Below are 70,123 nucleotides of genomic sequence, written 5' to 3'. Positions count from 1 at the left end.
CTATGTTCATCAGTGATATTGGCCTGTAGTTTTCTTTTTTTGTGGCATCTTTGTCAGGTTTTGGTATTAGGGTGATGGTGGCCTCATAGAATGAGTTTGGAAGTTTACCTTCCTCTGCAATTTTCTGGAAGAGTTTGAGCAGGATAGGTGTCAGCTCTTCTCTAAATTTTTGGTAGAATTCAGCTGTGAAGCCGTCTGGACCTGGGCTTTTGTTTGCTGGAAGATTTTTCAATTAGTTCTTCTTCACTCTCCCTGCTCATTACAATGCTTCTAGGATCTAAAACACATGTGTGTCAATTCAGTTGATGCCATTTAGCTCTGTGCTTTAGTTTGGTTATTTTTTATTTCTGTCTTAATTTTTAGTTATTTACTTCTGCAGTGTCTAATATATGCAGTATTGAGTAAAGTTTCTAACATTGTATTTTTTATTCTAAAGCATTCTACTTGTTTCCTTTTTGCACTTTTTGCTTTCTTTCATGTTTCATGTTTTTTAAATTAGTGAACATAATAATACAGACAAAAATATGACATTTAAACCATTATTTAATTCCCTCATCTATTATTCCAGGTCTTTTTCTTTTGTGTTCTTCTCCCCTAATTATGGATTGTATTTTTCTCCTCCATCTAGCTAGTAAATTTTCTGTAGGATGTTGGATATTTAAACTTAATGCATTGACTTCTGGAGCCTGTCTTTTGTTTTGTGAGTACTGAATTTCTCTGGCACAGAGTTAAGTTACTCAAGAATGGGCTTGAATCTTTAAAGGTTTGTTTTCAGTTCAGTTCAGTCGCTCACTCATGTCTGACTCTTTGCAACCCCATGGACTGGAGCCCTCCAGGCTCCTCTGTCCATGGAATTATCCCCACATGATACTGGAGTGGGCATGTCCTTCTCCAGGGTATCTTTCCACTCAGTGATCAGACCAACATCTCCTGCATTGGCAGGCAGATTCTTCACTACTGAGCTGCCTGGAAAGCTGATCTGTCCCCAACATGTGTATATATCTGAATTTCATTGTAAAAAAAGGGCAGCCCAACCAAAGTAAAACGATTAATATTGTGCATCCCCAAAGAATTCCTGCCCTATCTTATCTTAGGATTTTATTTCCCAATTTGGCTTCCCTGGTGGCTCAGCTGGCAAAGAATCCGCCCACAGTGCAGGAGACCTGGGTTGGGAAGATCCCCTGAAAAAGGGAATGGCTGCCCACTCCAGTATTCTGGCCTGGAGAATTCCTTGGACTGTTCCATAGGGTCACAAAGAGTCGGATGCAACTGAGTGACTTTCATTTTCTTTCATTTTTAGTTCCTTTAGCAGAAAGGGGTGGAGGGATGTAAGACAACCCAGCCTTTGATTGGTGAGATGTCCTTTGGAAATTTATGGCTCCAGTTTTCACAAATGTACATCAAGTCGCACCACGCAGTACCCTATGAAAGGAGTCCCAATTTTGGTTCTCCTTCTTTTTTAACATTAGGCCTTTATATGGAATCAATTGCTTATTTCTTCCTTTTACTTCTCAAAGGAAGGTAACCAAGAAAAAGACAAGTACCAATAACGTATTCCACTGTGTACATTGTCATTCTCTCATCTATTTCTTATGCTCTTGCCTTCAACTCTTAAAGATCATCTCCCTTAGATGCAGAGACATACTTTGACATGATTTTATATGGTACCGTATTCTTCCAACTCAAGCTATCCATCTTCATCTGCTATTAAATTTACAGCATTATTACCTCTCTTGTATTTCTAGTCATTGCCATCAATGAGAGAAAGCCTTTCCACTAACAGAATTTCATCACTAAGATACATGCCAAGTTTGGATATTCTAAACTTCTGACTTACCAGTTTTCTCCAAGATAGTCTCATTTGATGTAGATCCCTCTTCAATGACATGTAACATCATCTTTCTATTCCTTTGTTGCTGTTTAGTTGCTAAGTCATGTTATAATCTTTGCAACCATTTGGACTGTAGCCCACCAGACTTTTCTGTACATGGGATTTTCCAGGCACGAATATTGCAATGGGTTGCCATTTCATTCTCCAGAGCATCTTTCCAACCCAGGGATTAAACCTGGGTCCCCTACAGTATGGGCTTCCTTGGTGGCTCAGCTGGTAAAGAATTTGCCTGCAATGCAGGAGACCTGGGTTCAATCCCTGGGCTGGGAAGAACCCTGGAGAAGGGAAAGGCTACCTACTCCAGTATTCTGGCCTGGAGAATTCCATTGTCTGTATAGTTCATGGGGTCACAAAGAGTTGGACACAACTGAGCGATTTTCACTCACTCACTCCTACAGTATAGCAGGTGAATACTTTACCAGTGAGCTACCAGGGAAGCTCCAACTCATTATGAATCAGAAAATAAGTTATAAAAGTGTTTTTCATTTTGTCTTTCTCTCTTCATGACAAAATGCATTCATTTGGAATGGATTGTTTCTTCCTTCATTCTTTTTAGAGAAGAGTAAACAAGGCAAAGGCAATTACCAATAATGTATTCCACTGGGGACCTTGTTATTATTTCTTCTGTTTCCTGTATACCTTCTACAAGCAAGGATAATCTTCTTGAACTAACACAGAAACAACATTTTTATTTGATTTTTGTCTAGTTAGCTTATCTTTCCAAATGAACCTAGCCACTTCATTTGCCATTCAAGTTTCTCAATCATTACTTCTTTGGTCTTGCTGCAATCAAGAGAACGGGTAGTTTTTTTCCTCAGAAATTATGTCAAGATGTCTTTGAAATTTAAGCCTATTTAAGGTTTATGACATGTCAGATTTCTCCAAGAAAAGTTCAGGTCATTGTATTTAAACCTCCTTTACAGCCATTTAGTACTTTCCCTCCTTTTTCTCCATGTGATGTAGTGAAGATCAGCTTTCTTCAGGCTGTGTTAAAACAGAAACTCAAATTCAATAAAATTCCATAGTAACTGGTGGACAAAATCTTTGAGCATAGAAGCACCTAGAAACCCAACTCTGTATTAGACATCTATAGAGCAGTGATTCTATTCTCTCCAATACAATGTTTGAGGTGACTTTACACAATGTAGGTACCACATTATGAGACATGACTGTATATTTATCAGCAGTCAAAGAACAAATAAAATAAACCAAATAATAAGTGAATTCTGATTCCCTGTTTGTTTCTCTGTGTGGGTGCATGTGAGTATTCTGCATCCTGACAGCATAAATTCTAAGTATAAAATATTTCAGCCAGTTTAAATTTCATATCCTGTGTCTATCTCATGAAATTGATATTGGTTTTTGCATTTATGTTTTTTAGAGGCTCTTCAGGAAAAAGTTGGTAAGTTCTCAGCTATCCTTTACTCCTGAAGCCCTTTAATACAACTGGTTTCTGGATGTCTTTATGATTCCTTTCCTTTTGAAAAATCTATAAGCCATTTATTAGCCCCCTCTGCTCCTGGATATCTGTTTTTCACATCTAAATATTTTGATGTTGGACTTCTCCCTATTTAAGTTCTGTTCATTTCTGTTTCCCTACCTTTCATACATTCCTATTTTTCTATTTTCACTTTATGTCATTCTTTCTTTATAAACACTGGCTTCCTCTGTCTTGTATTGGTACTATTCTGGTGATATAAGCCTCTACATTTGTTTTTTTTAAACATAATTTATACCTCCTTAATTTTGAAGGATATATCACTAGCTTTAAGTTCTAGTTTTTCTTTTTTTCCTTTTATCCTTTTCAGACTTTCAAGTTGTGATTTGATAGTCTCCTGGTTTGTATATTTAATGACAAAGAACTGTAAGAAATTCATTCTTATATGTTTTTGTTTTGCTAAAAGGTCTTTTTATCTTACTGTTTTCAGGTTTTAAAAAATGTGCCTTAGTGGGGAATGCTTTTTATTCACTCAACTTGGGGCCAGCTGTGACTTTCTAGTTTTATAAAATTGGGAGAAATTTAGATAATTATTTCTTCTTCACTCTCCCCGCTCTTTACAATGCTTCTAGGATCTAAAACACATGTTTGTAAATTCAGATGATGCTATTTTTCCTTTTTCCTTTGCACTTTAGTTTGGTTATAATTATTGTCTCAATTTTTGGTATTTTTTCTTCTGCAGCATCTAATATATAGCAATATTAAGTAAATTAAAGTTTCAAATACTGTATTTTTTATTCTTAAGAATTCTACTTGTCTCCTTTTTGTACTTTGTATTCTTTTTCTCATAATCTTTTATGTTTTTAAAATTAATGAATATATTTGTAATACAAAAATACAGTCTTTAAACCATGTCTTAATTCCCTGATCTCTGCCAATCTAGGTCTTTTTCTTTTGAATATTTCTCTCCTAGTTATGTATTGTATTTTTATCCTCCATCTACCTAGTAATTTTCTGTAGGATGTGGATATTTTAAACATTAGTTCATTGACTGCTGGAGCTTTTGTTTTGTTTTATTGAGTATTGAATTTGTCTAGCACAGAATTAGGTTACTCAAGAATTGGCTTGATTCTTTTAAGATTAGCCTTACACTTGTCAAAGCAAGATTAAAGTAGCCCTTAATACATGATCTATTTTGTCTTACCACTAGATTTGCCCATATTTGGTGTTTTCTCAGTGCACATATATTCACACACATATTCAATGAAAACTCTTCACTCCAGCTGTTCTAAATTTGAATGTCTCCAATCCTATAGAAGTCCTATAAATATTATAGACCCTTTGCCATTATTTACCTCACTTCTTTAGTTTCATGCATACTTACACTGCTTGAACTCAGCAATAGAGTCAAGGAAGAAATCTAAGCATACTTGGAATTATTTGGAATTTCTAGGGCATTTGGAATTATTTCTTTAAAAAGCTTCCTTCTCACAATATTCAGTCATACAAATTCCAGCTAGAATTTGTATAACTGAATTCCAGACCAACTCGTATTTTACTCACAGAAATTTATCTTATTGACTTCACCTGAGGAATACCACAAGATTTTCTTTATCTCCTTTTTATTTATTTTTTTTCCTTTTTTAAAAAATTTTATTTTATTTTTAAACTTTACAATATTGTATTGGTTCTGCCATATATCGAAATGAATCTGCCACAGGCATACAAGTGTTCCCCATCCTGAACCCTCCTCCCTCCAATGGAGTCCAAATAGTGCCTCAAGGCAGAATACCAGGATCATCATCAGTTCAGTTCAGTTCAGTTGCTCAGTCCTGTCTGACTCTTTGCGACCCCATTAGTTTCAGCATGACAGGCCTCCCTGTCAATCACCAACTCCCGGAGTTCATCCAAACTCATGACATCAAGTTGGTGACGCCATCCAGCCATCTCATCCGCTGTCGTCCCCTTCTCCTGTCCCCAATCCCTCCCAGCATCAGGGTCTTTCCCAATGAGTCAACTCTTCGCCTGAGGTGGCCAAAGTATTGGAGTTTCAGCTTTAGCATCAGTCCTTCCAAAGAAATCCCAGGACTGACCTCCTTTAGGATGGACTGGTTGGACCTCCTTGCAATCCAAGGGACTCTCAAGAGTCTTCTCTAACACCACAGTTCAAAAGCATCAATTCTTCAGCACTCAGTCCAACTCTCATGTCCATACATGACCACTGGAAAAACCATAGCCTTGACTAGACGAACCTTTGTTGGCAAAGGAATGTCTCTGCTTTTCAATATATTATCTAGGTTGGTCATAACTTTCCTTCCAAGGAGTAAGCATCTTTTAATTTCATGGCTGCAATCACCATCTGCAGTGATTTTGGAGCCCCCAAAAATAAAGTCCGACACTGTTTCCACTGTTTCCCATCTATTTCCCATGAAGTGATGGAACCAGATGCCATGATCTTAGTCTTCTGAATGTTGAGCTTTAAGCCAACTTTTTCACTCTCCTCTTTCACTTTCATCGAGAGGCTTTTTAGTTCCTCTTCACTTTCTGCCATAAGGGTGGCGTCATCTGCATATCTGAGGTTATTGATATTTCTCCCGGCAATCTTGATTCCAGCTTGTGCTTCTTCCAGTCCAGTGTTTCTCATGATGTACTCTGCAGAGAAGTTAAATAAACAGGGTGACAATATATAGGCTTGACGTACTCCTTTTCCTATTTGGAACCAGTCTGTTGTTCCATGTCCAGTTCTAACTGTTGCTTCCTGACCTGCATACAGGTTTCTCAAGAGGCAGGTCAGGTGGTCTGGTATTCCCATCTCTTTCAGAATTTTCCACAGTTTGTTGTGATCCACACAGTCAAAGGCTTTGGCATAGTCAATAAAGCAGAAATAGATGTTTTTCTGGAACTCTCTTGCTTTTTCCATGATCCAGCGGATGTTGGCAATTTGATCTCGGGTTCCTCTGCCTTTTCTAAAACCGGCTTGAACATCTGATGGACCATCATAGGATTCAACTTATTTGTCTGCCTTTGCTTAGGAATCACAAGATTTCTTACACAATGTTTGAAAATAAAAATTTTCCATTTCTTTAAATAATTTGAAAACTATTTCTGAAGAGAGTCACAGAGAGCTTAGTATAAATATTCAATTTCCTTTTCTTCTAAAACAATATTATAGTTAGGAATGCATTGTACCTTTTAAGTGATTATACAAAGATAAAAAGAAATGACTGACATGGTCTTTGAAAAAAATGTTATATATCAAACTGAATATCTTTTTTTTTTTTTTAAGAAACTCTAATAAAGCCACATTACAGTCTGTGAAAGAAAAGTAACACATAAATTCAGAGAAAAGAGAAAGAAGAGAAAGGCAGAGAAAATAAGAGAGAAGAAAAAGAAAACATAGAAGTCTGTTAGGTAATGGTGGTCTCCATAGAGAAGCATGAACAACCAGGAGAGAGGGAAGAAATAAAGGAATAATAATGAGAAGATGAGGAAGAGGAGGAAGAGAGGAAAAGCAAAAGTGGAAGAAGAATCAGAGAAAACAATGCTGTCTCTAAGACTGAGACTAAGATTTGTTGAAAACTCTTACTTGTGTTAAAATTCATATTAACAGTAAAAGCAAAAGTAGGAGCTGCGGAAATGCCATGCCTACGAGCTCAGTCGCTCAGTGGTGTTTGAATCTTTGGGACTTATGGAGTGTAGCCTACCAGGCTCCTTTGTCCATAGGATTACCTGCGAGAATACTGAGTGAATTGCCATTTTATTTTCAAGGAGATCTTCCCAACCCTGGGATTTAACCCCTGTTTCCTACAGCTCTTGCATTGCAAGCAAATTCTGTTTTTTTTTTTTAATTAATTAATTTATTTTAATTGGAGGCTAGTTACTTTACAATATTGTATTGGTTTTGCCATACATTGACATGAATCAGCCATGGGTGCACATGTGTCCCCCATCCTGAACACCCCTTCCCACATCCCTCTCCATCCCATCCCTCAGGGTCATCCAGTGCACCAGCCCTGAGCACCCTGTCTCATGCATTGAACCTGGACTGGCAACCTATTTCACATATGATAATATACATGTTTCAATGCTATTCTCTCAAATCATCCCACCCTCACCTTCTCCCACAGAGTCCAAAAGTCTGTTCTTTACATCTGTGTCTCTTGCGGTCTCGCATATAGGGTCATTGTTGCCATCTTTCTAAACTCCATATATATTCGGTAATATACTGTATTGGTGTTTTTCTTTCTGAATTACTTCACTCTGTATAATAGGCTCCAGTTTCATCCACCTCATTAGAACGGGTTCAAATGCATTCTTTTTAATAGCTGAGTAATATTCCACTGTGTATATGTACCACAGCTTCCTTATCCATTCATCTGCTGATGGACATCTAGGTTGCTTCAATGTCCTGGCTATTGTAAACAGTGCTGCGATGAACACTGGGGTACATGTGTCTCTTTCGATTATGGTTTCCTCGGTGTGTATGCCCAGCAGTGGGATTGCTGCCTCATCTTGAGAAAGAAGAATGGAACTGGAGAATCAACATACCTGACTTCAGACTATATTATAAAGCTACAGTCATCAAGACAGTATGGTACTGGCACAAAGACCGAAAAATAGATCAACGGAACAAAACAGAAAGCCCAGAGATAAATCCATGCTCCTATGGACACCTTATCTTTGACAAAGGAGACAAGAATATACAATGGAGAAAAGATAATCTCTTTAACAAGTGGGGCTGGGGAAACTGGTCAACCACCTATAAAAGAATGAACCTAGAACACTTTTTAACACCACACACAAAAATAAACTCAAAATGGATTAAAGATCTAAATGTAAGACCAGAAACTATAAAACTCCTAGACGAAAACATAGGCAAAACACTCTCTGACATAAATCCCAGCAGGATCCTCTATGACCCACCTCCCAGAATAATGGAAATAAAAGCAAAAATAAACAAATGGGACCTAATTAAACTTAAATGCTTTTGCACAACAAAGGGAACTATAAGCAAGGTGAAAAGACAGCCTTCAGAATGGGAGAAAGTAATAGCAGATGAAGCAACTGACAAAGAATTAATCTCAAAAATATACATGCAGCTTCTGCAGCTCAATTCCAGAAAAATAAATGACCCAATCAAAAAATGGGCCAAAGACCTAACCTAAACAGACATTTCTCCAAAGAAGACATGCAGATGGCTAATAAACACATGAAAAGATGTTCAACATCACTCATTATCAGAGAAATTCAAATCAACAGCACAGTGAGGTACCATCTCCCACCAGTCAGAGTGGCTGCTATCAAAATTCTACAATGAATGCTGGAGAGAGTGCAGGGAAAAGGGAATGCTCTTACACTGTTGGTGGGAATGCAAACTAGTATATCCACTGTGGAGAACAGTGTGGAGATTCCTTAAAAAACTGGAAATAGAACTGCCATATGACCCAGAAATCCCACTGCTGGGCATATACTCAAGGAAAGAGCCACGTGCACCCCAAAGTTTATGGAGGCACTGTTCACAATAGCTAGGACATGGAAGCAACCTAGATGTCCATTGGCAGATGAATGGGTAAGAAAGCTGTGGTACATATGCACAATGGAATATTATTCAGCTATTACAAAGAACACATTAGAATCAGTTCTAATGTGGTGGATGAAACTGGAGCCTATTATACAGAGTGAAGTAAGTCAGGAAGAGAAACCCCAATACAGTATATTAACACATATATACGGAATTCAGAAAGATGGTAAAGATGACCCTATATGTGAGACAGCAAAAGAGACACAGATATAAAGAACAGACTTTTGGACCCTGTAGGACAAGGTGAGGATGGGATGATTTGAGAGAATATCATTGAAACATGTATATTACCATATGTGAACTAGATCACCAGTCCAAGTTCGATGCATGAAACAGGGCACTTGAAGCCAGTGCACTGGGACAATGCTGAGGGATGAGATGGGAAGGGAGATGGGATGGGGGTTCAGGATGGGGGACACATGTACACTTATGGCTGTTTTCATGTCAATGTATGGCAAAAACCAACACAATATTGTAAAGTAATTAGCTTCCAATTAAAATAAATAAATTAATTAAAAAAAAACATAAGTCTCAACTTTTCATTGTAAATAAATTTTTTAGTTAACAGGGCTTTGAGGTCCAAACTGCAAGTTTTACAAATGGATTCAAAATATAACTTGTCCTGTGTGGGCTTAGGGCAAAGTACTAAGCCCTACCTTTACTCAATGACTAATTATACATTAACTGAAGAACAGAGTTCAAAATACTTCTTTTGATAAGAAGTGGCTGGTTTGATAAGAGGATCCTTGAACAATACACTCCCTTCCACCTCACCTTGATTTGACTGCTTAACAGGAGCTGACAGATAAGGGGTAGGAGGCATGGAGAAGTCAGCCAGCCTAAGACTGCATTTCTTAATTCTGGACTGTACAGTATAATCAGCTTCCCTGATGGTTCAGAGGCAAAGAATCCACCTGCAATGCTAGAGATCAGGATTTAATCCCTGGGTTGGGAAGATCCCAGAGGAGGAAATGGCAACCCACTTCAGTATTCTTCTCTGGAGAATCCCATGGCCAGAGGAGCCTGGCAGGCTGCAGTCCACGGGGGCATGCAAGAGTGGGACACAACTGAGCACGGGAGCACTAGGGCACAGTATAGTCACTTGAGAATATATCTTAAATTACTGATTCATAGTTCTATCTTCTCTTCCTTCTTTCCACCCCTAAGAAATTTCTATTTGATTAGTCTGAGATAGGCCCTGGGCAGGTTTGTTAATCAGTAACAAGTCTGGTTTAGTTTAATTGGTCTATAATTGGTCTACGTAAATGATCAAGTGAACATAAAAGTTCTTCTTGTTTCAGCACTAGATACTCTATGGTTGACTTGCATGACGAGAAAAATTAAAAAAGAAATCTAATCTGACATTTATCCATTGAGTTTCTGTGTATATGCTGTTTGTGGATATATTCAAATGAATAACTGCTTCTGAAGTATTGTTTTGTGATCATATAAGGTTCAGAGTACAGGGTCTCCTTTCCTGCTTCTGGTTAATTCCATGCTGCACCAGCAGCACTCAAGAACCAGAAACCTGATTCATACGACTGAAACTTCTCTCCGACCCGGGGATATTGCCTTGGGTCATATAATCTCTTCCCCCTCTGTGTTTTTAGAAGGGACACAAAGATATTTCAAAATCCTGCCAACACAACTCAGGACCAAGCTTAGACTTTCTCTGGGCCACAAGTGACTGACGTGAAGCATCTTTCTTCTTAAGATGGTGACTTATCCAATAGATCACTATAGAAAATCACCTATGACGAATGGAAATCATAAAGGTGAGTTTTATTTTTTGATACTGCTGATATTGTTTGTGCTTTTGTGTGTGTGTGTGTGTTAGAGAGAAAGAGAGCCTGTATGTCTAGCTAGTGCTTCTAACAAAAGCATTTGAGTCACAAAGATAGAGCGGACCTCAGGGTACAAGGCGTGAGACTTGGATTTCCACTCCTTCAAGTCTGGTCAATCTGACTTCCATACATTCTTTTCTGTATGTCATTAGAACATCACTTATTTCAAAAATATAATCAGAAATGAGCAACTAATGTGTGATATTTGCATTCTAAAGTCATAAAAAATTACCTCATAGAACTGAGAACAAATACTCTCATACTGGCTTCCCTGGTGGTTCAGACAGTAAGGAATCTGCTTGCAATGCAGGAGACCTGGGTTCAAACCCTGGGTCGGGAAGCTACTCTAAGGGAATGGCTACCCACTGCAGTATTCTTGCCTGGAGAATTCCATGGATGGAGGAGCCTGGCAGGCAGGCTACAGTTCATGGGGTTGCAAAGAATTGGACGTGGCTGAGCAACTAACACACTTTACTCTCAAAACTGGCCACTCTGTGTAATGTTGAAATAAAGGCTTCTTTTAAGGAACACATTGCTGTGAAATTCCAAGATATTATTTTAATATTTTTATATTCATGAATTTTAATATCCATGGTGAATATGTTTTAATGTGCACTAATTAGAAATATTTAGGAGTGGAGTAGAGATCCAACTTGTGGTGGCTAATATTCTGATATATAATAAGTCCTGAAAAAATTGATGTTTAATGCCACTGTAGGGGAGTAAGCAACCATCTCTGTTTGGAAAAATAAGCGAGGACAACTCATGAACAGATAGAGATTGGAAAAAGTTTTTCTGGCCATCAGTGTGGTATTATTCAAATTTTTGTAACATAAGATTTATTTAATGCTCTAAAATTGTTTTATGCAAGAATATGGCATTGGAATACTTTGATGTTAACTTTAAACATTGAACTGCTTTGCAATATGTAGTGAAGATAAAAAATAGCTTTTTGTTGCAGCTATTTTTTTCATTAGAATGGTTGATATGTACAGGTAAGTTTCTCCAGTGTTTCCTTATGTAGAAGACCATATTATCACATACACATTTTTGCTATTATTGATTAATCTGTTTAGAATCTAAAATATGCATATATAACAGGAAAGATAATGTAGTTTGTTACATTGACTTCCTCAATGATGATTATATGTCACTTTTGAAATTAAACACAATTTTTTTCATTGCTTTACTTATTATGATTTTATGCATGTATTTCATATACATAATAATTAGCTTGCTTTCAAAGCAATACTCAGTAGTGGAAAAATATGAGGACAAAGAAGTGACAGAGAATGATAGTCCTACGGATAGGAATAGATGTAGGAAATGTTTTAGAAAGACACATCAATTTATATTAAAAAATGAATGGAATAGTAGATAATATCCATGCTGTAGAAAACTGAAGAACATTGGTTGAAAAATAAAAATCTGATTTAGCAATGTTATTGCTGCTGACCTTTATCTGTGAATTTGCAGTATAATGCTAGGCTGCTGCTGCTGCTAAGTTGCTTCAGTCCTGTCCGACTCTGTGCGACCCCATGGACTGCAGCCCAGCAGGCTCCTCTGTCGATCGGATTTTCCAGGCAAGAGTGCTGGAGTGGGGTGCCATTGCCTTCTCCGATAATGCTAGGAGAAGAAGTATAGTTATACATGATAGATAAGACAATGGCAGGTGATCTGGTCACTTTTTGAGGAAGAAGATAGGATGAAGGAGCTAAAATACCAGTAGATGGTATGACTATTTACCTAGAAGGAGAGCTGGACCAAACTTTCTGCTCACATGGTACAAATAGCAATTAAGTAGATAAAATCAGTTCTCTCAGGCATTTCTCAGGCATTTGGCTGAGAGAATAGGTAGGAAATTAGTGGATCTCAAGCAAGAAGAATACTAATATAAACGAAAAGAAGAACATTTTATACTTCTTTTTGTGTAAAATACATCATTACACATAATGAAACCGTAAAATGACATTTCATTAAGTAAAGATGGCTATATCTCAGACTTAAATTCTTAGAATTCTGGAAATTTATATCAATTACTTAGATATTCATTTAAAAAAACAGCAATTAAATAATCTGAATGACATATAAGACTATATTATTAACTTCAAATGCATTTTCTGAAAAAATTTACACACAGAATTTTCATTTAAATGAATGAGCTTTTTCACATACTTTTAAAGGTTATGCTCCATTTACAGTAATTACAAAACATTGCCTGTGTTCCCTGTGTTGTTCAGTGTGTCCTTGTAGCCTGTCTTACACTCAATAGTTTGTACCTCCCACACCCATACCACTCTTATGTTGCCCCCCTCCTTAAAAACTATATAAAATGAGAATGAACGTTTTCTCATGTAGGCTTCCACAGTAAAGATCAGATGCAAAGATGAAAAAGGATTTTCCCTGTTTATTGCTCATTTCTCAGATTCTTGCTTTTTGTCATAAAATTTGATTCTCTTGGATGTGATTCTGTCTTACATAGTGACTTGCGTCACCAAATAAAATTTCAGATTTTATCTCTTATATATTGTTGTAAAGTACTGTTATGTACTCAAATTTAAGTTTCTAGGAAATCAATTGGAAAAGATTTTACTATTTATACAAAATTCTGTTGGATTCTTAGCCAAATTTATATCTTTAAGTAAATTATCTGCTAACCGCTGTTAGTTTGCAGTTAGATGTTTTAAATGTTTAAGTGAAGCACTAATAACTGGAATATTTAAGTGTATCATTTTTACTGTTTCTTATTGAAGTATAGGTGATTTATAGTTTCATGTATGCAACATATTGATTTGATGTTTTTGTGTATTAACACTCCATTTAAATTATTACATAATGTTGCTACATACTCTGTGCTGCACATTACATTCTAGTATATTATTTATTTATATCTAGCAGTTTATACCTCTTAATCCTCTTCCCCTATCTGTCCTCTTCCTCCAACTTTCTTTCTCCTTGTAACCACTAGCCATTCTCTGTTTCTGTGTCAGTTTCTCTTTCATTGTATTGGTATATTTGTTTTGTTTTCCAGATTCCACACATAATAGAAAATATACAGTATTTTTATTTCTCTGTCTGACTTATTTCATCAAGCATCATACCATCTAGATCCATCCATTTTGTTGTAAATGGCAGAATTTAATTTTTTGTGGTTGAATAATATTCCATAGAGGGATTGGGGGCAGGAGGAGAAGGGGATGACAGAGGATGAGATGGCTGGATGGCATCACCAACTGGATGCACATGAGTTTGGGTGAACTCTGGGAGTTGGTGATGGACAGGGAGGCCTGGTGTGCTGCAATTCATGGGGTCACAAAGAGTCAGACACGACTGAGTCATTGAACTGAACTGAATATTCCATATACATATATTACACACACACACACACACACACACACACATAAAATGACATTTTTCAAAATAAAAGAATATGTAGAAAATGGGATTTCTTACACAACTACCTAGAAAACGCAATAGCATTTTATTCTGCTCTTGTGGGTGATGCAGCGTCTTATGTACACATTTATTTGCTTAATTTCAAAAGGGGAAGAGAATAATTACTTGTTGTTTTTAATGTACTCACACTTCCTCCTTGCAGCACCAAGAATATGATCCTCTGTACCATATTCAAGGCTTAGGATTCCTGGGTGTGTCTGAGGCTGCACACAAAGCAGGAAACAAGGCCTAAAAGATGACCAGTTGCCACTGAGCTGGAATGTGACATGGGGTCTTAGGTGGGAAGGTAGCTTCATGATAGCATGGATGGTTAAGAGTCAATGTGAGAGTCGAATAGGAAAAAGGAAAAAAGAGAAATGGTTGTGAAAAAGAAGGTCCAGATGGGTCACCAGATTCTGAAAAAATATTAGGAGGCTGATTGTGTAGCTTACATCACAATGAAAGCAAAAATTAAGGGTTCTCTGAGTAGACAAATGGGAGAATAGTCTGATAGGATGCTGTATGAATACTTTATCACAGACTACTAGTGCTGACATTTCACTACTTTGAATAGATGTTTGAAACTTTGTTGCTGTTGTTCTTTAGTTGCTCACTCTTTGAGACCCAGTGGACTGAAGAACCCCATGCCTCCCTGTCCTTCACTATCTCCTGAAATTTGCTCAAACTCGTGTCCATTGAATCCGTGATGCCCTCCAATCATCTCATCCTCTGTCATCCCCTTCTCCTGCCTTCAATCTTTCCCAGTCTCAGGGTCTTTTCTAGAGTCAGCTCTTGGCATCAGGTGGTCAAAGTAGGTGCTTCAGCTTCAATATAAGTCCTTCCACTGAGTATTCTGTGTTTGATTTCCTTGTAGTCCAAGGGACCCTCAAGAGTCTTCTCCATCATCACAGTTCAAAAGCATCAATTCTACAGCATTCAACTTTCTTTACAGTCCAACTCACATCCATAATGTTACAACTTTTGCTTCAACCATCAAATATATTTTAGAAAACTCAAAAAGAAAAAAGAAAAACCTATCATATTTGTCCATTTTTGTACTCCTTCCCTTGTTCTGTCTTCCTTAATGATGTTCCAAGACTTCTTATTTTATCATTCCCTTTCAATTTCAAGACCTTTATTTAGCTATTCTTTTAGGACAGGTCTGCTGGCAAGAAATTCTCTTAGCTTACCTTAATCTGAAAATGTCTTTCAGTTCAGTTCAGTTCAGTCACTCAGTCGTGTCTGACTCTTTTTGATCCCTTGAATCGCAGCACACCAGGCCTCCCTGTCCATCACCAACTCCCGGAGTTCACCCAGACTCACGTCCATCGAGTCAGTGATGCCATCCAGCCATCTCATCCTCTGTCGTCCCCTTCTCCTCCTGTCCCCAACCCCTCCCAGCATCAGAATCTTTTCCAATGAGTCAACTCTTCACATGAGGTGGCCAAAGTACTGGAGTTTCAGCTTTAGCATCATTCCTTCCAAAGAAATCCCAGGACTGACCTCCTTCAGAATGGACTGGTTGGATCTCCTTGCAGTCAAGGGACTCTCAAGAGTCTTCTCCAACACCACAGTTCAAAAGCATCAATTCCTCAGCACTCAGCCTTCTTCACAGTCCAACTCTCACATCCATACATGACCACAGGAAAAACCAGAGCCTTGACTAGATGGACCTTTGTTGGCAAAGTAATGTCTCTGCTTTTGAATATACTATCTAGGTTGATCATAACGTTCCTTCCAAGGAGTAAGCATCTTTTAATTTCATGGCTGCAATCACCATCTGCAGTGATTTTGGAGCCCCCCAAAAATAAAGTTTGACACTGTTTCCACTGTTTCCCATCTATTTCCCATGAAGTGATGGAACCAGATGCCATGATCTTAGTCTTCTGAATGTTGAGCTTTAAGCCAACTTTTTCACTCTCCACTTTCACTTTCATCAAGAGGCTTTTTAGTTCCTCTTCACTTTCTGCCATAAGGGTGGTGTCACCTGCATATCTGAGGTTATTGATATTTTTCCCGGCAATCTTGATTCTAGCTTGTGCTTCTTCCAGTCCAGTGTTTCTCATGATGTACTCTGCATATAAGTTAAATAAGCAGGGTGACAATATATAGGCTTGACGTACTCCTTTTCCTATTTGGAACCGGTCTGTTGTTCCATGTCCAGTTCTAACTGTTGCTTCCTGACCTGCATACAGGTTTCTCAAGAGGCAGGTCAGGTGGTCTGGTATTCCCATCTCTTTCAGAATTTTCCACAGTTTATTGTGATCCACACAGTTAAAGGCTTTGGCATAGTCAATAAAGCAGAAATAGATGTTTTTCTGGAACTCTCTTGCTTTTTCCATGATCCAGAGGATGTTGGCAATTTGATCTCTGGTTCCTCTGCCTTTTCAAAAACCAGCTTGAACATCAGGAAGTTCACAGTTCATGTATTGCTGAAGCCTGGCTTGGAGAATTTTGAGCATTACTTTACCAGCATGTGAGATGAGTGCAATTGTGTGGTAGTTTGAGCATTCTTTGGCATTGCCTTTCTTTGGGATTGGAATGAAAACTCACCTTTTCCAGTCCTGTGGTCACTGCTGAGTTTTCCAAATTTGCTGGCATAGTGAGTGCAGCACTTTCACAGCATCATCTTTCAGGATTTGAAATAGCTCAACTGGAATTCCATCAACTCCACTAGCTTTGTTTGTAGTGATGCTTTCTAAGGCCCACTTGACTTCACATTCCAGGATATCTGTGCCTAGGTCAGTTGCCGGGGTCCAGCCCCAGTGGATCCAGGGAAATTTGAAGGAGAGACGGCATGGGCAAATACACTGGCTTTAATTAAATATTAATTAGAGACATAAAGAGTAATAGAATGAGGATAGCTCAGCAGGAAAATTCAGTGGAGAAAAGAGGCTGAGTAGCTTGGTTTATGCGAAAAACCAATAAAACTTCAAGCCAAGAAGTTTGCACCACTTACGTAGGCTGCAGGTGTCCTTCCGTTCTCCCATGGGAGAGGAGACACTGAGGCCTCCCCGGTCGGATCTTAGAAGCCCAGGCAAAATTAGTAAGCTTGGCGGGCCTCCACGCTCTAGATGGAAACTCAGCCAGAGGTTGAGAGAGAGAATGACATGAGGAGACCAGTATTTCGAGGAACTGATCCCATTTTTTATTTTTCCAGGGTCTGTTTTTATACACTGAGATATTATACAAAAGTCACTCAGGGTCAGCAGTCCTGACTTTTATCAAAGTCAGGTGCTTCATACAAATGTATACAGAGGTCTTAGGGGTGTTACATCATCTTCTGGCCAGGGGGCCTGCTGATAATTTATGACCCTCTCCTTGTGACAGTGGTCAGTCAACCAGAACACTTATTTCTCCAGGGGTGATTATTCTTAAAACAGACGCCACCTTCCGAAGGTACCAGATAAAATTACATTCCTATAGGGTGAGGGTGTAGTGTGTTTTAATTAAGGGAAGAATTTACTTAACCTAAGGTCTAATGTGATTAATATCAAAGGTTAATACTTATTTCTATATATTCATTAATGTGTATAAGGGCAGGGGATGTGGAGACTTAGCAGCAAACATTGGCTCAACAAATGAAAAACCTTCACCAATACAATTTCTAATCAGCCCACTATACTATACTAATAGTTTTCTAACTTCTCTAAAGAACCTGTTTTTAGAAGGTTTAAAGCATCTCGTGCCTCTCATGGTTCGGAGGCTGTGAACAATCACATGTGGCTGGACAAGCCTGTCAGGCAGGCTAGAGAACCTTCAGAGGAGTTTGTAGGTTGAAACACTCCTATCACGCCCAGGAATTATTATTAACTGGAGCTCTAAGTTAACTCCTTCTCCAAAAGAGGTGGTGGGGGACAGCTCCCCGTAAAGTCAGAGGTGAGAGCACAAAATAGTAAAGTGGGTCTTGGGGGTAGATGCTCGAGAATTTCCAGGGGTACTCCTGGGGCTCGATCCTGCCTTTGCATATGTCGAGCCTCCTTCCTCATGACCTTTGCCATGGGCGGAGTTCCTCACACTGGCTCCTGGCAGTCAGTGATCACACCATTGTGATTATCTGGGTCGTGAAGATTTTTTTTTTTTGGTGAAGATCTTTTTTGTACAGTTCTTCTGTGTATTCTTGCCACCTCTTCTTCATATCTTCTGCTTCTGTTAGGTCCATACCATTCTGTCCTTTATCGAGCCCATCTTTGCATGAAATGTTCCCTTGGTATCTCTAATTTTCTTGAAGAGTCTTTCCCATTCTGTTGTTTTCCTCTATTTCTTTGCATTGATCACTAAGGAAGGCTTTCTTATCTCTCCTTGCTATTCTTTGGAACTCTGCATTCAGATGCTTATATCTTTCCTTTTCTCCTTTGCTTTTCACTTCTCTTCTTTTCACAGCTATTTGTAAGGCCTCCCCAGACAGCCATTTTGCTTTTTTGCATTTCTTTTCCATGGGGATGGTCTTGATCCCTGTCTCCTGTGCAATGTTACAAACCTCATTCCATAGTTCATCAGGCACTCTGTCTATCAGATCTAGGCCCTTAAATCTATTTCTCACTTCCACTGTATAATCATAAGGGATTTGATTTAGGTCATACCTGAATGTTCTAGTGGTTTTCCCTACTTTCTTCAATTTCAGTCTGAATTTGGTAATAAGGAGTTCATGATCTGAGCCACAGTCAGCTCCAGGTCTTGTTTTGTTGACTGTATAGAGCTTCTCCATCTTTGGCTGCAAAGAATATAATCAATCTGATTTCGGTGTTGACCATCTGGTGATGTCCATGTATAGAGTCTTCTCTTGTGTTGTTGGAAGAGGGTGTTTGCTATGACCAGTGCATTTTCTTGGCAAAACTCTATTAGTCTTTGCCCTGCTTGATTCCGTATTCCAAGGTCAAATTTGCCTGTTACTCCAGGTGTTTCTTGACTTCCTACTTTTGCATTCCAGTCCTCTATAATGAAAAGGACATCTTTTTTGGGTGTTAGTTCTAAAAGGTCTTGTAGGTCTTCATAGAACCGTTCAACTTCAGCTTCTTCAGCATTACTGGTTGGGGCATAGACTTGGATTACTGTGATATTGAATGGTTTGCCTTGGAAATGAACAGAGATCATTCTGTCATTTTTGAAATTGCATCCAAGTACTGCATTTTGGACTCTTTTGTTGACCATGATGGCTACTCCATTTCTTCTGAGGGATTCCTGCCCGCAGTAGTAGATATAATGGTCATCTGAGTTAAATTCACCCATTCCAGTCCATTTCAGTTCGTTGATTCCTAGAATGTCGACATTCACTCTCGCCATCTCCTGTTTGACCACTTCCAATTTGCCTTGATTCATGGACCTGACATTCCTGGTGCCTATGCAATATTGCTCTTTACAGCATCAGACCTTACTTCTATCACCAGCCACATCCACAGCTGGGTATTTTTTTTTTGCTTTGGCTCCATCCCTTCATTCTTTCTGGAGTTATTTCTCCACTGATCTCCAGTAGCATATTGGGCACCTACTGACCTGGGGAGTTCCTCTTTCAGTATCCTATCATTTTGCCTTTTCATACTGTTCATGGGGTTCTCAAGGCAAGAATACTGAAGTGGTTTGCCATTCCCTTCTCCAGTGGATCACATTCTGTCAGATCTCTCCACCATGACCCACCCATCTTGGGTTGCCCCATGGGCATGCCGTAGTTTCATTGAGTTAGGCAAGGCTGTGGTCCTAGTGTGATTAGATTGACTAGTTTCCTGTGAGTATGGTTTCAGTGTGTCTGCCCTCTAATGCCCTCTTGCAATACCAACTGTCTTACTTGGGTTTCTCTTACCTTGGGCGTGGGGTATCTCTTCACAGCTGATCCAGCAAAGTGCAGCCGCTGCTCCTTACCTTGGACGAGGGGTATCTCCTCACCGCCACCCTTCCTGACCTTCAACATGGAATAGCTCTTCTAGGCCCTCCTGCGCCCGTGCAGCCACCGCTCCTAGGATGTGGGGTTGGTCCTCCTGGCCGCTGCCCCTGGCCTCAGGTGTGGGGTTGGTCCTCCTGGCCGCTGCCCCTGGCCTATTTCCCTTTAACTCCTAAAGAATGTTTTCTCTGAGTATTGAACCCTGTTTGTGTTATTTTCTTTCAGTACTTTAAAAATATTCTGCCATTTCCTCAGACTTCTCTGGTTGTTTATTAGAAATCTACTATTAATATAATTCAGATTTTCTCATAAAAGTAAAGAATTATTCCTCTACTTTCAAGATGTTTTTTTCTCTTTACTTTTCAGAAGTTGGGTTATGATGTATCTTGGCACGGATTTGTTCAGTTTTATCTTATTTGTGGTTTGCTCAGCTTATTGAGTATATAGGTTAATGTCTTTTGTCAAATTTGGGACATTTTTAGTCATTATTTCTTCAAATACTTTTTCAGCTCCACAGACTTTCTAGTCTCCTGGGACCCCAATGACATGTACATTAGATCTATTGTTATTGAGATTTTGTTGTTTATTTCAGTCTATTTCCTCTTCATTGTTCAGTTTGGATAATTAGCATAGTACTATCTTCAAGTTCACTGACTAATTCTTCTATCATCTCCATTCTCTGTTAAACCTTCAGTGAATATTTTATTTTGAATATTGTATTTTCTATTTCATAAATTTCTATTTTATCCTTTGTATCTTCTATTTATTTACAAAGACTATATTTTTTCATTTGTCAAAAGTGAGTTTGTAATTGCTTATTTTTATGATTACCACATAAAATCCTAGGCAAGTATCTTTGTCATTTTGATGTTGGTATGTATTGCCTTTTTTTCATTTAAGATGATATTTTCTTGGTTCTCCCAGGTATGAAGTGTGATTTTCTATTGTATCCTGGACATCTTGGGTCTTATGTTATGAGGCTGTGTATTTTATTACATCATCTATTGTATCAAGCCTCAAATGGTACCACATGTATGGGAAAATGAAGATATCATCTCATGTTGCTAAGTGAAGGTGGAAGTAGTGGTTTCCCACTTAGCATTATTTAACACTGTCGAAGGAGAGAGGCACTTTGTTGCTGCTGGGTAGAGCTGAAAGCTCAGGTTCCCCTTTGGTCCTCTGCTGACAGTACCTCACCTGGTAGAGTGAGGGCACCTCATTACTATTTTCTGTGTATCTCCACCGACTCTGTGGCAGGGCAGGGGCACTGACCTCACTGCTGCTGGGTGGGAATGAAAGTTCCAGTCTCCACTTTGCCCTCAGTGACACCAGCCAGGACAGGATGGGGCACATTGTTAACTGAGTGAAGGTGAATCACTAGGCTACTCAGTCTTTGCTGAAGAGCAGGAGTGGGATTATGGTTTTCTCTGTGGTGTTTGGCTGGAGTCAGGAAGTTATCACTTAAAAGTTTTCATCTCATTAGGTTGTCCATTCCTGGTCCTGTGACCACAAAGAGCAAGCTTTTCTTGGGGGTTACTTTGTCTTAGCATGCGTGTGTGTACTCAGTCGTGTCCGATCTCTGCCACCCAATGGACTGTAGCCCACCATGCTCTTGTGTCCACGGGATTTTCCAGGCAAGAATACTGGAGTGGGCTTCCATTTCCTCCTCCAGGGGATCTTCCTGACCCAGGAATCCAACGTGTATTCCCTGTGTCTCCTGCACTGGAGGCAGATTCTTTACCAAGGAGTCATTTGGGCTTCCCTGGTGGTTCAGCTGGTAAAGAATCCCACCTGGAATGTGGGATACCTGGGTTCAATCCCTGGATTGGGAAGATCCCGTGGAGGAGGGAAAGGCTACCCACTCCAGTATTCTGGCCTGGAGAATTCCATAGACTGTGTAGTTCTTGGGGTTGCAAAGAATCAGACATGACTGAACGACTTTCACCAGCACCACCAGCATCTGGGAAGCTTTGTCTTTACCCATTGGCATTTCTGGATTATTGGTTTATCCAGCACCCACTCAGGGATACATTAGGAGAGGGGGAAAAAAAAAAGATGGAGGTAGAGAGAGCTCACTATATATGCCATTGCTGACATCTTTTAGAGTCTCTTTGTATTTGTTATATATATGTAGTGCTTGGGGCTTCAATTAATAGCGGCATAGGGATAGGTGTCTATTCCATTATTTCCCAGAACTAGATAGTCCCCTGGTTTCTTAATTGACTGATTATATTTTTCTAATATCTTCAACTACTTGAAAAAAATGTGCTCACCAAAGCACTAATAGATTTGAGTTTATTTTCTCAGTCTGGACACATTTCTTTAGCTTCTTCAATCAAACAAAATTAATCTCACTTCCCATTGGTTACAGAGAAGGCAATGGCAACCCACTCCAGTACTCTTGCCTGGGAAATCCCATGGACGGAGGAGCCTGGTAGGCTACAGTCCATGGGGTCGCGAAGAGTCAGACACGACTGAACGATTTCACTTTCACTTTTCACTTTCATGCACTGGGGAAGGAAATGGCAACCCATTCCAGTGTTCTTGCCTGGAGAATCCCAGGGACGGGAAGCCTGGTGGGCTGCTGTCTATGGGGTCGCACAGAGTCAGACATGACTGACGTGACTTATCAGCAGCAGCACCGTTGGTTAATGGCATCTCTTACTTGACTAAGAAATGGGTTATAAAACTTTCTTTGGTGCAGCCTTATTTTCATTTTATATTTTCTTGAAAACAATCTTTTCTATAATGGATATTTAATTTTTAATTTTATAATTTTTCTTATGATTGCTTTACCATAATTTGAAAATATTGTAATGAGTGCTAGTCTGGCAATGCCAGTGCATATTGCTTTCTTTTAACAAAGCTACAGTTTTGTTGCATAATAAATATATGTAATTCAGTAATAAGACAATGCATACCCTAATGTATCTCAAATGTTTTATTCAAACTCTACTTTCCCCCCCTCTTTTACATGTTTTGACATGTTTAGTATTACCTGGCAATAAAGCAAAGCTATAAAGTAAAATTTTGCAATGCTGTGACAGTCCAGCCACCTAAAATAATAGGGAGTTATAACTGTCACTGCATTTCAGTCTTGATGAAACTATTCATCTGTTATTATAGTGAAAAAAACAGTTATAAACCACATGTATATGAATAAGCATAGCTGAGTTCAATGGAATGACAACAAAATTTGAGTTTTTTATTTTGTGTCACAAATACTATTTATTTTCCCATTGATGTAGCAATGTGAAATTCACTCTGACATCACAAATCTTCCAAAAATATATATCAGATTTGATTTGGCCTGTAGGCCATTGTCAGGCAATGCCTGACCTAGATCATGTTAAACTTCATAGGATATAGGAAAATGATGAGGGCATATCTAGAATTTGACAGAGAGTCCCTCATTTATTGTGAAGGGTCCACACTCAGCAATCCTTTACAACCCATGGGAGAAGCATCTTGCCAACCCTTGGCCTACCCTGAGATATTCAATCCTACATTGTTTTCTGAGTGGTTGCTGCTATCCATTCCACTCCAAGTCTATCTATGAAGGTTTAAACTTGGTCATAGACTTACAGGTTACTTGAAGGGTGGAATTAAAGTGTGGAATTAAACAATAGGATTGGTCTGGATATTAATAAGAAAATTCTCTGGTGTACCTTTTTCAGAATTTCCCCCCAGAGTAAATGACATAGACAGTTTCCCTGCAATTCAACTACTCTACCTCTTAGTGACGGTCTTTATTATTGGAGTATCCTGGAGGGAATATCACAAAAATGGTAAGTTACTAAATACTTAAATAATTAAAGTCATGATATCTTAAGGGAACTGTCCACTATCTGACAGACTTTGACATGGCTTCTGAATGGTGATGATAATAGAGATGAGCAGAATCTGAACTTTCCTTTATAAAAGCTGAACTGGAGGCAAGAGCAGGAATAGTCTCACTCCACTGTGTACTTTTGATGGGAACTCATTCATTTAGATCTGGACAACACTATTTAAGAATGATTTTGACAAATTGCAATTCATTAAGTGTACTATTCATCCAAACTGCAGTTTCTGAAAACATTTCTTTTAAATTAACAGAATAAATAGTTGACTTTTGTCAACTATTTTGATAACTTTTCATTGAGAGTAGATTCTCTTTCAGTCTCTCAGTTTCTCTCTTTCTCTCCAGAGTTGTTTCAATTGTTATCATTAGAAATGCCTGCTTGAAGCTGTAAAGAGTCATATTTGAGCTCTATCTATTAGGAAATATTTTAATGATGATATTTTTTTGATTATCAGATATATCTGCAAAAATGTTATGAATTGACTACCATTGATATAATTTTGTTGAAATATTTATTTATTTAATTTTTTTTTCTTTTGCTGTGCTAGGTCTTCGTTGCTGTATACCAGCTTTCTCTAGTTGTGGTGAATAGGGGCTACTCTTTGTTGTGGTGTACAAGCTTCTCATTGCAGTGGCTTTTCTCGTCATAGAGTACAGGCTCTAGGCAGATGGATTACAGCATGTGGGCCCTAAAATAGTTCCAGCACATGAGCTCTAAGCACTGATTCAGTAGTTGTGGTGCATAGGCTTAGTTGTTCTGTGGCATGAGGGATCTTCCAGGATCAGGGGTCAAATCCTTGTCCCCAGCATTGGCAGATGGATTCTTAACCTCTGAAACACCAGGGAAGTCCTTGTTGAAATCTTCATGGTCATCTATAGGAATTATTTTCCTTATATTAGAGAGTAGATTCCTAAATCCGGTGGAGGATTGCATTATAAAATGTAAAGAAAAAATCCCATATTCTCAATCAAGATTTTCAGGGTAATGTTAAGAAAATTTTACCACAGGGTTTTCGCAATTTTTAAAGTTGCTTTTATAAAAAAAAAAAAAAAAAAAAGCAACTCCTTAGAAAATAAAATATGCAATATTATACAAATTCAAAACTTCTGAATATGCAGAAATATTCAAGGAAATACACAGATTTTTTTTTCAGCCTAGATACTTAGCAGTAGAAATCAATGAATATTATTGAATGACATCCCATAAAAATATTTTATTCTAAAAACTAACACACTGGCTTTAAATAAAATCAAGATAAAATCTTAAATCAAATCAAGATAAAATTTTTAAAAACTCAATTAAGTTAATATAGTCATCACAATAGAAAAATGGATACTGGCACAAAACAGGATGCAAAATTTCACCAAATATCTTTTAAAATTCCTAATAATAAACTAAAGCAATCAATATAGTATTAGAATCTGTTTAATGAGAAACTCTAAAGGAATTTGTACAAGCTTAAAGGAAATGACCCCAGAGGGATTAATAAAGAGGAAGGGAAGGATTTGGTGGATAGAAATAAGGTGAAGAGTTTGTCTTTATCAGTTTTTATTCTGAAAATTAAAAATCCCCCCCCTTTTTTTTAGAAAACATGAAGAAAGAAAAAGGTATGTTATCTTCATCCATGTACAAAGATTTGACTAATAACCTAATTGATTCTAATTCTTAATTCATTTGTAAGTTGTATCAATTTATTGGAAAGAAATGAGCTTATCTAATCTTTTATTAAGAGAAAGAAGTAAAAGGACAATTTATCTCCTCCCAAATGGAAAATAAATAATTGAAGAAAAATCAGACCTGATTTATATAAAAGCTGAGTTCTTGGTACATTGGCATTATGTAAAATAGAATTTTGTCCATAAAAGAATTACTATTCATTTCTCTGTAATTTTATTTGTGAATTTTTAATTTGTTAATTACCTCAATTTTTGAATATCAATACTTATCTTACTTGTTTTGCAGAGAAAATAAAAAAAAACGGTGAGTTTCAAGTTTTGATCCACTTAAAAGATATCATTGCAGCAAACATCATAGTATTAGATAATAACAAGGAAAAGTTTCCAGTATTTTGATATTACACAAAATAAAAGTTTTCCTCTGCAAACCAATCTATTTGAAACTCTGTTTGTCCTGTTTGCAATTTGCTTCAATATAATCTGTAGTAAATTTGTTTCAATTTGTTTTTGCCTATTGTTCAAATTTTGTCTAATATGTTTTCAGAGACAGCGAAGGAAGAAAAGAAGTCAGAACAAGGTGGGTCTTTTATCTTCAGACAAATATACATTACATAACTAGAGAAATGTCAGCCCTTGACTCTATGAGAGAACTCTATGCTAAGTCACTTCAATCGTGTCCGACTCTGTGCGACTCCATAGAGGGCCTCCTACCAGGCTCCCCTGTCCCTGGGATTCTCCAGGCAAGAACAGTGGAGTGGCTTGCCATTTCCTTCTCCAACGCATGAAAGTGAAAAGTGAAAGTGAAGTCGCTCAGTCGTGTCTGACTCTTAGCAACCTCATGGACTGCAGCCTACCAGGCTTCTCCATCCATGGGATTTTCCAGGCAAGAGTACTGGAGTGGGGTGCCATTGCCTTCTCCATGAGAGCAACTCTATGAGTATTTTTGCACTATTAGAACCAAGGGCTTTGTCCGTGAGTAAATGAATTGATTTGACCTTCTGTTATTGTATTTTTGGATTGCTTCTATTGATTTATTTTTTACTTCTATTGAGGTAAAATTCACCTAAGGTCAAGTTAACCACTGAAGTGTGCAATTCAGTGGCGTTTGATACATTCATGATACTGAGTAACTATCACTTCCATCTAGTTCCAAAATAATTTTATCACCTTAAAAGTAAACTTCACACTCATTAAGAAGTCACTTCTCATTCCCCCACTTCTTAGTCTCTGGCAGCCACTGGTCTGCTTTCTGTCCCTGATCCCATATGCGTGGAATTATACTCTATGCCACATTTTTTGTGTTTGCCTTTGTTCACTTGCATAGTTTTTGAGGTTCATTTATGTTGTTGCATGTATCAATACTTCATTCCTTTTTAAGGCCGAGTTCATTGTCTAGGTATACCACATTTTGTTTATCCATAAATTGTTGATGGACATTTGGACTTTTTATGCTTTTTGATTATTGTGAATGGTATTGCTTTCCATTGCTATGTTTTTCTTTAAATGCCTGTTTTCAGTTGTAAGGGTGTATACTTAGCAATTACTGGGTCATATGGCATACATTGTTTAGTTTATTGAAAATCTGCCAAACTGTTTCCTATAAAGATGGCACCATTTTACATTACAATCAGCGATGTATTAGAGTTCCAGTGTGTCTTCTATCTCAATAACACTTGTTACTTTTTATTTTTGAAAATTATAGTCATAGTAGTGCCTGGAAAGTGATATCTCATTAGGGTTTTGATTTGCATCTCCCAATGGACAAAAGAAATTGAGTTATCTTTTCATATGCTAGTTAGTCAACTGTACATCTTCCTTGGAGAAATGTCTATTCAAGACCCTTGCTCATTTTTTTTAAAAAGACCTTTGCTCATTTTAAAACTGGATTCTTTTTTTTTTTTTTCCATCACTGAGCAGTCAGAACTTTATTGTCTTTATATATATATTTGATCCTAGGCCCTTAAAATATGTAATTTGCAAATATTTTCTCCCATTCTATACCTTATCTCTTCACTAATCTTTTGATGAACAGAAGTTTTCAAATTTTTAAAAAATCAACTCCAATTTATCTGTTGTTCTTTCTTTTGTTCCTTTTGCATTGGTATCATTTCTAAGAATTCATTCTCAAACCCAAGGTTATGATAATGTAACTTTATGTTTTGTTTTTTTTTATGGTTTTAAGCACTTGGCATTTAGATTTGTTTCATTTGGAGTACATAGTATGAATGTAGTAAAATATAATATAGTAAATAAAAGAGGTATATATGTATGAATTAATATTGGAGGTTTTTGATTATGTTAAACGACTAATTTGATTTTCATACTGTGGTTGAAATAGGAAACAATATGAAGTGTTTAACTTTTTGAGTGTCTGACAAACTCTTTACATAGTCTTGCTATGTATCACACAATATTACATAGTACTGCATAGTATTTGAGGGTGCTACTTTATCTAAGGCTTCATTCTTTTACTGAAAGTCTCTTTGTCTAATAATAAAATACACAGGCAAGTGCACATCCCATTTTTTCTGTTTTGACACATATTAGGTTCAATTATGGATCATCGGAGTAGGTTGGTTAAAAATAACTAACAGTTTTTATATGCTTATATCTTTTTACCAGAGAGACCTGTTATTGGAAGAATTATATTACAATGAGGGGCTTCCCTGATAGCTGAGTTGGTAAAGAATTCACCTGCAATGCAGGAGACCCCAGTTCAATTCCTAGGTGGGGAAGATGCCCTGGAGAAGGGATAGGTTACCCACTCCAGTATTCTTGGGCTTCTCTTGTGGCTCAGCTGGTAAAGAATCCACCTGCACTGCTGGACACCTGGGTTCAATCCCTGGATTGGGAAGATCCCCTGGAGAAGGGAAAGGCTACTGAATCCAGTATTCTGGCCTGGAGAATTACATGGACTGTATAGGCCATGGAGTCACAAAGAGTCGGACGCGACTGAGAGACTTCCACTCACTTATATTACAATGAAAGTCAAAGCAAATGATAACAAATAGAGAGGGACCAAAACAGGGTTAAATTTATAGAAATATGCAGACAAAGCAGTGTTAAATTTTATGGAAAATGGATATTATTTGTACGTAGTAAATAGGATCATAAAACAGAAGAGGAAGTCTAACTCCCATTAAAACATTTAACAATTTCTTGACATATCAGTGTCAAAAGTAATGAAGAATCAAAGTGCATTGTGGAGTTGAAAATAGGGTGTATATGGAAACAAGATTTATGATTCTTTTCCAGTATGAATTTTTCTGCCATATAGTTTTAATAATCTAAGAACTTGGTCATCAAAGTAACAAAAGATAACTAATACTTCACTTTTATAAAAAGGGAATTTCTCTAAAGAAAAAATTTTTATAATTGTTACTTAGATAGTTTTCAAAATAATGGCTAGCTCTACCTCTTATAATCCTAAGGAGAGTTTCACCTTTTAAAAAGCTATTTTCAGGGATGGAGGATGTCCACTTTGCTTTTAAATGGCATTACTTTTAAAAGTGAATTCATTACTAAATCTCATCCATCATTTGACTGTTCAACAAGAAGATGAAAGACTACTTTTAAAAATGATGCTGAAATGCCCAGAGATAATACAGAAAACAGAACAGATACTTGTATTGGGTAAAATAATTATTTATGATGTCAGACAAATGTTGGATAAAGTTCTGACTCTGAAATAAGCAACTGTGGGGAATTCAGCAAGTAATGTATCTTTGCTCTAACTTCACTTTACTCCTCTGCATATGTGTAATTACTTATCTGGAGCACTTCTGATGACCAAATGTAATGCTACTTCTAAAACAAGTATCATAGAGTCTAGTATGGGGAAAGTACTTCAGTAAAAGTCAATTGTCGTAATGGTGATGATGACGGTGATGATAACAGTAATGTTACCATATCATTAAAAGGACTTTGGGAAATCATTTTGTGGGATTTTAAGTTCAGTCATGATAAATTAAAATTTCTTTTTCTACTTCATCATTTGGTAAAGAGCAATGTGACCCCTGTATATTTTACAGAACAACACCTAGAAAATAAATATGTTTCTTCACTCTAAAGTGGGTAATCTATTATATATAAAACAGGTGAAGAGATTTTGGAAGGTTTTTGTGTTTGTTTCCATTTCTTAGTGATTTTTATATTACTTCTTACTTTTCAGATCAACTTAGGAAAGAACATGGTAAACTTTAATGATTATTTACAAAACATGATCTTTCTGTTAAATGTTTCATAAGAATTCTTATGTTACTTTTTTGTTTTTTTCAGATCAACCTAGGAAAGAAAATGGTAAACTTTAATGACTCTTTACAAAATATAATCTTATTAGCTGTTTCTTAAAAATTCTTATATAATTATTTTTATTTTTTTCAGATCAACTTAGGAAAGAAAATGGTAAACTTCAATGACTCTTACAAAATATGATCTTCCTATTAGCTCTTTCATAAGAAATCTTTTTTAATTAATTAATTTTAATTGGAGGCTAATTATTTTACAATATTGTGGTGATTTATATATTACTTTTTATTTTTTCAGATCAACTCAGGAGAGAAAATGGTAAACTTTAATGACAATTTATAAGATATGATCTTTCTATAGTGATTTTTCTTACATCTTCTCTTTTTCTTTTTTTAATTAATTAATTTATTTTTTATTTTTATTTTATTTTTAAACTTTACAATATTGTATTGGTTTTGCCAAATATCGAAATGAATCCGCCACAGGTAACATGTGTTCCCCTTCCTGAACCCCCCTCCCTCCTCCCTCCCCATACCATCCCTCTGGGTCATCCCAGTGCACCAGCCCCAAGATCTTCTCTTTTTCAATCCTCCTACTTCCTATGTATAATTTTCTCTTTTGTGAATTTTATTCATTCTTACTATATTACTAACTTCTACTACCTGTTTCTGTTTGTTCTGCTTTCATCACCTAATTCACTTTTCCTATTCACTCTTCTCTTTATCTGATGTATTGTTATATTTTGATTGTCCCCATGATGTTAACAGTAACTCCTTCTCATGACTCTGAAATGAATGAAATTCTAATGAGAATATATTTGAAAGAGCTCTCTTGGTGCTTACTATGCCCTTGATCTGATTCTAAGAAAAATTCAAAACCTTTTCTATGCAGGACACTGTCGAAAAAGTACAGTAAATTGTTCCTTATAAAGAGTGCCACTGTTCTCTATCTTGTGATTGAAGACTCAGCAGGCTGGACCAGGAGTGGAGGTTTATAGGGATACAAAAGGGATAGGGATAGGGAGACATAGGGATACAGCGTCTTCATTTCACATTTAAACAGAACTGAGTTCAAATTATTGATCTGTCCATTAACCAACAGAAATTTCTTCATGCTACTGACCCCTTTGATTCTCAGATTTTTCTTTTGTGAACAGAGGAGCACTATTTCACAATTAGTTTTCTAGTATTAATTAATTACATAAAGCACTTAGCAAATATTTGTCGTTGGAAACATTGAATAAATTGTAGTTTCCATTGCACAGATGATTTATAGCATGACAGCATTGCATGTGATGATTATCATGACTAAAAGGATACCTTCATGGAGGAATTGGATAATTTCCCTCTTGAATTTTAACTGTAAACTTATTTATCTATATTAACATGTAATATGTTTTGTTATTTTCTTTCTTTTTTGAAACAAGTGTTGGAGAAAACTGAGGGTTTTTTAAAACCTTAATGAGCTAATTTAAGTCATTGTATATCATCCTTCCAAGCAAGTTTAGGTGTTTGTTTCACTGTAACATTAAAATGCATTTTTCACTCTTGTTTTTCAGGAAAATTGCAAAATGAAATTGGTAATTGTATTCTAGTAGTCAAATATTTGCAAGATTGTCCTCTGCTGGTAACCCCTTGCTTTCCTTATTCTTTCCCCTTAACTCCTTATTTCGTGTATCTTTTGCATTCCCCTACTGCCTCTACATATTGCAGCTATCATGCTAGGAATAATTTATCTGCTTGTCTTGATTTAACACTTAAAATCATGTGATTCAATGTTTTATTCATAAAAAACAATTTCAGAAGAGAGCAATGGCTTGACTAATAATAGTAATAATTAAGATAAACACTTGTAAAAAGCATATCTTTTTTTCTTTGTCTTTATCTCTTTGAGAGTCCTTGTCTTACATGTACATCTCCTTTCAGATGAGAGGAAAGCTCAATTTAAGAATGGTAAGTAACTCAGAAGTTCGTTCACTGGATAGAATTCCACAGATAATCAAATACCTAACCCTTCTCTAAACCTCCTTCCCAAAAGAGTCAGGCATAATATACCCTTGTATATGCTCACCGTAGAAGCATGAATGGAAGAGAGTCTGTAAAAATGAATTAACTCATTTTCTTTCTTAATTGATAATATCTTTTCCTTGAGATGAAAAAAAAATGTAATTTTTGATGGATATTTCTAAAGCTTTCCTTCCTTTCTCTCCATCCCCTTACTAATCCTTTCTTCACTGTTTCCGTCTTTGTCTCACTCTTATAGTTCTTTATCCTTTCACCTCTGTTCTTCCTGTTTCTCCCTTCCTTCTACCTCCCCTCATTCCTTCCAGTTTGTCTATTATTTGTCTATGTCTATGTCATCCTATATGACATTGTCTATATTCTTTCTTTCCATCTTCATTTCTTAAACTACCTACATTTCTTTCCATCACTTCTTTATTTTCTATCTTTTTTTTTCTTTTCTTTCTTCTCTTGCTTCTAGCTTTTCCTTCTAACTTTATATATTTTTCCCACTCACATACATGGACCCAACCATTCTGAAGTTAAAGGCATGGTCACAGTATTGTGAAGAAGGGAAGGAATGGAGAGATAAATAAGTCACTGAATACTTAGAGAATGCCAGGGATGAGAGAGGAAAAGCTATGAGAAGGACCAGGAAAGGGGAATAATATTATCTCATTTTGCTCACTTTCAGGCTGGCAGAAGACATCATTGTACCCTGGTAAGTACATGGTCCTGAAGAAGATGATTCTAAGATACAGAATTAAGCTCCTAAAGTCTATGCAATATTGTACTACTAACAGAAAAAAATACAGAACACAACTTCTTGTCCTTAGCAAACATAGCAAGAACAATAATTTTTAAAGTATTTTTTCTTTTCATCTTTTTCTCACATGCGTCTTACAAGTTGATTAAAGCAGAAATTAAAAAATGACAGTAAAATATAATTTTCTCTTCTGTGGTTTTTATTATTCTTACTATATTACATCTTCAGTTATCCTTATATAACAAGATTATTGAATTTTTTCTGTATTTTTTTCTACTGAAAATTTTATATTTTTAGCTATTACCATTAGGTCTATAACACATTTTGAGTTAGTTGTTTTGCATGGGTAGAGAGGAAGATCTAAACATATTTTTTTTTTTTTTGTATGTGGATATCCAACTGTGCTAGCACCAATTCTTGAAAACAGTATACTTTTCCTCATTGAGTTGCACTGGTAACTTTTGAAAAGACATCACTTGATCATAAATTGACTTCTAGACTCAAAATTCTGTTCTGTTGCCCTAATTTAGTTTATTCCTCTCCTCTTAGTCCATTTGGGGAAAATCTTAGGTTACTGGTTTAAAATAATACTTTTTCTGCTACAAACATTTAAAGCTCTAAGTTCCCTCTAGGCAATACTTTTAGCTGCATTCAATAGTTTGGTAGGTAGCAATTTCATTTTTATTCAATTCCAAGTATTTTCAAAATTTTCTTTTTGATTCACAGATTATTTATAAATATGTTGATTAATACCTAGATGTTCTGTATATCTAAAATTTGCTTCTTTTTTAATTGCTAATTTAATTTTACTTTAAAAATAGATCATCCTTTTATTGTCATTCTTCAATTAACAGTTTTAAATATTTTTTTATGAATGACTGATATATGTCTCAATATAAAGTGATCATTTTTCACAATTTCTTCAGTCTCAGTTGTGGCCTTGGGGAAGATTTGCTTAGCTATTTACTGAGCCCTTCAAGAAATATTCTTCATGTTGATAGGTTTCTCATACATTTTATTTCAGTTAGTTTCATGTGTCAATCGTTGTATGAAAAATACAGCTATAGACTTATTTGCCAATCTCATTTTTTTTCTAAGGTCCCCCGTTATGGTTGCTCACTTGAAGCTCCCTGGTAAAGCTGTAAAAAGTCCATCATCTTGATTTCTGCTCACTCTTAATTTTCCTAAAACACTCTATTCCATAAATAAATTGCACCATTCCCTTGTGCTGAGTGCACTTTTAATTTCATCTCTTATTTTAGGTGGCCTACAAAAGAGATGGCCATACTTGTTCTGTAAAGGCCAAGACTGTAAATATTGTAAGGTTTGTGGGTTACATGGTCTCTGTCACAATTACTCAACTGTGCCCTTTTAGCACAAAAGCAGCCACAGACAATACATAATTAGTATGGCTGTGTTGAGAAGGAAATGGCAACCCAGTCCAGTATTCTTGCCTGGAGAATCCCATGGACAAAGGAGCCTGGTGGGCTGTAGTCCATGGGATCGCAAACACTCAGACACAACTCAGCAACTGAACACACACATGCACACACACAGTTGTGTTACAATAAAACTGTATTTAAACAAACATGGGGTGGGCCGGATTTGGCTCCTAGGCCATACATAGTTTGTTCACTCTTGGCTAGAAAGTCACCTTTTAACTTTGAAAATTTACCCATTTTGGAAGCTTTACATTTATTTTGATTTATGAGTAAAAAAAGGTGAATAATTATTATTAAAAGAATAGTTTTTTTTTAATAGGATGTCAATAACAGACCCAGTGAATACCCTCTTCAAATTAGCTCCTTTAGTCCTGTGTAGTGCATAATGTATGTTTCCTAAATACTCATAGGAAACTGTCTTAGCAACTGTTTTGTCTCCTCTTATCATGGATATCTTGGGCTTCCCATGTGGTGCTAGTGGTAAAGGACCCACTTGTCAATGCAGGAGACATAAGAAACACAGGTTCAATCCCTGGGTTGGAAGATCTCCTGGAGGAGGGCATGGAAACCCACTTCACTGCTCTTGCTTGGTGAATCTCATGAACAGAGGAATTTGGTGGGCTACAGTCCATAGAGTTGCAGAGAGTTAGACATGACTGAAGCAACTTAACACACACACATATCATGGATGTCTCTATATGCAGTCGGTTTCACCTTTTTTTGTCACTCCTATTACCTAAGCATTAAACCAAGACCGCACATTTTTAAAGTGTTGGTTACAGTATTTTGCTTTCACTTTACAATAGCAATTTCTGCAACAAGCAGTGTAATTAGCTTTGATTTTTTTTTTAAAAAGCAATTCCTATTATCTCCACAGTTTAACCACACTCATATAAATTATATCATCTTGGTCAGTGGTTCTCCAGAGCAACTCTCTTAAAACAGTAACTCTGAGGACTAGGTTCTTTCTTTTTTTTTTCCAGTTTTCTCCATTTTTAGGGCCTTACAGTTCTTGGTTGGGTGGGAAAGTGTACAGTAAGAATGAAAATGAAAAAAAAATAACATGAACTATTTTATTGCCAAATCTAGAAATGATATGGTCTCGTGCTGAGCACATTTTGTTGCCTACAATTCAGTCATGTAGTCTCAACTAAATTCAGTGAAGGTGGTGAAAGGCAAGCATATAATTTAGCTATTTGTTTAAGAAGAGGGTAACTGTGTGTTGGGAATGCCTATAGTCTGCACTATATAAAGAATAATTTAGAGGAATTCATTCTTATAAGAATATTTAATAAGAAAAACAGTGAAAGCTTTAGTTCAAGGATAAGTTACAGAGTACTTTTGGATCCTTAGCAAAAGAAGCATTAGAAAGAAGAAATTACCTCTTGTACAAGGAAATTCAGGTACTAGGTCTGATAATGACTATTTATTTTCTTTTTAGACTGGAGGAAAGAATTTTTCCAGGCTGGTGAGTGAAATTATTCCCTGATGGCAGAAGAGAGACTACTCCTTACTCTCTCAGGATCAGTCTGAGGATTTATTGAAAGAGGGCAGATGAAAGAGTCCAAGTGGAAATATACGAGTCTCCCACAAGCTCAAAAGTATCTCAGGCTAATAATAGCACCCTCTTTTTCAGATATTAAAATGGTTATTGTCTTTACAGTGGATATTACTCTGGATCCAGCCACCGCCCATCCTTCCCTCTTCTTGTCGGAAGGGAACAGATGTGTAACCTGGGGAGAGAAGTCTCAAGACCTGCCTGAGGACCCACAGAGATTTTGTTCTCTTCCCTGTGTGCTGGGTCATCAGGTCATCACCTCAGGGAGGTGCTACTGGGAAGTAGAGGTCGGGAGCCATGGCGCATGGGACCTGGGGATTTGTAGGCCTCATGTAATGAGAAAGGGCAGAGTTTGTATCAAACCTGAGGATGGTTTCTGGGCCCTCAGGTTCTATAAGCAGGAGTACTGGGCACTCACCTCTCCAGAAACAAAACTCACTGTAAAGGTGCATCCAGCCAGAGTTTGTATTTTCCTAGAATATGAGGAGGGAAGCATTTCATTTTATAATATGATAGATAAATCTCACATTCACACCTTGTCTCAAGGTGCCTTTGGTGGGCCCTTAAAGCCTTTTTTCAGGCTTTGGCCCAGTGAGTCAGAGCCTTTGACCATCTGTCCAGGGCCTGGAGCAGCCCAGAATCCCCTGTACTAGGAGCATCATATAAGCTGCAGGTCAGTGTGGTTTGAAGCATTTGATTATGACGTGAATTCTCCTAGACCAGAAGCAAATTATTTTTTCTTATCTATTTTAATGGTTTTCCTTATTGACGGGAGCCGCGTTAGGCATTACTGACAAAATGGAGGCACGGCCCCAACCCCTTCTCCTCATTCTGCAGGCACAGACCCGGGATGCAGGAGTTAGCTCTGTATTCTGACTTGTTTCTTCCTTTCTTTGGTTCAGTTGGCTGGAAAGAATGTTAATGTGCTTATTGTTCTTGAGAGAAGCATGAGAAAGCACAAAGCCTTCTGTAGTTGTGCCCAGAAAATAATCTATAAAGTAACCATTGACATTTGTTCAAGGATTTTTGCAAAGACTGTCCCAGGATGAGCATGTAGGCCACAGCTTGAGGCCATGGGAAAGATTGTTATCTGAGACCTGTTTGTGAGGGAAATGTTTATGGCAAAAGAAGTTTGCTGAGCTTAGGGTTTAGGAATAATTAAGAATAGCTAGAAGCCATTTTAGGAGATAGTGAGCTTAAGATACTAGGGGCAAGCAGGATTTAGAAAGATAAAAAATAAACTGAGGAATGTGGTATGTAGCCCAGACTTAAGCATGAGTTACAATGTAATCACAAGTAAACATGATTCTGAGAGAATCACTGAAGCAGGAACTTTGTTTGAAAGACAACAAGGAGATAATAAATCTGGGTGAGGGGGAGCTGAAAATGTAAAACCTCTGACCTAATGTTTTTAAAAAAATATAAAAGAAGATCTGATGCTTGAAATAAACATGTAGTCCTGTACCTCGAATCAGAGGCTACATCATTTCCCGCCAACACCGCTCATCCCTTCAGGCTGATCCCCTGGCTGCTGGAGCTGGACTCTGGCACCTTATCCTTTTTTTTTTTTTCCTTCAGAAACAGCTTCCCCAGAGCATGGTGCAAGGTAGAAAACTGTATGTTGCTTGTGGTATGTGTAATGAAAAAAAAGATCATAAAATATAATCATATCATCATTCTAAAGGTATACAAAGCACTAGAGTATGTGATTGTTCATATAATGTTGCAAATTTAAAATGTCAAAGGTGAAAATAAGGGGAGAATAACTTTTTGTATTGTATTCTTTGGTACCTTTGGGTTTTGTACTGCATTTATAAAGTGAAATGCTGAAAAATAAAAACATTCAAATAAAAAATAATTGAGTTGTTCTCAGTTGTCTAACATGGTGGCATTCAGAAGGAACCAGATGTTTTCAAGCTTATTCTTCAGCTTCCTCTGTGTGAGCATCTATAGTCCATCCTTACAGTTTTTACCCTCCCATTCACTCTGAGGTATTGGTTCATTCCTGCCTTTTCTTGCTACTGTGTATACCTTGGGAAGACAGTTTCTTAATGTACATGGAGTATGAATTATTTTTTAGAACAAACTTGTGGGTTTTAGTACTTATACAGATTCATGTAACCGCTACTCTACATTCAAGATAAAAGATAGTTCCATTACTCCAAAAAACTATTTTGTGATAGATTAGTGTAGTCAAACCTTTCATTAATACCTAACCTGGAAACAATTGATCAGATTAGTGCTTCTGTATGTTTTGTATTTTACCAGAAGTTCATATAAATAGAATCATTATATTTTGTGTTTGAGATTGGCTCCTTTCCCTTGGAATAAGGCTTTTGATATTTAACCATGATATTACAGGTATTAATACTTGATTCCTATTTGCTGAGTAGTATTCCAGTTAATTAATGTACAGCATTTTGATCATTTAATCTCTAAAGAACATTTATGTTGTTTCCAATTGGGATGACTATAAATTAATATGAAGTCCTGCCCCAAGGCCACAGACATAGAGCCCAGAATCAAGGTCATCTCGGAAGCTGACTGAGCCCCATTATAATCGTGGTCAAAAGCCCCCAGTAGGTGAACATCACCAGTAGGCTTCTTGACCACATATTAGGCAAAAATATACCCACCCTATATCACCCTAATGCCAATTTTGCAGCAGAAATTTTGTCTTGAAGCTATAAAAATTGGCTACTAACCCACAAAAAGTGTTGACTTTCCACTGAGAGTGCAACCTGAGACACTAGCAGTGCCCACATTATCTCTGCTCTTTGTTCTTAATAAAATCCCTCCTTTCTACAATATTCCGTGTCTAGAAATTCTTTGCAAACCCATGGTTCAGACTGCCACAACAATTAAGATGGTATAAACATTAATGTAAACATTTGTGTGTGAATATCAGTTTCCTCTTTTCTATGGTAAATATCTAAAAATGAAATGACTGGGTTATGTGATTAGAGCAGTTACAACTTTATAAGAAACTGCCAAACTCTTTCTAGAGTGGCCATACCATTCTGCATTCCTACTAGAAATGATTGAGTTTTCCAATTGCCCCACATCCTTACCAGCGCCTGGTATTGTCAGTTTTGATTTCTTGTTTCACTTTCTATTTATTATTGATATTTAATTCTATCCATTATAATAAGTATGGGATGGTATTTCATTGTGTTATTATTTGAATCCATCTAATAATAATAATCTTGTGCTTATTTACTCTTTGTGTGCTTTCTGTGAGTCTTTAGCTCATTTTACAAAAATTATAATAGATTTTAAGAGCAACCTTAGGTTTACAGGGAGTTTTGCAGAAAATACAGAAAATTTACCTGTATCCCTTATTCCCTGCACACTGTTCCACCTAGTAACAGCTTGTGTTGGTGTGGTACGTCCATTATAATTGATGAACCAACATCACCTGGGCTCCACCCTCCACCTGTCCATTTCTCAGTTCAGTTCATTTCAGTTCAGTCGGTCAGTAGTGTCTGACACTTTGTGACCCCATGAATCACAGCATGCCAGGCCTCACTGTCCATCACCAACTCCCGGAGTTCACTCAGACTCACGTCCATCGAGTCAGTGATGCCATCCAGCCATTTCATCCTTTTTTGTCCCCTTCTTCTCTTGCCCCCTATCCCTCCCAGCATCAGAGACTTTTCCAATGAGTCAACTCTTTGCATTAGGTGGCCAAAGTACTGGAGTTTCAGCTTTAGCATCATTCCTTCCAATGAATATCCAGGGCTGATCTCCTTTAGGATGGACTGGTTGGATCTCCTTGCAGTCCAAGGGACTCTCAAGAGTCTTCTCCAACATCACAGTTCAAAAGCATCAATTCTTCGGTGCTCAGCCTTCTTGACAGTCCAACTCTCACATCCATACATGACCATAGGAAAAACCATAGCCTTGACTAGATGGACCTCTGTTGGCAAAGTAATGTCTCTGCTTTTGAATATGCTATCTAGGTTGGACATAACTTTCCTTCCAAGGAGTAAGCGTCTTTTAATTTCATGGCTGCAATCACCATTCCTACTCCCCTACTAAATCCCTGGCAACTACTGATCTTTTTACTGTCTCTATAGTTTTGCCTTTTTCTGCATGTCATATAGTATAAATCAAATAGTATTGTAGCTTTTTCAGACTGACTTCTTTTGCTGAGAGAAATGCATTTGAGTTACCTCCATGCCTTTTTGTGGCTTGATAGTGCATTGCTTCTAATTGATGAATAATGTTCCTCGTGGCTCAGATGGTAAAGAATCTGCTTGCAATGCAGGAGTCTCAAGTTCAATAACTGGGCTGGGAAGAACCCCTGGAGAAAGGAATGACTACCCACTCCAGTATTCTTGCCTGAAGAATTCCCTGGACAGAGGAGCCTGGCACGATATAGTCCATGGGTCACAAAGAGTCAGACACGACTGAGTGACTATCACTTTCACATTCCATCATAAGTGTGTTTCACAGTTTGTTTATCCATTCTCCTAGTGAAGGATATATTGGTTTCTTTCAAAGAATTTTTAAGCCATAATAATCGTATTAGAAATGTTTCGAAATAGCTAAAGTCAAGTTATTTGGCAGTGGCCTTGGCAGTGCTGGATGTGGAGCCAGCACCTAGGAACTTTGAGTTACCTAGAGAAGACCAAAACAGTATCTCACTTTCTAAAGAGGGAAGCTATCAGCTTGATGTTCTAGCTAGAACATGTATGGGTTCCATGTCCCAGATGTAGTGGGGCCCAATGAGCCCCTGAAGGCAGGTCTTGAGGGGAGGGTGGTAGTGAGAATGCTGTTGTCAACAGAGGAAGCATCTTTTACCGCATCCCTACTGGTTGTTTATAGGGAGCCGTTGAGATGCAGACTTCTCAAGGCCTCCTAACACAAACAATAATCAGGCAGTTTAGGGCTTTCAATCTCTTCTTATTACTCTCCACTGGCATCTAATCACTATTATCTTTATCTATCTATGTGTGTATATATAGACACACACATATATAAATATAGATAGATATTTGGATATTAGTTTTCTCTCTGATTTTCTTCCAATATTCTTTGATATGTTATATTTTTCAGTGCTAATATTTCAAAATTTTATACAGCAAAACTGATCACCTATCTGAATATGTGTTTAACCTCTCTGGAATTTATATGAATCTGTGTAGAGGAAGGTGGAAAAAGCGTTAGGATTTGAAAATGGTCTACACAGGGATTACCTGAAGGAAAGTCAGGCAAAGGAGAACAAAGCTACCTCCAAAAAAGTAGAAGGGAATACAAATACCCAGGAAGCCAAAAAAGCAGTCCTTAAAAGAGGCGAGTGAGTACTTGGAGGATTTAACATCTCGATGGTCTACTACAAATACTTAACATTCATAAATCCTGACTCTCTTCATTTTAAAGTAGTTATAGCAGGGAAGGTTTTTGCATGTTTGTTTTTTAACAAAGAAATCTATTATCTCTATTTGGCATTTAAATTGCTATTATATATATTAAAATTATAAACTTTAAAAACAAATTTCTCTAAATTTTTTTTTATTTCAAATTTTATACACAAAGAATGATCATGAGAGGTAGAGTTTGTCTTCTATTTCATATGAAATTAAATCAAATTGAGCAGGGAAATTCACATTGAAATTTATTCCACTTAAAGACGTAGTTAACTGGTGACTTGTGTTTCAGAGTAGAATGTGGCGGGTAATACTCTTAATAAAAAAAAATTGAAAATAAATGAAATGAGTAAATTAAATCATAGATTTAAACAAGTCAAAATGCTACTGGGAAGAGCCAATTTTGTCTCCATGTTGGATCTGCTTCTTTGACTTTAACCTTCCCATTGCTTTTGTTCACTAAAAGGATATTGTTTATACATAATGGCCTACCTTGGGGAACCCTGCACCTCTGCTTGAATGTTAAACCAAAATGCCTTTGTTTGGGACCCTGTCCACCTGTGGGTGGCTACAAGAAGGAAGAAACGAACAACATCCTCTCCCTGAGGCTTGCCATTCTAGGAAATATCTGCCAGATTAATGGTGTTTTAACTTCATTTCTTCCCCTCCCCTCTGTTCTGTTCTATGAAAGCATCTGATATCCAGACCCCGAGAAGATGGTTATTTTAAGACATTAGTCTGATTAGTAAGCCATCTTTTTGATCTGCTGGATTTCCTAATAAAGTCATATTCCTTGCCTCAACCTGGGAGGCTTCCCAGGTAGCTCAGTGGTAAAGAATCTGCCTGCCAATGTGGGAGACACAGGAGACTCAGGTTAGATCTCTGGGTTGGGAAGATCCCCTGGAGAAGGAAAGGACAATCAACTCCAATATTCTTTCTTGGGAAACCTCATGGACAGAGGAGCCTGATGGGCTACAGTCCATGGGGTCACAAAGAGTCAGACAGACTCAGAAACTAAGCATGGCATTTCTCTCAACATCCCATCTATATGCTTATTGGCCTTTCATGCTGTAAGCAGAGTGAGCTTGGTCTCAATGACAAAAAGCTAAGGAAGAAATACTTGAACATATGAGCTGATTCACTGGGCAGTTTATTTCATGGGGGTCATTTGCTAACTCAGGAAAGGGCTTAGTTTGAGCAGAGAGAGACACTGGTATAACCTTTGACAGACAGGTGAATCTGTAGCAATGAAGTAGAAATTAGAGGCTCCCACTCTGAGGGATATTTTCCCCCATGAGACATTTATTAAGTGCTGGGGCAGTGCAGGAGGTTGGCAGGGGTAGCAGGGGAAAAGAGGAGACTAGTATAAAATTTCCCACAATTTTGAAGTGCTTGGAAGAAAAAGTTTCCTAGGAGGAAAAAATCTCAACAGATACATGTTTGCCAGGTTTTGAACCATGTTTTCAAAGGTAGTGTAAGACGAGTGCAGAGAAAAAGACAGTGAGCCGGGCAGTCAGGCAAGAAAAGGAAATTTATTAGAGGGAAAAGAGAGGGTGACTGGTTCTTAAGGAGAACCAGCGTTCTCCCTTTCTGACAGAGTCCTTCTTATACCCCACCAATGAAAAATTCTCTGAAGGGATGGTCACATAGCCGGAGGTCTGGAATCTGGTGGTCCTGCAGCCTTGAGAATTTAGGCAACAGTGAGATAACAGAATGCCATTTGGACAATTTGGTCAGTCTCACAGATCACTGTGATTTATTCTTTGTTTGCAACCCTATGTGGGCCCTATCATTCCAGCCCTTTTGATTTAGGATAAGGGCCGAAGGTCAGTCTTCTGTAACTGCTTCCTGACAGACAGGGTCATCGTGGGGGTAAGATAAGAAAAAGCTGGAATGCAGATCAAGGGGATTTGTGTGGGGTCAAAGTTTTTGATAGTCTAAGTGAGTTTGAAGTAGCTTGTGGATAGTTTGGTTGGTGAAGGCTTGTAAGAGGTCCTGAAGAAATTTTGAAAAAAGGCGCATTAAACATGGGCCGAAAGTTAGAATAAGGGTAAGCAGAAGGAGAAGGCCTAGAAAAGGTAGGACCCAGGGCATCCAATTCCAATTGCTTAACCAGTTTTCCCACGAATTACTGAGGTGTTGGCATATTCTCAAGGTCCTCTTTGTCAGATTTCTTGCTGTTTCCTTTTTCTGATGTGAGGAGGTCTAATCCTCTTCTGTTTTGGAGGACCATGGCTGCCAGGGAATCTAGCTGGTTTTGAATAAGGCTGTTAGCTGTTTCTTCTAGGCTGTCAGTGAGGTCTTTAGAAAGGCTGTGATAGTAATTTAAAGACGCTGTGAGTCCTGTGGTCTCTGTCCCAATCCCAGCAACTATTCCTAAACTGATTAATAGAGGAATGAATGGAATTGCCCATCTGGGTTGGTTATGAGTTAGTGGGATAGGAAGGATCTGATTGATAGGAGAAATAGAACTATTTGGGCCAGATATACCAGGGTGCATGTTCCTGTCCAGTTAGCGGGAAGACATAAATAAGTAGTGGTTCCACATAAGAAAAATATTCCAGGAGTAAGAAGACAACAGCTGAAATCGATAGCAAATAGGAGTCTTTCTGGGAACTTGTTAGTAGTCTCTGAAACTGACAGTGAACTCACCAGTGTAGCCCCTACAAGAGGAGTGTTTACCCCATATGCAGAAGGCAGTCTCCCTGAAAAAGTAAGAGAATGTCCTGTAGTTCCTGAGACACGATAGACAGATCAGCCTGAAAGGAAGGAGAGATGTGAAGTGTGATTACAGAGGTGTGGAGGTATAGTTCCTAGTTGGGGCTAAGAATTGTTCACAGAGTTTTGTCTGGAAAAACAGAAAGGAACCTGTTGTTGTAAATGAATGTCAGAGGTGGTGGGTCCTCCTATAGCTGGTCCTTTATGAGTAGAAGTGAGATCTGTAAGAAGGGAGGTCAGTATCCTGTTGGGATTGTGAATTTGATCAATTGAATATAAATGATGTATATATGATAAAAAGAGAGATTCTCCTCTGTATGTGCGATAAAGAGAAGTGTTTATGTGAGTCCATTTATCTGTGGAAATGGGGAGTGCTGATCCTCTGGAGAGGAGATGGATAAGCAAATCCAGCAACCACTGGCCAGGGCCAGGTTTGAGGTATTGAATAGATGATGGGTCAGATTTAGAGTTGTGAATAGGTAGGAAAGGTTTGGGACAGGGTGAGTTATAGGCAGGGTATTAATGTGAAGTTTGGACTGTAAAAGAAGAGAGAGTAAGAGTAAAATCATGATGTGATATCTCATGTCTAAGGGCAGAAAATTATAAAAATTAGAATCCAGGCGTAGAAATCAATTTGGGTTGGTATGAAATCTCTCTGGAGCCAAAGATCAGTTATAAAGTCAAGGAGTAAGGGGAGATCAGTGTCAGTAGTGTTTCCAGGAAAGGTAAGGGTTTGTGTTACTATGTGAAGGAAAGGGGAAAATGAACTCATCTAGGCTGATCACAGTAAGAGGAGGGCCACACCCAAAATAACAAGAACTATGGAGAAATAGGTAAAGCAGAGGGATAGCTTTTGAATGATAGTCCAGTCAGGCAGAGACACAGAGTAAAGTCCTATTGTGAATAGGGTTCAGTTCAGTTCAGTCGCTCAGTCGTGTCCAACTCTTTGCAAACCCATGGAATGCAGTATGCCAGACCTCCATCTTCATCACCAACTCCTGGAGCTTGCTCAAACTCATGTCCATTGAGTCGATGATGCCATCCAACCATCTCATCCACAGTCGTCCCCTTCTCCTTGTGCCTTCAATCTTTCCCAGCATCAGGATCTTTTCAAATGAGTCAGCTCTTCGCATCAGGTGGCCAAAATATTGGAGTTTCAGGTTCAGTATCAGTCCTTCCAATGAATATTTAGGACTGATTTCCTTTAGGATTGACTGGTTGGAACTCCTTGCAGTCCAAGGGACTCTCAAGAGTCTTCTCCAACACCATAGTTCAAAAGCATCAATTCTTTGACACTCAGCTTTCTTTATAGTCCAACTCTCACATCCATACATGACCACTGGAAAAACCATAGCCTTGACTAGATGGACCTTTGTTGGCAAACTAACATCTCTGCTTTTTAATATGCTGTCTAGGTTGGTCATAACTTTTCTCCCAAGGGGTAAGTGTCTTTTAATTTCATAACTACAGTCACCATCTGCAGTGATTTTGGAGCCGAAAAGAATAAAGTTTGCCCTGTTTCCACTATTTCTCCATCTATTTCCCATGAAATGATAGGATCAGATGCCATGATCTTTGTTATCTGAATATTGAACTTTAAGCCAACTTTTTCACTCTCCTCTTTCACTTTCATCAAGAGGCTCTTTAGTTCTTCACTTTCTGCCATAAGGGTGGTGTCATCTGCATATCTGAGGTTATTAATATTTCTCCCAGCAATCTTGATTCCAGCTTGTGCTTCATCCACCCAACATTTCTCATGATGTACTCTGCATAGAAGTTAAATAAGCAGGGTGACAATATACAGCCTTGATGTACTCCTTTTCCTATTTGAAACCAGTCTGTTGTTCTACGTCTAGTACCAATTGTTGCTTCCTGACCTGCATACAGATTTCTCAAGAGGTAGGTCAGGTGGTCTGGTATTCCCATCTCTTTCAGAATTTTCCACAGTTTATTTTGATCCACACAGTCAAAGGCTTTGGCATAGTCAATAAAGCAGAAGTAGATATTTTTCTGGAACTCCATGGGGATGGTCTTGATCCCTGTCTCCTGTACAATGTCACAAACCTCCATCCATAGTATGAGTGTTAAGTCAGCAGAATTCTTTTGATGAGGCTTTAGGAGAGTGCAATCTGTGTATTCGTTCATGAGGTGTCGAATAAGGTTAAGGGTGGGAAGATAATCTCCCAGCAAGGGGCTCGCAGTAGGGAACTGACCTAAGAGAAAAGGGTGTCCATACATGAGCTCAAAAGGACTGAGGAAAGATGGGGCCCATGGAGTAGCCCTAATGCGAGCCAAAGCCATGGGAAGGAGTTTGGTTCATGGCCTGTGTCGTTCTAGAAAGAGTTTGGTTAGGTGCCTTTCGAGAATAGAATTTGCCATTTCTACTTTTCCTGAGGATTGGGGTCTGTAAGGCATATATAATTTCCAGGTTATGCCAAGGGATTGGGCTACCTGTTGAATGTCTGGGAGATAAAAGCTGGCCCATTATCAGATTGGAGAGAGAGTGGGAGGCCAAAGTGAGGGATAATTTCTCCTATGAGAAACTGTGTTACCTCTGAGGCAGTTTCTGATCTCATAAGAAAAGCCTCAATCCACCCTGAAAAGATGTCTACTAGAGTGAGCATGAGTTTTATTTTTCGTGTTGGAGGCATGTGAGCGGAGTCAATTTGCCAGTCCTCTCCTGGGATATGTCCTAGAGCCTGATGTGTTGGGAATGAGGGAATAGGCTTTAGAGCTCCCTGTGGTGAGACTGAGGAGCAGATAATGCAAGAGTGAGTGATTTGTTGTAGGAGTGATGAAGGTTAGGATAGGTGATAAGAGGTCTTAAGAGATGATAAAGAGGTTTAGTACCTACCTGTTGGGCCTTATGAATGTCTGTATGAATCTGTGTGCCCTGAGATTTTTGTAACCAATCTCCTTGTGGTTGTGCTCCCTCTTGTAATAATCATGTTTTTTTCTTCAGGGGGGTAAAGGGGCTTTGTGTTGGGGATTACTATAAGTTGTTGAGCTGGTGATTGGAGTGAGGCTTGTTTTGCTTTTTCTGTCCGTGGCATCTTTGAAATGGAATCTGAGGCCACCCGCTGACCTTGGCAATGTATGATGCCTACTTCAGTTGGCATGTTAGCTGCTTTTAAAAGTTGGAGTATAAGTGGGGCATTAGTTATGGGAGAGCCTTTAGTAGATAGGAGCCCTCGTTCCTTCCAAATGGTAGCATGTAAGAGTATGATGTGGAAACCATATTTAGAGTCTGTATATATATTTGCTCTCTTGTTAGCTGCGAGAATAAGGGCTCTAGTTAGTGCAATAAGTTCTGCCTTTTGGTAAGAGGTTCCCGAGGGTAGAGGTTAGGATTCAATAATTTCAGTGTCAGAGACAATTGCATATCCAGCTACTTTTTTTCCTTCTGATGTCATAGAGGAGCTGCCATCAATATGCCAAGTAAAGTCAGGGTTATTTAAAGGGGTTGAGGAAATGTGGGAGAAATGGGGCATCAGGTCTTCTAATGCCTCTTTGCAAATATGAATGGGGGGCTCAGAAGAATTAGGGATAATTGTGGCAGGGTTGAGAGTAGGACAGCATTCAAAGGAGAACTCGGGAGATACACGAAGGGTGACATGAATTGGTTGAATGCGTGAAAGAGATAGAAATGTCATGGACTTGTGAGAAAGTAAGTCCTTAAAGTCATGTGGTGAGCGAATGACAGTGGGTGCTTCAAAAGTAAGTTTTTTACTTTCCTGAGCAAGGAGCGCAGCTGCTGCCAGAGCGAGTAGACAGGCTGGCCATCCTCGAATTGTGGTATCTAATTGCTTTGATGGATAAGCAACAGGAGTGAAGGAGGGGTCCTGATTTTGTCCCAAAACTCCTAGGGCAATTTTGTGTCTCTCAGTAGTGTAGCATATAAAGGGGTGAGAAAGGTCAGGAAGTGTTAGAGCTGGGGCTGAGAGAATGGCTTGCTTAAGGGTGTTAAAGGCTGAACAGATATTTGATTTTAGCTCTAGGGGTTCTGAAAGATCTCCTCAGGTGGCTTGATATAGGGGTTATGCCAAGAGGGCAAAATTAGGAATACAGAGGCGTAGATATCCAGCTATCCCCAAGAAGGATTGGATCTCTGTTTTTGATGTAAGGAATGGTAGGGTGGATATAAGGGACTTTCTATCAGTAGTAATATATCTTTTTGTTGGTGTTAAAAGGACTCTGAGATAGGTGACTCTAGGAAGAGAGAGCTCAACCTTGGTGGGAGATATTCGATAGCCTCGATCAGCTAGAAAATTGAGTTGAATAGTGTGTTGTTGTGAGTATGTACATGAAAGACTACAATGGAGGAGATCATCCACTTATTGGAGGACAGTATTTGGATAAAGGTCAAGAGAGGTTAGGTCTGATGCTAGAGCTTGGCCAAAGAAATGAGGGCTATCACAAAACCCTTGTGGGACGACTGTCCGTGTCAGCTATTGGGAGCAATGATTGTCTGGATCAGTCCAATTAAAGGCAAAGAGGTCTTGAGAGTCTGAGTGTAAAGGAATAGTAAAAAAGGCATCTTTGAGGTCTAAAACAGTGAAGTGGGTAGTAGAAGAGGGAATGAGAGAGAGAAGAGTATAGGGATTTGGAGCTACTGGGTATATGGGGATAACAGCCACATTGATAAGTCTCAGGTCCTGGACCAGGTGATAGGAGCCATTTGGCTTTTTGACAGGTAGAATAGCGATGGCACCGCACTCTAGTACTCTTGCCTGGAGAATCCCATGGATGGAGGATCCTGGTAGACTGCAGTCCATAGGGTCGCTAAGAGTCGGACACGAGCGACTTCACTTTCACTTTTCACTTTCATGCACTGGAGAAGGAAAAGGCAACCCACTCCAGTATTCTTGCTTGGAGAATCCCAGGCGGAGCTTGGTGGGCTGCTGTCTATGGGGTTGCACAGAGTCAGACACGACAGAAGTGACTTAGCAGCAGCAGCAGCAGCAGCATAGGGGTGTTATAGGGAAAGTGAGTTGGGCACAAGAGGCCCTGATGTAGGAGTTTAATGACGATGGGCTTTAACCCTGTTGATGTTTGGGAGATTGGATATTGTGGTTGATTGGGGATTTTAGAGGGGTCTTTGAGATGGATATGAATTGGAGCATGGTGAGAGGCAATAGATGGGTTGTCTGTATCCCAAACTATGGGGTTTACAGATGAGGAGGGCAATGCGGTGGGGGAAGAGAGGTAGGGTTGAGGAGCAGTAGCCAGGCTAAATCAGAGGGTGGACTTGGGATAGTAATAGAGGCTTTGAATTTTGAGAGATCTCTCCCAAGAATAGGAGTGGGGCATTTGGGGAGTATGAGAAAAGAATGGGAAAATGGGGTATCTTGAAGTGTGCAAGGTAGAGGCTTGGTTATTCGTGGCATAGATATTAAACCGTCAACCCCCATAACAGAGACCTGAGAGACCTTGGTTTTTCCAGAGTGGGCAGGCATAACAGAGTAAATGGCCCCTGTGTCAATGGAAAGGAGATCAGCTTACCTGCCACTGTAAGAGTTACCCTGGGCTCTGTAAAGGTGATGACAGTCAGGGTCTGCGGCCCTGGGCACCTTCAGTCTTCAGTGACAAATCCGAGGAGGCTGGGCAGAGCTGGGTCGGAAAGCTCCTGCTCAGGACCAGGAGGGGATGTCCGGATCCCTGGAGGGGGATTTGAGCAGTCGACCTTCCAATGTCCCTTTATGTCACAGCTGGGACATAGACGTGGGTGGGGCCTTAGTTTTAGGCAAGAGCAGGCCCAGTGGCCTTCTTTGCTGCATTTGAAGCAGGTCCCAGGTGGCTTCCTTTCTTTGTTGGTTGATGGAGGCTTGGAGCCATGTAGGGCCATGACTAAAAGGTGGCATTTGGCCTGATCTTGTTGGACCCTTTCTAGCTTTGCCTGTTCTTCCCAGTTATTGAAAATCTTAAAGGCTAAATTTAAAAGGTCTTGTTGAGGGGTTTGAGGGTCTTCTTCTGCCTTTTTTAGTTTCTTTCAGATATCTGGGGATGACTGGGAGATAAAATGGGTGTTAATTACAATGGTGCCTTCTGCCGAAGTGGGGTCTAATTTTGTATATTTTTGTAGCACTTCCATTAACCTGGCTAGAAATTGTGCTGGGTTTTCTTCTAGCCCTTGAGTTATTTCCTGGAGCTTATGAAAGTTGACAGCTTTATGCCCTGCCTTTTGTAGGCCCACAATGAGACAAGCACCCATGTGATTATGGGCTGCTTGTCCAGGTCTCCTGGCCTGATAATCCCAGTTTGGACCTTCTTGGGGGACAGCTGTTGCCCCTCTGGACTTAGTGTCGTCTGTCCTGTGTATCTCATCAGCATGCACCTGAGAGGCTTGCCATACTCATTCTTTCTCTTCTGGGAGAACAGTGGAGGAAAGTATGATGTAAATATCATGCCAGGTTAAGTCGTAAGACTGGGTAAGATACTTGAATTCTTTTAGATAACTATCTGGGTCTGAGGAGAGGATCAAGACACTTTTCAATCTGAGATAGATCGGTGAGGGAGAATGGGACGTGAACGCGAACAATGCCTTCTGCTCCAGCTACTTCCCATAAGCGGAGGAGTGGGGAAGGGGATGGAGCGGGGTCCTGCGGTGAAGTTTCCTATTTTAAAGTTGTTTGGGGAGGGAGGAGCCAAGATGGCGGAGGAGTAGGACAGGGAGAACACTTTCTCCCACAAATTCATCAAAAGAGCATTTAAACGTCGAGTAAATTCCACAAAACAACTTCTGAATGCTGGCAGAGGACATCAGGCACCCAGAAAAGCAACCCAACTCTTCGAAAAGGAGGTAGGAAAAAATATAAAAGACAAAAAAAGAGACAAAAGAGGGAGGGACGGAGTTCCGTCCCGGGAAGGGAGTCTTAAAAAGAGAGAAGTTTCCAAACACCAGGAAACCTTCTCACTGCCGAATCTGTGCCGAGCTTTGGAAGCACAGAAGGCAACATAAAAGGAAGAAAAAAAATAAATAAACAATTAAAAATCGCAGATTGTGAGCCCTACGGTAACTCCCCCAGCGGAGAAGCAGCGCAGACACCTGCACATGGCATTAGCAAGCGGGGGCTGGGCAGGGAAGCGGGGCGCGGGCTGTGTCCCTTAGAATAAGAATCGGCCGGAATGTCCTGAGCGCTATCTGAGCGAAATAATTTGGGCTAGCAAACCAGACTGTGGGATATCTACCATGCGAAAAGCCAGCCCTAACCTAAGACACCGCCAGGCCCGCGCACAGAACAAAGGACTGAACAGAGATAGCCGGTTGCAGACCTTCCCCCTCCGGTGACAGGCAGCCAGAGCCGTAAGGGGGCAATCGCAGCCCAAGAGAGACACTATCTATAAAACTGTAAGCAGGCTTCTTTGCTAACTAAAACTTCTTGGGGGTCTGGACGGTCAACATCTGCCTGAGAAGGTGCGCCGGTTTTACACCCAGATAACCGAGTGGCGGGGAGGCGATAAGTCGCAGCATTGGCACCCGCCAAACACCTCATCACCTGAGCTGCTCGGATCTGGGAAGAGCACAAAACGCAGGCCCAACCGAGTCTGCGCCTCTGAGGACTACCCGAGTGCCTGAACCTGAGCGGCTTGGACCTGGGAGCTCAGCCCAGGGCCGGCCTCTGATTGTTCCCGGTGGAACAACCTAGAGCCCGAGCAGTGTGGGCAGGGAGGCTACACGCGCCGTGAGCGGGGGCAGACCCAGTGTGGCTGAGGCACTGCGAGCGCATGCCAGTGTTATCTGTTTGCAGCATTCCTCCCTCCCTCCCCACAGCGCGGCTGAACAAGTGAGCCTAAATAAAATTTAAAAAAAAGTGTCCTTCACCGTGCCCTTTGTGTCAGGGCGGGAACCAGACACTGAAGAGACCAGCAAACAGAAGAAGCTATAACAGAGGGAAACGCCTTGGAAGCTACAGGCCATAGATTAAAACCCTGTGATTACTACGAACTACATAGGAAGGGGCCTATAGATCTTGAGAAATATAAGTCAGGCCAAGGAACTAGCCAAAAATGAACTGAACCCACAAGACTCACAACAAAACCAGAGAAAGACCTAGATATATTTTTATTATTTTTACAATCAATCTTTCTTTCTTTTTTTTTAATTAAAAAAATTTTTTAAAGTCCTCTATTGTCCTTTAATTTTCACTTTTATAAATATTACTTTGCAAAAAAAAAAAAAAGACCCTATTTTTTTCTTCTTCAGCAAACTTCATATATATATTTTATAATTTTTTGACCGTGTTTTGTTTTGTTTTGTTTTGTTCTTTTTCTTCTTTTCTTTAACAATGTATTTTTGAAATTCCAAACTCTACTCTAGATTTTTAATTTTAGCCTTTTGGTATATGTTATCAATTTTGTACCTATAGTTTTTTTCATAATTTCTGTGACTTTTTTTTTCCCTCTGTTTCTTTCTCTTCTTCTTTTGTATAACATCGTATTTCTGCAATTCCAAACTCTACTCAAGATTTTTAATTTATGCTTTTTGGTATTTGATATCAATTTTGTACCTGTATTTTCTTTATAATTTTTGCGACATTGTTTTTGTTGGTTTGTTTGTTTTCTCTCTTTATTTTTCTTCTTCTTTTTTTTTTTAACATTGTATTTTTGAAATTCCAAACTCTACTCTAGATTTTTAACTTTTGCTTTTTGGTATTAGTTATCAATTTTGTACCTGTAGTTTCTTTATAATTTTCACGACCTTGTTTGTTTTTCTTTGTTCGTTTTTTCTCTCTTTCTTTTCCTTCTTCTTTTCTTTAACATCATATTTTTGAAATTCCAAACTCTACTCTAGATTTTTAATTTTAGCCTTTTGGTATATGTTATCAATTTTGTACATATAGTTTTTTTTTTTTATAATTTCTGTGACTTTTTTTTTCCTTTTTTTCCCCTCTGTTTCTTTCTCTTCTTCTTTTATATAACATCGTATATCTACAATTCCAAACTCTACTCAAGATTTTTAATTTATGCTTTTTGGTATTTGATATCAATTTTGTACCTGTATTTTCTTTATAATTTTTGTGACATTGTTTTTTGTTGGTTTGTTTGTTTTCTCTCTTTATTTTTCTCCTTCTTCTTTTTTTTTTTTAACATTGTATTTTTGAAATTCCAAACTCTACTCTAGATTTTTAATTTTTGCTTTTTGGTATTAGTTATCAATTTTGTACCTGTAGTTTCTTTATAATTTTCACAACCTTGTTTGTTTTTCTTTGTTCGTTTTTTCTCTTTCTTTTCCTTCTTCTTTTCATTAACATCGCATTTTTGAAATTCCAAACTCTACTCATTTTTAATTTTTGCTTTTATGTATTTGTTACCAATTTTGTACCTTTAAGAACCCAATCTTCAAGACCCATTTTTCACTAGGGAGCGAGATTACTGGCTTGACTGCTCGAGAGATCTCTCCCTTTGGACTCTCCGTTTTCTCCACCAGGTCGCCTGTATCTCCTCCCTAACCCCTCTCTACTCTACCCAACTCTGTGAATTTCTGTGTGTTCCAGACGGTGGAGAACACTTAGGGAACTGATTACTGGCTGGATCTGTCTCCCTCCTTTTCATTTCCCCCTTTTATCCTTCTGGCCACCTCTGTCTCCTGCCTCCTTCTTCTCTTCTCTGTATAACTCTGTGAACATCTCTGAGCGGTCCAGTTGTGGAGTGCACATAAGGAAGTGACTACTGGCTAGCCCACTCTCTCCACTATTCATTCCACCTCATCTCATTTGGGTCACCTCTAACTCCCTCCTCCCTCTTCTCTTCTCCATGTAATGCTGTGAACCTCTCTGAGTGGCCCTCACAGTAGAGAAACTTTTCATCTTTAACGTAGATGTTTTATCAATGGTGCTGTATAGAAGGAGAAGTTTTGAAACTACTGTAAAAATAAGACTGATAACTGGAAGTAGGAGGCTTAAGTCCAAACCCTGACTCCAGGGAACTCCTGACTCCAGGGACCATTAATTGACAGGAGCTCATCAAACGCCTCCATACCGACACTGAAACCAAGCACCACACAAGGGCCAACAAGTTCCAGGGCAAGACATACCAAGCAAATTCTCCAGCAACAAAGGAACACAGCCCTGAGCTTCAAGATACAGGCTGCCCAAAGTCACCCCAAAACCATAGACATCTCATAACTCATTACTGGACATTTCATTACACTCCAGAGAGAAGAAATACAGCTCCATCCACCAGAACATCGACACAAGCTTCCCTAACCAGGAAACCATGACAAGCCACCTGTACAAACCCACACGCAGTGAGGAAACGCCACAATAAAGAGAACTCCACAAACTGCCAGAATACAGAAAGGACACCCCAAACTCAGCAATTTAAACAAGATGAAGAGACAGAGGAATAGCCAGCAGATAAAGGAACAGGATAAATGCCCACCAAACCAAACAAAAGAGGAAGAGATAGGGAATCTACCTGATAAAGAATGCCAAATAATGATAGTGAAATTGATCCAATATCTTGAAATTAAAATGGAATCACAGATAAATAGCCTGGAGGCAAGGATTGAGAAGATGCAAGAAAGGCTTAACAAGGACTTAGAAGAAATAAAAAAGAGTCAATATATAATGAATAATGCAATAAGTGAAATTAAAAACACTCTGGAGGCAACAAATAGTAGAATAACAGAGGCAGAAGATAGGATTAGTGAATTAGAATGGTAGAAATAAATGAATCAGAGAGGAAAAAAGAAAAACGAATGAAAAGAAATGAGGACAATCTCAGAGACCTCCAGGATAATATTAAACGCTACAACATTGGAATCATAGGGGTCCCAGAAGAAGAAGACAAAAACAAAGACCATGAGAAAATACTTGAGGAGATAATAGTTGAAAACTTCCCTAAAATGGGGAAGGAAATAATCACCCAAGTCCAAGAAACCCAGAGAGTCCCAAACGGGATAAACCCAAGGCGAAACACCCCAAGACACATAGTAATCAAATTAACAAAGATCAAACACAAAGAACAAATATTAAAAGCAGCAAGGGAAAAACAACAAATAACACACAAGGGAATTCCCATAAGGATAACAGCTGATCTTTCAATAGAAACTCTTCAAGCCAGGAGGGAATGGCAAGACATACTTAAAATGATGAAAGAAAATAACCTACAGCCCAGATTATTGTACCCAGCAAGGATCTCATTCAAGTATGAAGGAGAAATCAAAAGTTTTTCAGACAAGGAAAAGCTGAGAGAATTCTGCACCACCAAACCAGCTCTCCAACAAATACTAAAGGATATTCTCTAGACAGGAAACACAAAAACGGTGTATAAATTCAAACCCAAAACAATAAAGTAAATGGCAACGGGATCATACTTATCAGTAATTACCTTAAATGTAAATGGGTTGAATGCCCCAACCAAAAGACAAAGACTGGCTGAATGGATACAAAAACAAGACCCATACATATGTTGTCTACAAGAGACCCACCTCAAAACAGGGGACACATACAGACTGAAAGTCAAGGGCTGGAAAAAGATTTGTCATGCAAATAGGGACCAAAAGAAAGCAGGAGTAGCAATACTCATATCAGATAAAATAAACTTTAAAACAAAGACTGTGAAAAGAGACAAAGATGGTCACTACATAATGATCAAAGGATCAATCCAAGAAGAAGATATAACAATTATAAATATATATGCACCCAACACGGGAGCACCACAGTATGTAAGACAAATGCTAACAAGTATGAAAGGAGAAATTAACAATAACACAATAATAGTGGGAGACTTTAATACCCCACTCACACCTATGGATAGATCAACTAAACAGAAAATTCACAAGGAAACACAAACTTTAAACAATATAATAGACCAGTTAGACCTAATTGATATCTATAGGACATTTCATCCCAAAACAATGAATTTCACCTTTTTTTCAAGCGCACATGGAAACTTCTCCAGGATAGATCACATCCTGGGCCATAAAACTAGCCTTGGTAAATTCAAAAAAATAGAAATCATTCCAAGCATCTTTTCTGACCACAATGCAGTAAGATTGGATCTCAATTATAAGAGAAAAACTATTAAAAATTCCAACATATGGAGGCTGAACAACACGCTGCTGAATAACCAACAAATCACTGAAGAAATCAAAAAAGAAATCAAAATTTGCATACAAACGAATGAAAATGAAAACACAACAACCCAAAACCTGTGGGACACGGTAAAAGCAGTCCTAAGGGGAAAGTTCATAGCAATACAGGCACACCTCAAGAAACAAGAAAAAAGTCAAATAAATAACCTAACTCTACACCTAAAGCAACTAGAAAAGGAAGAAATGAAGAACCCCAGGGTTAGTAGAAGGAAAGAAATCTTAAAACTTAGAGCAGAAATAAATGCAAAAGAAACAAAAGAGATCATAGCAAAAATCAACAAAACCAAAAGCTGGTTTTTTGAAAGGATAAATAAAATTGACAAGCCATTAGCCAGACTCATCAAGAAACAAAGGGAGAAGAATCAATCAATAAAATTAGAAATGAAAATGGAGAGATCACAACAGACAACACAGAAATACAAAGGATCATAAGAGACTACTATCAACAATTATATGCCAATAAAATGGACAACGTGGAAGAAATGGACAAATTCTTAGAAAAGTGCAACTTTCCAAAACTCGATCAGGAAGAAATAGAAAATCTTAACAGACCCATCAGAAGCACAGAAATTGAAACTGTAATCAAAAATCTTCCAGCAAACAAAAGCCCAGGTCCAGACGGTTTCACAGCTGAATTCTACCAAAAATTTAGAGAAGAGCTAACACCTATCCTGCTCAAACTCTTCCAGAAAATTGCAGAGGATGGTAAACTTCCAAACTCATTCTATGAGGCCACCATCACCCTAATACCAAAACCTGACAAAGATCCCACAAAAAAAGAAAACTACAGGCCAATATCACTGATGAACATAGATGCAAAAATCCTTAACAAAATTCTAGCAATCAGAATCCAACAACACATTAAAAAGATCATACACCATGACCAAGTGGGCTTCATCCCAGGGATGCAAGGATTCTTCAATATCCGCAAATCAATCAATGTAATACACCACATTAACAAATTGAAAAATAAAAACCATATGATTATCTCAATAGATGCAGAGAAAGCCTTTGACAAAATTCAAGATCCATTTATGATAAAAACTCTCCAGAAAGGAGGAATAGAAGGAACATACCTCAACATAATAAAAGCTATATATGACAAACCCACAGCAAACATTATCCTCAATGGTGAAAAATTGAAAGCATTTCCTCTAAAGTCAGGAACAAGACAAGGGTGCCCACTTTCACCATTACTATTCAACATAGTTTTGGAAGTTTTGGCCACAGCAATCAGAGCAGAAAAAGAAATAAAAGGAATCCAAATTGGAAAAGAAGAAGTAAAGCTCTCACTGTTTGCAGATGACATGATCCTCTACATAGAAAACCCTAAAGACTCCACCAGAAAATTACTAGAACTAATCAATGACTATAGTAAAGTTGCAGGATATAAAATCAACACACAGAAATCCCTTGCATTCCTATGCACTAAGAATGAGAAAACGGAAAGAGAAATTAAGGAAACAATTCCATTCACCATTGCAATGGAAAGAATAAAATACTTAGGAATATATCTACCTAAAGAAACCAAAGACCTATATATAGAAAACTATAAAACACTGGTGAAAGAAATCAAAGAGGACACTAACAGATGGAGAAATATAACATGTTAATGGATTGGAAGAATCAATATAGTGAAAATGAGTATACTACCCAAAGCAATCTATAGATTCAATGCAATCCCTATCAAGCTACCAACAGCATTCTTCACAGAGCTAGAACAAATAATTTCCCAATTTGTATGGAAATACAAAAAACCTCGAATAGCCAAAGCGATCTTGAGAAAGAAGAATGAAACTGGAGGAATCAACCTACGTGACTTCAGGCTCTACTACAAAGCCACAGTTATCAAGACAGTATGGTACTGGCACAAAGACAGAAATATAGATCAATGGAACAAAATAGAAAGCCCAGAGATAAATCCACGCACATATGGACACCTTATCTTTGACAAAGGAGGCAAGAATGTACAATGGATTAAAGACAACCTCTTTAACAAGTGGTGCTGGGAAATCTGGTCAACCACTTGTAAAAGAATGAAACTAGAACACTTTCTAACACCATACACAAAAATAAACTCAAAATGGATTAAAGATCTAAACATAAGACCAGAAACTATAAAACTCCTAGAGGAGAACATAGGCAAAACACTCTCTGACATACATCACAGCAGGATCCTCTATGACCCACCTCCCAGAATATTGGAAATAAAAGCAAAAATAAACAAATGGGACCTAATTAAACTTAAATGCTTTTGCACAACAAAGGGAACTATAAGCAAGGTGAAAAGACAGCCTTCAGAATGGGAGAAGATAATAGCAAATGGAGCAAATGACAAACAACTAATCTCGAGAATATACAAGCAACTCCTACAGCTCAACTCCAGAAAAATAAATGACCCAATCAAAAAATGGGCCAAAGAACTAAATAGACATTTCTCCAAAGAAGACATACTGATGGCTAACAAACACATGAAAAGATGCTCAACATCACTCATTATCAGAGAAATGCAAATCAAAACCACTATGAGGTACCATTTCACACCAGTCAGAATGGCTGCGATCCAAAAGTCTACAAGCAATAAATGCTGGAGAGGGTGTGGAGAAAAGGGAACCCTCTTGCACTGTTGGTGGGAATGCAAACTAGTACAGCCACTATGGAGAACAGTGTGGAGATTCCTTAAAAAACTAGAAATAGAACTGCCTTATGATCCAGCAATCCCACTGCTGGGCACACACACTGAGGAAACCAGAAGGGAAAGAGACACGTGTACCCCAATGTTCATCACAGCGCTGTTTATAATAGCCAGGACATGGAAGCAACCTAGATGTCCATCAGCAGATGAATGGATAAGAAAGCAGTGCTACATATACACAATGGAGTATTACTCAGCCATTAAAAAGAATACATTTGAATCAGTTCTAATGAGGTGGATGAAACTGGAGCCTATTATACAGAGTGAAGTAAGCCAGAAAGAAAAACACCAATACAGTATACTAATGCATATATATGGAATTTAGAAAGATGGTAACAATAACCCTGTGTACGAGACAGCAAAAGAGACACTGATGTATAGAACAGTCTTATGGACTCTGTGAGAGAGGGAGAGGGTGGGAAGATTTGGGACAATGGCATTGAAACATGTAAAATATCATGTATGAAACGAGTTGCCAGTCCAGGTTCGATGCACAATACTGGATGCTTGGGGCTGGTGCACTGGGACGACCCAGAGGGATGGAATGGGGAGGGAGGAGGGTTCAGGATGGAGAACACATGTATTCCTGTGGCGGATTCATTTTGATATTTGGCAAAACTAATACAATTACGTCAAGTTTAAAAATAAAATAAAATTAAAAAAAAAATGGAAAAAGAAAAAAAAAAAAGAATGTGTGTGTGTGTGTGTGTGTGTGTGTGTGTGTGTGTGTGTGTGTGTAACTGAGTCAGTTTGCTATTTACCTGGAACTAACACAATAGTGTAAGCCAACTATACTTCAATAAAACATAGATAAATGAAATTTAAAATAAAATAAAGTTGTTCGGGACCAGGTATGGGGAGGGGATCTAGGGAGGTCGGGGTAAAGCCTTGGGACCCTCGGGGTAGAGGGTGGGGCTGAGGTCTCAGAGTTTCTCAGGCACAGGCTGGGGAGGGGGGTTGGGAGCTGCTCCGTTGGAGTCCTGCGCTTAAGAAGGAGGGAGGGAGGAGGGGGCGTAAGGTGGAGGTTGTGGAACTGGATCTGAAGCAGCTACAGGGGGATTGGGAGCGATGGGGGGTGGGCTGTGGCGGAAGGGTCGAAGGAAGAAGAGAAGTCTGAACCCGGATCGAGAGACATTGTATTAGGAGGATGTGGCCCAGAGTGGGCTAAGAGTATTTGAGAAGTAGAACAGGATTCACAGAGAGAGGGTCAAGAGCGAAGATCAAAGAAAGCCTGAACAATAAGGGATTCTAACAACTTGGCATTGTGGCGGGAGAAGTTATCAAGGTCCCTTAGAGTATTATAATCGAGAGTTCCGTTTTCTGGCCATTGGGACCTATTATCAAGTCTGTATTGCAGCCAGACAGTGTTAGAATAGTAAATAAGTCTTTTTGGTCTTATCTCCCCTTGGGAGCCCAAGGCTTTTAGGTTTCAGAGAAGACATCCTAGAGGAGTAGATTTTGAGGGCTGGGATTGAGAATTTCCCATTGCGGATAAATAGGGAGGTTAGACAAGGGCGAGAGAAAGCTAGGAGAAAGGTCCGAGAGAAAAGGTGTCCCCGTTCTCAGGGCTTTCTCAGAGAGCAGTAACAGTCTGCTGTGAAATGGACATCTCCTATTTCAAAGTCAGAAGGGGCACAAGGCTGAGGGCCCAAGGGCCATGGGGATCCTCCTGCCTAGCCCTAGGACTTGGAAACAGGCCCGCGCGAGAGGATCTGCTGCTGCTAAGTCACTCAGTCATATCTGACTCTCTGCGACCCCATAGACGGCAGCCCACCAGGCTCCCCCGTCCCTGGGATTCTCCAGGCAAGAACACTGGAGTGGGTTGCCATTTCCTTCTCCACTGCATGAAAGTGAAAAGTGAAGTCGCTCAGTCGTGTCTGACTCTTCCTCACCCCACGGACTGTAGCCTATCAGGCTCCTTCGTCCATGGGATTTCCCAGGCAAGAGTACTGGATTGGGTTGCCATTGCCTTCTCCAGAGAGGATCTGAGGAAATGGGTATTCACTCATCCTTGTAACCGATGGATGAAATGTGGGCCGGTGTGTGGGTGTCAGTCCAGCAAGGCAAGTAGAGAGTCCGGTCCCGGAGCTTGTCTCAGTTTCTCAGCAAGGTCCAAGGGAGGGGACCGCCAGAGGTGGGCTTGTGAGAGGAGCCCACCCAGTTGTGGTGGATCTTCGCTCCCGGGTTCCGGCATCAGAATGTAAGGCCAGCGCAGAGAAGAGAGCGAGCCGGGTAGTCAGGCAGGGAAATTTATTAGAGTGAAAAGAGAAGGTGACTGGCTCTTAAGGAGAATCAGCATTCTCCCTTTCTGAAGGCGTCCTTTTTATACCCCACCAATGAAAAATTCTCTGAAGGGATGGTCACGTAGCCTGAGGTCTGGAATCGGGTGGTCTTGCAGCTTTGAGAAAATAAGCTCCAGTGAGATAACAGGATGCCATTTGGGCAATTTGGTCAGTCCTACAGATCACTGTGATTTTATTCTTCCTTTGCAAGGTCGATATGACGAGCCATCTTATCAATGAGACCCCATGTGGGCCCTATCAAAAAAATTCAAACTCACAGAAACAAGTAGAATGTTACTCTACCAGTGACTGGAGCATGGAGAAAGGGGAGAAATTTTTTTTAAAGGAAAGAAAATGAAAGTAGAATGATTGTTTCCAGAGATTGGGAAGAGGGAACTCAAGGTCTTATTTTTAAATAGGTACAGAGTTTCAGTGTTGCAAGATGGTTGTTCCTTATGGTTGCACTATATGAATGCACTTAACACAACCAAACTCTACACTGAAAATTGGCTAAGATAATAAATTCTGTCATGTGTATTTCATCACATCCCAGTAAGAAAACTGGGAAATAGAATGAATTTAATAAAAATTATGAAGTAAGTAATTTTAATATTTTTTCCTTTTCCTGCAGAAAGAGAAGAGATCAAGAGAAAGTCACAGTGGAAACCAGTTCCAGGTAAGAAATAACCCTATAAATTTTACTTATATTTTGTTGGCAAGAGCTAATTGTATATAGTCATATAAAGTAGCAATGGAGATAGACTCTGGCTAGGATTTTGGTTCTAATGGATCTCTGTTTTTACCAGCTGTGTGTCAAAAGAATCAGGAGCCAAGTGCATTGTGTGTCCTGTGACTGAATTTTCACTGTGTAAAATATGTGAAGCAATTACTCTAGAATGTTGCCATTTTTTCTTACAATAATATAATCCTTAGAACTCTAGCATCCTCTTTCTAATGCCATTTCTTTGAATTTTTTTTTAATTTCAAGGGGATTCAATTAAGAAATATATCAAATTAACATATGTAGTGGGCTTTATCTGACTACTGCTAAAATAGTTTTAGGCAGAGGGGTGTCTTTACTCTGCTGTTTTTATCTATTTTTAAGCACACCTCTTGTATAAGTGCGGGTTTTTATTTTATTTGTAGAAGGCTCAATGCAAGATCAATGATTGTTATATATCATCTATATCCCAGAGGAAGTACTGTCTCCTCATATAGTGTCATTTTCAAGTTTAGGTTTCTGACAGCAAAGGGTATATTCAAATAAAACAGTATTTACTCTGTTTGGTGAGATGGTCTTTGAACTTTGACGGTTCCAAAATGTGTATCAGTTAGGGCTCCAGAGAGAACTATAGAAATGGACAAAATCTTTATCCTCTTCCCTTCTTGATATTGTGCCCTCATATTGATTTGCTTCTCTCTCAATTATTTTATTGATGAGTGTGAAGAAGTCAAAGGTAATTCCTATAAATGTATTTCACCATTTAAGTGAAAAAGTTGGCTTAAAGCTCAACATTCAGAAAAGGAAGATCATGGCATCCAGTCCCATCACTTCATGGGAAATAGATGGGGAAACAGTGTCAGACTTTATTTTTCTGGGCTCCAAAATCACTGCAGATGGTGACTGCAGCCATAAAATTAAAAGACGCTTACTCCTTGGAAGGACAGTTATGAAAAACCCAGATAGCATATTCAAAAGCAGAGACATTACTTTGCCAACAAAGGTTCGTCTAGTCAAGGCTATGGTTTTTCCTGTGGTCATGTATGGGTGTGAGAGTTGGACTGTGAAGAAGGCTGAGCACCGAAGAATTGATGCTTTTGAACTGTGGTGTTGGAAAAGACTCTTGAGAGTCCCTTGGACTGCAAGGAGATCCAACCAGTCCATTCTAAAGGAGATCAGCCCCGGGATTTCTTTGGAAGGAATGATGCTAAAGCTGAAACTCCAGTACTTTGGCCACCTCATGCGAAGTGTTGACTCATTGGAAAATTCTCTGATGCTGGGAGGGATTGGGGGCAGGAGGAGAAGGGGACAATAGAGGTTGAGATGGCTGGATGGCATCACTGACTCGATGGACATGAGTCTGGGTGAACTCCGGGAGTTGGTGATGGACAGGGAGGTCTGGCGTGCTGCGATTCATGGGGTCACAAAGAGTTGGACAGGACTGAGGGACTGATCTGATCTGATGTCATTTCTTACTTTTACCTTTTTCTTCATACCTAAAGATCATGAGTTGTTCTTGAAACTTACCTTTCCAACTGAAAGTTAGCTTCATCAGTTATTCGTCATCCTCTGTTATTGACTCTTTAATTTGTCAGGTTGTTGCAATTTATGCAGACATTCCTTTTGAGTCAAAGAAATTTTATTAATCACACACCTCTGAAGTGCTGACATTTTCTACATGGTTGATGTGAATGTTTTATCCACAATATATATATATATTCAGGTCATTTGACTTAGATTTAATCTGCTGCTGTTAAAGATTTTTTTCTATTCCTTTCATGGAATTTCATTAAGAAGAATTTAACTTAGGCATTAAATAGAAATTCACAAAGCATAATTTTATGCATTCAACAGCTGATGAAAATTTTATGAATAGAATAACAGAAAAATTACCCTGTAATATATTGTAGCGTAGTAATTCAATATTCTCTAATTTAGTATTTGTGGCAATCCTATACCACATGGATTTCCCTGATAGGTCAGTTGGTAAAGAATCTGCCTGCAATGCAGGAGACCCCGGTTCGATTCCTGGGTTGGGAAGATACACTGGAGAAGGGATAGGCTACCCAATCCAGTATTCTTGGGCTTTCCTTGTGGCTCAGCTGGTAAAAAATCCACCTGCAATGCGGGAGACCTGGGTTTGATCCCTGGGTTTTGAAGATCCCCTGGAGAAAGGAAGGGCTACCCACTCCAGTATTCTGGCCTCGAGAATTCCATGGACTGTATGGGTCCATGGGGTCCGTGGGGTCACAAAGAGTTGGAGACGACTGAGTGACTGAACTGAACTGAACTGAACTCCAGCTTTCTTTTGCTTCCAATATGCATGGAATATATTTTTTCATCCTCTCACTGTCAGTCTGTATGTGTCTTTAGGTCTGAAGTGGGCTTCTTGTAGACAGGATATATATATACTGTCTTATTTTTGTATCCATTCAGCCAGTCCGTGTGTTTTGGTTGGAGCATTTAATCCATTTACATTTAAAGTAATCATTGATATGTATGTTCCTATTGCCATTTTCTTAATTGCTTGGGGTTGATTTTGTAGATCTCTTTTCTTTTGTGTTTCTTGACCATAGAAGTCCCTTTAACATTTATTGTAAAGCTGGCTTGGTGGTACTGAATTCTCTTAACTTTTGCTTGTCTGAAAAGTGTTTTATTTCTCCATCAATTTTGAATGAGATGGATACAGTAATCTTGGCTGTAGATTTTTCCCTTTCAGTACTTTAAATATATCCTGCCTTTCCCTTCTGGACTGCAGAGTTTCCGCTGAAAGATCAGCTGTTAAGCATATGGGGTTTCTCTTGTATGTTACTTGTTGCTTTTCCCTTGCTGCTTTTAAAATTCTTTCTGTGTATTTAGGCTTTGTTAGTTTGACTAGTATGTGTCTTGGTGTGTTTCTCCTTGGGGACTCTGCGCCTCTTGGACTTGACTGACTATTTCCTTTTCCATGTTGGGGAAATTTTCAACTATAATCTCAAAACTTTTCTCATACCCTTTCTTTTTCTCTTCTTCTTCTGGGACCCCTATAATCTGAATGTTGGTGCAGTTGACGATCCTCAGTTCTTTTCATTCTTTTTACTTTATTCTGCTCTTCAGAAGTTATTTCTGCCATTTTATCTTCCAGCTCACTGATTCGTTCTTCTGCTTCAGATATTCTGCTACTGATTCCTTCCAGAGTATTTTTAATTTTAGTAATTGTGTTGCTTGTCTCTGTATGTTTATTCTTTAATTCTTTCCGGTCTTTGTTAATTGATTCTTGCATTTTCTCCATTTTGTTTTGAAGGTTTTTGATCATTTTTACTATCGTTATTCTGAATTCTTTTTCACGTAGTTTGCCTATTTCCTTTTCATTTATTTGGACTTTTGTGTTTCTAGTTTGATCCTGCATTTGTGTAGTATTTCTCTGCCTTTTCATTAATTTTTTTTTAACCTATTGTATTTGAGGTCTCCTTTTCCCAGCCTACAAGATTGAATTCTTTCTTCCTTTTGGTTTCTGCCCACTAAGGTTGGTCCGGTGGTTTGTGTAAGGTTCTATAGGGTGAGATTTGTGCAGAGGTTTTTGTTTGTTTGTTTGTTTTTCTTCTGATGGGCAAGGCTTAGTGAGGTGGTAATACTGTCTGCTGATGATTGGGTTTGTATTTTTGTTTTGCTTGTTGTTTAGATGAGGTGTCTTGCACAGGGTGCTACTGGTGGTTGGGCTTGATCTCTGGTCAGGAACGAAGTTTCCACAAGTAGTTTGTTGTGGCATGAAGTGAGATTAAAACAAATACCCAAAAACAAGAAACCAAAGAGGAAGCCCAGACAAATGGCAGTTACAAAATCAGGCAAATAATAATAAAAATAATGGAATATACATATATACATATACACCCATAAGCAAAGTCAAACAGTCCAACAAAAATAAAGTACAGTAGATTTACCCGGTGAACAGAGGAAATCACAAATTATATTTACCAGTTAAGAGCAAGACTAAATAAAGCACAAACTGGAAAAAAAAAACTAAAGCAAGGTGCCCAGTGGGGAATAAGGCTATGAAAACAAAACTAACAAATATGTTGAGAAGAAAGGAAAGAAACAAAAGAAAGAAAGAATAGATATGCAGAGTTAAATGGTGGTAGATGAAGAAGATTTATATACATTAAAGATTAACTTCAAGGGGAAAAGAACAGTAGGAAAGGCAAACAAGGGAATAAATGTAGAAAAAATATAATAGGCTTTAAAAAAGTAAAATTATAAAAATAGAAAAGAGGAAAAAAAAAGGAAAACTCCACAGAACTGCAAGAGCCCCATGTAGAGGCAGAGGTTTATAACAACAATAAAAAATGCAACTGAGGAAAAAAAGGAAAAAAAGCTCAAAATCTTAATTAAATTTCATAATGCATATAAAATTGACAACTACAACAGAGGGGGAAAAGAAAAGAGAAAAAAAAACCCCCAAAAGTCCAAAAGAATTGACAAAACAAGTCAAAACATAAGAATAATAAATGTTTTTCTTGAGTCACTGCTGTCAGAGTCCTTTCCCTCACTGGGAGTCACAGTCCACCTCATCTCCCTAGGATGCCCTCTAGCACTGTGCTGATCTCTGGACCTGCTGTGAGGGCAGCTCAGATTCTAATCTGGTTCTACTCCTCTGTATTCTTACCTCCAGTGTCCACAGCTATCAGAATTAGTGCGTTTTCTTTTGTGGGAGCTCTCATGTCCTTTTATACATTCCACAGACACAGAATCTGCTTAGTTGATCATGTGGTTTTAATTTGCAGCTTATACAGCTGGTGGGAAGGTTTGCTTCTTCCTTAGGCACACTGCCCCTGGGTTTCAATTGTGGTTTTATTTCCACCTCTGCATGTGGGTCCTCCACTGGGGTTTGCTCCTGAGGCTGCCCTGGAGGACTTGGGTTTGCTCCTGTGAGGACCAGGTGTGGAAGTGGTGCAGCTGCTTGGATCACAGGGGTTCTGGCAGCACCAGGTCCTCAGGGGAGTTGGTGGCAAGTTTTACGTAGTTCTCTATATTCTTTTCCGCTGGTCAGGTACTCCTGTCTGCTCTCAGCTGGTGTTCTATATGCACTTCTGTGTCTGAAGGTGTATCCCTGATGTATCCATGGAGAGAGACATACTCCATGTCCACCTACTCCTCCGCCATCTTTGAGACCAAGAATTATCTTTTACAACAAATATAACAAATCTATCTAAATCTCCATTTCTCCAATACTCCTTCCTTATTGTGATATTGAGAGAAGAATCCCCATTTTTCCATGAGAATATCAACCCATCTTTATCTCCATCCATCCTATACTGTCCTCTCTAGTATGAGGATCCATCAGTTACTTGTCAGCTCAGACTTTCCACTATCTTTTTCTTATGAACGTTGCATTTTTCAAAAGCTTCTCCATCTTAAAACAGTACAATTTTCCTCCAACTTTAGATCCTCCTCCATACTTTTTTGTCTTTCATATTCAAGCTTCTCAAAGTGATTATTGAAAAACCCTTTTTCTATTATCTTGATTCCTATTTCCTTCTGAATATTTCCTATACTATGGGTAAAATTGTATCTTCCTCATCACCTCTTCTATGTTCATATGTTGAAAGTTTTGATCTTCAGCACCTCAGAATTTTGGGCTTCCCAGGTGGTGTTAGTGGTAAAGAACCCACCTTACAATGCAGGAGACATAAGAGACATGGGTTCAATCCCTGGTTCGGGAAGATCCACTGGAGGAGAGCATGGCAACCCACTCCAGTTTTCTTGCCTGGAGAATCCCATGGATAGAGGAGCCAGGCAAGCTACAGTCTATTGGATCACAGTTGGGCACAACTGAAGTGACTTAGCAAGTTCACATCTCAGAATTTTACTGTGAAAATAGGGTCTTTGCAAATATTGATTAAGATGGAGTAGAGTGGGCCCCTAATTCAATAAGACTGCTGTTTTTACAAAAAGGGAGAAACTTAGACATCCACGTGTACAAAGGGAGAATGCCACGTGAAGTTTAGGGTTTTGCTGCCACAGCCAAGTAACATCCATTTTTTTCCATCACTTCCTCAGTCCAGTGTACCTCCACTTCACCAGTTCCACCTATAGGCCTAATGAGTGGAAGCATCTGCATTAGTTGCAGTAATAGAAGACTGAGTTTTAGAAGACACCATGGAAATAATCTATTTTGGGAAGGAAGAATTATTTTCATGAACTATAAGAGACAGGCTATTAAAAATCAGACATGAACACAAACATATCTGAATACCTTTGGCAAGTTATTCCCCACATTGGATAACCTTCAGATCAGATCAGTCGCTCAGTTCTGTCTGACTCTTTGTGACCCCATGAATCGCATCATGCCAGGCCTCCCTGTCCATCACCAACTCTAGGAGTTCACTCAGACTCATGTCCATCGAGTCAGCGATGCCATCCAGCCATCTCATCCTCTGTCGTCCCCTTCTCCTCCTGCCCCCAATCCCTCCCAGCATCAGAGTCTTTTCCAATGAGTCAACTCTTCGAATCAGGTGGCCAAAGTACTGGAGTTCCAGTGTTAGCATCATTCCTTCCAAAGAAATCCCAGGGCTGATCTCCTTTAGAATGGACTGGTTGGATCTCCTTGCAGTCCAAGGGACTCTCAAGAGTCTTTCTCCAACACCACTGTTCAAAAGCATTAATTCTTCGGTGCTCAGCCTTCTTCACAGTCCAACTCTCACACCCATACATGACCACAGGAAAAACCATAGCCTTGACTAGACGAACCTTTGTTGGCAAAGTAATGTCTCTGCTTTTGAATATGCCATCTAGGTTGGTCATAACTGTCCTTCCAAGGAGTAAGCGTCTTTTAATTTCATGGCTGCAGTCACCATCTGCAGTGATTTTGGAACCCCCAAAAATAAAGTCTGACACTGTTTACACTGTTTCCCTATCTATTTGCCATGAAGTGTTGGGACCGGATGCCATGATCTTCCTTTTCTGAATGTTGAGCTTTAAGCCAACTTTTTCACTCTCTACTTTCTCCTTCATCAAGAGTCTTTTGAGTTCCTCTTCACTTTCTGCCATAAGGGTGGTGTCATCTGCATATCTGAGGTTATTGATAACCTTAGTAGCACCCAAAGTGACTTTTAATTTTAAAAATTATGCAGCCTAAGTTACATTTCAATTGACTTAGAATCTTCTGAAGTTTTGATTGAGGCAGCAGTGTTTTTACTGTTGTTGTTGTTTTGGTATTCCTCCAAGTGATTTTATATGTAGCCAAGGTTAGTATAAACAGTGCTTTAAGAGCAAATGCACATTATAATTCTTTGCAAATATTCTCTGGATTCTAATTAAACTGCCAATTTTACAGAAAAGCTTAGATGATTTGGGGGACTCAGGTTCACCTTGTTGAGCTATATCTCAGTAGTAAGATTTCTCTATGTCTTTAGGTTCCCACTGCAGGGTGTTCTGTTGTTGTTGTTATATCACACTAATTTTATAAAATTTACAAAATAGCAAGCCTCGTCTGGCAATTTGTCTCAAAATTAGGAAAGTCTTAGGACCTATGATTTTATCTAGTCATCTGACACAAGCCTTCAGTTTTGGGGGGTTTCTGAATTACAGGTTTTCTGTATAACCTTCTATCTAGTCTGTCTTGACTCTGGTTCATGGGTGCTCCTACTTTTATCTTTCTGTGTTAGCTTTGTATGTCAACTTGACTAGGCAATAGTGACCAGTATTTAATTGAAAACTATAACAGGGTGTTGCTATAACAGTGTTTTGTAGATGAGGTAACATCTACAATCAATTCACTTAACTAGGGAAACCTGTCCTCAGTAGTGTAGGTGCTGCTGCTCCTGCTGCTAAGTCACTTCAGTCATGTCCAACTCTGTGCGACCCCATGGACGGCAGCCCACCAGGCTCCCCCGTCCCTGGGATTCTCCAGGCAAGAAAACTGGAGTGGGTTGCTATTTCCTTCTCCAATGTATGAAAGTAAAAAGTGAAAGTGAAGTCGCTCAGTCATGTCTGACTCTTAGTGACCCCATGGACTGGAGCCTTCCAGGCTCCTCCATCCATGGGATATTCTGGGCAAGAGTACTGCAGTGGGGGTGCCATTGCCTTCTCCATAGTGTAGGTAGTCTTATCCAATTAGTTGAAGGCCTTTAGGACAAAATGGGTTTACCATCCCTGCCCTATGATTTTATACTTGCTAGCCCCCACAATAACTGATACAATGAGGGTTCATTCCCTGGCCTGGGAAGATCCCACATGCTGTGGGGCAATTAAATCCATGCACCACAACTACTGAGTCTGTGCCTTAGAGCCCATGCTCTGCAAATAGTGAGTAGCCCCCACTCATTGCAACTAGAGAAGAGCCAGTGCAACAGCTAACACTAAACACAGCCAATAAATAAATGAATAAATTGTTTTTTAAATTTAATAGATACTATATATATCAAGAAGACCAAGAAGATGGTCTTAAACCAAGAGCACAATTCCTAAAGATCAAATAAGAAGAAAAGGTCAGAAATGAGGCAAATTATTAAAAACAGGGCTTTCCTGGTAGCTCAGAGGGTAAAGAATCTTCCTGCAATGTGGGAGACCTGGGTTCGTTCCCTGGGTTGGGAAGATCCCCTGGAGCAGGGCATGGCAACCCACTCCAGTATTCTTGCCTGGGGAATCCCCATGGACAGAAG

At 38.9% G+C, this 70,123-nt stretch overlaps 1 protein-coding gene across 3 annotated transcripts; it reads left to right on the top strand.

Annotated features, from left to right (window-relative positions):
* Positions 1-10,194: 10,194 nt before the first annotated feature.
* Positions 10,195-36,776, top strand: LOC102412381 (butyrophilin subfamily 1 member A1-like). 3 transcript variants are annotated; one of them, XM_044928943.2, is made up of 11 exons: positions 10,195-10,685; positions 23,742-23,852; positions 26,130-26,162; positions 29,864-29,884; positions 29,969-29,989; positions 30,131-30,151; positions 31,392-31,412; positions 31,759-31,785; positions 32,528-32,554; positions 35,483-35,509; positions 35,705-36,776. In XM_044928943.2, exons 1-11 carry the CDS (start codon positions 10,625-10,627, stop codon positions 36,250-36,252), a joined length of 918 nt encoding a protein of 305 aa, XP_044784878.2. In that variant the 5' UTR covers positions 10,195-10,624; the 3' UTR covers positions 36,253-36,776. The 3 variants fall into 3 exon arrangements, with proteins under 3 accessions (XP_044784878.2, XP_044784882.2, XP_044784880.2); XM_044928947.2 differs by having other exon boundaries at positions 25,496-26,162; XM_044928945.2 differs by lacking the exon at positions 29,969-29,989.
* Positions 36,777-70,123: the final 33,347 nt, after the last annotated feature.

This window comes from Bubalus bubalis, chromosome 2 (genome assembly GCF_019923935.1).
Source record: "Bubalus bubalis isolate 160015118507 breed Murrah chromosome 2, NDDB_SH_1, whole genome shotgun sequence".
In the NCBI taxonomy this organism is placed as follows: Eukaryota; Metazoa; Chordata; class Mammalia; order Artiodactyla; family Bovidae; genus Bubalus; species Bubalus bubalis.
The sequence above is the reverse complement of the archived record's forward strand: the minus strand, read 5'-3'. Positions and strand labels throughout refer to the sequence as shown.

What these genes read in the sequence shown, in the direction of transcription:
- LOC102412381 (XM_044928943.2), top strand. Translation starts at nt 10,625, where the DNA reads ATGGTGACTTATCCAATAGATCACTATAGAAAATCACCTATGACGAAT. An exon ending in TCAACCTAGGAAAGAAAATG is followed by an intron (nt 29,885 to 29,968) that starts GTAAACTTTAAT and finishes TATTTTTTTCAG; the next exon opens with ATCAACTTAGGAAAGAAAAT. An exon ending in GAAAGAATTTTTCCAGGCTG is followed by an intron (nt 35,510 to 35,704) that starts GTGAGTGAAATT and finishes TTGTCTTTACAG; the next exon opens with TGGATATTACTCTGGATCCA.